The 51,224-nt window shown below is 36.9% G+C and overlaps 2 protein-coding genes across 3 annotated transcripts; one reads left to right on the forward strand and one right to left on the reverse strand.

The window, feature by feature from the left end:
- The first annotated feature begins 7,792 nt into the window (after window positions 1-7,792).
- LOC21399081 (DNA-directed RNA polymerase I subunit RPA12) lies at window positions 7,793-33,776 on the forward strand. 2 transcript variants are annotated; one of them, XM_024165052.1, is made up of 8 exons: window positions 7,793-7,993; window positions 8,405-8,519; window positions 8,600-8,693; window positions 21,548-21,680; window positions 32,723-32,763; window positions 33,310-33,369; window positions 33,456-33,512; window positions 33,593-33,776. In XM_024165052.1, the coding sequence occupies exons 4-8, from the start codon at window positions 21,563-21,565 to the stop codon at window positions 33,665-33,667; spliced, it is 351 nt and encodes a 116-aa protein (XP_024020820.1). In that variant the 5' UTR covers window positions 7,793-7,993; window positions 8,405-8,519; window positions 8,600-8,693; window positions 21,548-21,562; the 3' UTR covers window positions 33,668-33,776. The 2 variants fall into 2 exon arrangements, with proteins under 2 accessions (XP_024020820.1, XP_024020821.1); XM_024165053.1 differs by having other exon boundaries at window positions 8,605-8,693.
- A 61-nt stretch (window positions 33,777-33,837) lies between these two features.
- Window positions 33,838-35,646, reverse strand: LOC112091417. The gene has a single exon (XM_024165050.1). It carries the CDS (start codon window positions 35,057-35,059, stop codon window positions 34,358-34,360), a length of 702 nt encoding a protein of 233 aa, XP_024020818.1. The 5' UTR covers window positions 35,060-35,646; the 3' UTR covers window positions 33,838-34,357.
- Window positions 35,647-51,224: the final 15,578 nt, after the last annotated feature.

The raw sequence follows: 51,224 nt of genomic DNA on the forward strand, positions 1-51,224 counted from the left end.
AGACATGGAGTATCCCTCTCAAAGGAGCAGTCTCCCAAGACTCCTCAAGAAGAGGAAGACATGAGCCGAGTTCCTTATGCTTCAGCCGTAGGAAGCCTCATGTATGCGATGCTTTGCACCAGACTTGATATATGCTACGCGGTAGGCGTGGTGAGTAGATTCCAGTCTAACCCTGGACCCGAGCACTGGGTTGCTGTCAAGCATATCCTCAAGTATCTTAGGAGAACGAGAAACTACATGCTTGTATACTCAGGTACTGACCTGACTATGACGGGTTACACCGACTCCGATTTCCAATCGGATAAGGATTCCAGGAAATCCACTTCAGGATCAGTGTTTGTCCTAAATGGAGGTTCAGTGGTATGGAGGAGTATTAAGCAAACTTGCATAGCTGACTCCACCATGGAGGCCGAATATGTGGCAGCTTGTGAAGCTGCAAAAGAGGCCGTATGGCTTAAGAAGTTCCTTGTATCACTAGAAGTTGTTCCGGATGCTAATAGGCCCATGGTACTGTATTGCGATAACAGTGGGGCTGTAGCAAACTCTAAGGAGCCTAGAAGCCACAAGATGTCCAAGCACATAGAGCAGAAGTACCACCTCGTCCTAGAGATTGTGCAAAAAGGCGATGTTGAAGTGACAAAGATATCAACACATGACAACTTGGCTGATCCATTCACAAAGGCTTTATCTGGTAAAGTCTTCGATAGTCATCTGGAGGGCTTGGGGATGCGAGATTGTGCACACCTACTTTAAGTTCAAGTGGGAGTTTGTTGGAAATGTGTCCATAAAGTAGGGTGTAATTTGTTATTTATGAAATGGCAAATATCGGACATCATTATTTTGCTGATGTTTATAAATAAAATAAAGTTATGTTTTGATTCATATTTAAGAGTGTTAGTAATATTGCTTAGTCCATAGACTGTTATCAATGGAAGTAGAGTCAGGGAATCCCTGTCGGACAAGCTCTTCTGATATAGTTTAAAATTGATATTCGCAGTCTTAAGATCGATTGGGCAATCAAATCCGAGTATGACTGTTAGATCGAACCATGTGATGCTGGTCTCGAGGCATGGGAGTTGGACTCTGTGGTTGATCTAGACATGTTCACATCATGTTGAATAGACCGCGTAACTAATTAGATTAGAGCAAAAACCGTTTACAGAGCTCTAAACCTAATTATTACAACTTAAGTATATTTGCGTAATTATCTCAATCCTGAAGTGAATACATAACTCGACTTAATTTCTCATGGTCTTTGATTCACCAATGAGATTAGTTCATAGTTTTTTGAACAACATCTCGGTTATTGGGATCGTGACATAATTGATTTGGAGTTGTGTGATTCACATATATGGAACTCGTAAGCGATAATATCACCTCATGCTTTATTGATGGGTGTGTGAATAAACAAACCAGGCCTGGTATTCAATGATGGTATTTATTGATTAAGACATCGTGACATGTACGAGACATCTTACGAACATATGTCTTTCTTATTCACAATCATATAAAGGAGTTGAGGAAATAATGACTGGAATGGTAAAACGGTAATTTTCTATACCATTCTAGTCACTGATATTTACGAAGGGTCATAGTGCATTTATTCTGTGGACCGTGTGATAAATTGTATTAACACCATCAGAAAAATAGCACATATGAATCGAGAGATTAGTCGGCATCGAACCTTTAGTGGAGTCGTACGATGTCGGAATTAAATACGTCGATAACTTATCGAGATAAATTAGTCGAGTATTGTAATTCCATAGCTTTGTTCATATGGGTCCATTCGGTCTCAAGGCTAGCTCTAATAAGTGGAAAAATTGAAACTGATGTTTTGTTACATAATTATGTTTAAATAAATTCATTATGTTATTTTTCATTTATTTGATAATTGAAAAATAAAAGGAATGAATTTGAATTTTGAAATTAATGATGATTAATTTAAAATTCAAAATAAAATTTGAACATGATTTTATTTGGCAACTAAAGGAGGGAGAAAGTTGATTTTATTTTTGAAAAATTTGGAAATCCCTTGGCAAGTGAGGATTCGGATTTTGTTCCAAAAAATTGAGGGAAAAATTCAGAAATCCCATCTAGGGTTAGGTTTCGAATTTTTTCCTATAAAGATATATTATTGAAAACCCTAAAGGTGGCTAAGAAAAAAATATCTCACTCTTTTCTCTCCTCTAGGGTGGCTGGATTTTGATATTGAAAATGAAAGGAAAATTTATTTCCTTAGGTTTTAAAAAGAGCCCACTCTCTTCTCCCAAAATACTAAGAGTCATAGCCTTGAATCAACGAGTGGTTGTTGGTGTGTTTGTGTTCATACATCAACGTTCTTGTTTCACGGCAATTCTCCATCTCGGAACGTGAGATAGTGAGACAAGATCCTTGCGGCCATATTTGATCTAATTGTCTTAAAGGTAAGATCATCATCCTATTCTTTTTTCCATAAACACATCATGCATGAATCTATCGTTGTGGTTTGTGTTTAATTCGGAATTAAAATGATATGTGAAAATTTTTAAAATTTCCGCCTACAAGTTTGTTGTTGTTTAAATGATTTTTCACTTAAAGATCACAACGTGATCCTACAGCAGCCGCCTTTGATGACACTATAAAACTGACGAAGGTAGCCGCCTTTGATGACACACAAAAAGTGACCTAGGCAGCCGCCTTCATTGAAACACTAAAAGTAACCAAGGGAGCTGCCTTTGATGACACACTAAAAGTGCCCCAGGCAGCCACCTTTGATGAAACACTAAATGTGACCAAGGCAGCCGCCTTTGATGACACATTTAAAGTGCCCCAGGCAGCCGCCTTTGATGACACGTTAAAAGTGATGTAGGGAACCGCCTTTGATGACACTCTAAAAGTGACCCGACAGCCGCCTTTGATAACACACTAAAAGTGCCCCAGGAAGCCGCCAATGATAAAACACTAAAAGTGACCTAGGCAACTGCCTTTGATAACATACTAAAACTGACCTAGGCAGTCGCCTTTGATAACACATTAAAAGTGACCCAGACAGCCACCTTTGATAACAGTCTAAAAGTGACCCAGGCAGCCGCCGTTGATAACACACTAAAAGTGACCCATGCAGCCGCCTTTGATAACACACTAAAAGTGACCCAGGCTGTCGCGTTTGATAACGTACTAAAAGTGACTGAGACAGTCGCGTTTGATAACTTACTAAAAGTGTCGTAGGCAGCCGCCTTTTATAACATACTAAAAGTGACCTAGGTAGCCGCCTTTGATAACGTACTATAAAAAAAAGGCAGCGCTAGGAAGCCGCCTTTGATAACATACTAAAAGTGACCCAGGCAGCCTCCTTTGGTAACATACTAAAAGTGACCCAGGCAGCTGCCTTTGGTAACACACGAAAAGTGACCCAGACAGCCGCCTTTGATGACACACTTAAAGTTACCCAGATAGCCACCATTGATAACACACTAAAAGTGACCTTGGCAGCCGCCATTGATGAGGCACAAAATGTTACCCTAGCGGCTGCCTTTGGTAACACACTAAAAATGACCCGGGCAGCCGCCTTTGATAACACACTAAAAGTGACCCAGGCATCCGCCTTTGATAACACACAAAAAGTGACCCAGGCATCCGCCTTTGCAACACAATAAAAGTTACCCAGACAGTCACCTTTGATGACATACTAAAAGTGACCCAGGCAGCCACCTTTGATAACACACAAAAAGTGACCCAGACAACCGCCTTTGATTACACACTTAAAGTGACCTAAGCCAACGCTTTTGATAACACACTAAAAGTGACCGAGGCAGCCGCCTTTCATAACACACTAAAAGTGACCTTGGCAGCCGCCTTTGAAAACACACTAAAAGTGACTCAGGTAGACACCTTTCATAACACACACAAAGTGACCCAGGCAGCCACCTTTGACAGGCGCCTTTGATAAGACACTAAAACTGACCTAGGTAGCCGCGTTTGATAGGTGCCTTTGATAACACACTAAAAGTGACCCAGGCAGCTGTTGGGAATAGTGTCCTAGAAACATAAGATGTAATAGGATATTTATTATTAAAATAATAAAAGAGTTTATTCATCATTTTATGTGCATATATTTATGAATATTTTATGAATATCAAATGAAAATTCCGTGATTATTTATGTAACTTTAAACATATTATATAAGTGTTATATACGAGAGGATAGTGTTTAAGGATAATAATAAAAAACATTGTTCATAATGAATTTAATTAAAGTTCAGAATCTTTAATTAAAACATTATTAATACATGTCATTCTCATTTAGAATGGAACGGTGCTATCCGCACTGTTAATATGGTGAGATATTGAATGAGTGTATTTCACATAATGAGATTATGTGGAACAAGGACACAGACACAATATGAATTTCTAATAATTTCTGTTAAGTATAGAAATTCTAATTGAGTCTACCGATAGTCATATATAGAATGATCTTAATCATGAGTTCTTAACAGACTCCTATTTATGGATTTATGTCTTTTGATTTACTCGGTACGGATTCAAGTTTATAGTGGAGTAACTATTAGAATTAATAGAATTAATTAATTAATTAAAGTATTAAATTAATTATTAATTTTATTAGAGCTCGGGAATATAGGTCCATAAGTCCCCGAGTCGTCCTTGTAATTCTACCAGACACAAAGGGCAAAATAGGAATTTTAGAATTATGGAATTCTAAAATTAAATGCTCGAAAAATAATTAATTAAAAATTAATTATTATTTAAATAATGTGATTATTTAAATTTGAATTTGAATCATGAACATAATTTAAATTTATCCTTTTAAACTTATTTGATAAGTTGTTCAATTTAGAATTCAAATTAATTTAAGTTTGACTTAAATTTGAATTTGAATTTGAATTAAAATTGGAGTACAGGATAAAGGATGATTTCTCTTCCTTCCCTATCCAGGATTGGCGCCACACACAAGGGAGAAAAACCCTAGAGTGGCCGGCCACATTAGAGATAAGGTGTAAGAGATTTTTTGTTCAAAATTCAAAATAGGAGATAGAGTTTGATTCTTTTTTTTTTAAGTTTGACTTTTACTCTTTAAATATGAGAATGATAGAAAATTGTGGACACAATTTTTGAAACAATTTTTCAGCCCTAATTGAGTGGTAGCCGAATTTTCTCAAAGGAAAAGAGAAGAAAACTTTTCCTCCTAAAAATTCTACATCGTGCATGCGTTGGTGTTTGTGAAAATTCGAATGTTATTGAAACATGTTTTGTCTCACGTGTGCCCACACACACGTCTACGTGGAATCAAGAAATTGACGTGGAAGACTTTGGTGGATAAGAGAAAGGGAAATTTTTTTTTCAAAATTCAAATAGGAGATAGAGATTTGATTCCTTTTTGAAGTTTGACTTCTACTCTTTAAATATGAGAATGATAGAAAATTGTGGACATAATTTTTGAAAACATTTTTCTGCCCTAACTTGTGAGTGTGGCCGAATTTCTCAAAGGAAAAAAGAAAGGAAAATTTTTTCTCCCAAAAATTCCACATCGTGCATGCGTTGGTGTTTGTGGAAATTCGAGTGTTTTTGAAACATGTTTTGTCTCACGTGTGCCCACACACACGTCTACGTGGAATCAAGAAATTGACGTGGAAGACTTTGGTTTTCTAAATACAAAGATTGGAGCAAAGACTATTCGTGGTCAAAGAACTCAAGTTATCATCTGAGTCGGCCTCCAGGTATTTTTCCTAATTGAGTTCTTGACATATAAATTAATGTGCTTAATTTATTCGTGCATAAATTAATATAATCTATAGAGTATCTCAAAAGCTTTATGAAATTTTTGTTATACACGATCCGCCACCCCGCCACGCTTCCGCATCCGAATTCAATTTGGTTACCAACAGCAGCCACCTTTGGTAACATACTAAAAGTGACCCAGGCATCTGCCTTTGATAACACAAAAAAAGTGACCCAGACAGCCACCTTTGGTAACATACTAAATGTGACCCAGACAGCTGCCTTTGGTGACACTAAAAGTGACCCAGGTAACTGCCTTTGGTGACATACTAAAATTGACTCAAGTAGCCGCCTTTCATGACACACTAAAAGTGACCCAGGCAGCCGCCTTTGATCACACACTACAAGTGACCCAAACTGCCGCGTTTGATGACACACTAGAATTGCCCAGGCAGCTGCGTTTGATGACACACTAAAAGTGACCCAGGCAGCCGCCTTTGATGACACACGAAAAGTGACCCAGGCAGCTGCTTTTGATGACACACTAAAAGTGACCGAGGCAGCCGCGTTTGATGACACACTAAAAGTGACCCAGGTAGCCGCCTTTGACGACACACTAAAAGTGATCTAGGCAGCCGACTTTGTTGAAACACTAAGAGTGACCAAGGCAGCCGCCTTTGATGACACACTAAAGGTGCCCCAGGCAGCCGCCTTTGATGACACATTAAAAGTGATGCAGGCAGCCGCCTTTGATGACACACTAAAGGTGACGCAGGTAGCCGCCTTTGATGAGACACAAAAAGTGACCTAGGCAATCGCCTTTGATGACACACAAAAAGTGACCCAAACAGCCACATTTGATAAGACACTAAAAGTGACCCAGGCAGCCGCCTTTGATAACACATTAAAAGTGACCCAGACAGCCGCCTTTGATCACACGCTAAAAGTGACCCAAGTAGCCGCCTTTGATGACACTCTAAAAGGGACCCGATAGCCGCCTTTGATAACACACTAAAAGTGCCTTAGGCAGCCTCCTTTGATAACACACTGAAAGTGATCTAGGCAGCCGCCTTTGATAACACACAAAAAGTGACCCAGACAGCCGCCTTTGATTACACACTAAAAGTGACCCAGACAGCCGCCATTGATAACACACTAAAAGTGACCCAGGTAGCCGCCTTTGATAACGTACTAGAATTGACCCAGGCAGCCGCCTTTGATAACGTAGTAAAAGTGACCCAGGCAGCCGCCTTTGATAACGTAGTAAAAGTGACCCAGGCAGGCGCCGTTGATAACGTATTAAAGGTGACTCAGACAGGCGCCTTTGATAACGTGCTAAAAGTGACCTAGGCAGGCTCCTTTGATATCGTACTAAAAGTGACCCAAGTAGCCGCCTTTGATAATATACTAAAAGTGACCTAGACGGGCCTTTGATAACGTACTAAAAGTGACCCAGGCAGCCGCCTTTAATAACGTACTGAAAGTGACCCAGGCAGCCGCCTTTAATAGCATACTGATAGTGACCCAGGCAATTGCCTTTGATAACGTACTAAAAGTGGCCAGACAACCTCCTTTAATAATGTACTAAAAGTGACCCAGGCAGCCGTCTTTGAGAACGTACTAAAAGTGACTCAGGCAGCCGCCTTTGATAACGTACTAAAAGTGACTCAGACAGCTGCCTTTGATAACGAACTAAAAGGGACCCAGATAGCCGCATTTGATAACGTACTACCAAAAAAAGGCAGCCCTAGGAAGCCGCATTTGTTAACATTTTATTGTTAAAAAAAACATATGTTATATTTTAAAGATTAAAAAGTAAAATGTTATAAGTAGTATAATTCAAAAGAAATTTGCGTAATTAATTTTTAAAAAAACATACTGTATCGTAGTTTTTGATGCCATACAATTGGCATTACTTTAAAATGTAGATCATGACGCACTTAAATTAATTCTTAAAATAAAATAAAAAACTCGTTGTGCATAATTTTATTTTAATTATCCATATGACTTCTTAAAAATAAAAATAAAAATAAAAAAAATACTATTTTACTACTATACCCTCTGCTCCCTCCCTCTCCTCCGTTCTAAAACCTCACGTCTCCCTTCTTTTCTCTCTCTAAACCTGCCGCCGCCAGGGACGCCTCCAGTCTCCGGTCCACCATCTTCATCTCTCTCGCGATTCCACATGCGATTTCAAGGCTCAACGCCTTGGCCGACTCGCCTCCTTCGTCTCTGACCGAAACGAATCCCTAACCTTCTTACGAGCTTCACTCTCATAGGTATTTTTCGATTCTCTGCAAGCTCTACTATTCGCATCCCTCGCTTCTATAAACCAATTTTACGAGCATATTATATATTTCACGTCTAATGCTATTATCTTGCTCGATATTTTGCTTATCTGTTTATACGGTTTTTGGCCTTCGGCTCAGTAATTTGGAGATGTGGAGGCAAATTTCTGTTGCTTCCATTTGGTTTCTCTAAATTATCAGATTAAGATTATGGGGTTTTGTAAATTGCGCGTTCCTGTTTTGTAAAATTTTGCTTTCCGTTTAGTGGAAATTGAGAACAAGTTTGAATTATTATTATTATTATTATTATTATTATTTTTTGGTATTAAAAGGAAGAAACTTTGGGGGATTTTGTTTGAGACTTAACTCCCATTTGGCGTTTTCCTTTTCGATGTGGACTAGGGTTCCCATTACATTTACAGCCAAACTCAGAAACACAAACAACAAGGGTTCCCCTTACATTTACAGCAGCAGCAGCTATTCTTCTCCGGTTTCGCTGCTCTCGTCTAAGAATCTGGTAAAGTTCTCGTCTTTGATCTCGGAATAATACTTTCCGTTCACGCCCTAATTCGCACAAATGAAATTGGGGGATATAAGGGTAGAGTTCTGCTGAGTTTCAAAGAAACCCCCGAGGAAGTAACGTCACCTTCGATTGCTCTCATTCTGGTCCTGCGTTCCTGAGTTTTAAAAGGTCTCTCTCTCTCTCTCTCTCTTTGATTTTATTGAAACTTTCGATACGTTTGTTTGGAAAATCTAAGAAATTCTCTCTTTTTAGGTGTATCATGTAACCTTAATTCTTCCATATATGAATCCTTTGAACTGTTTCTTTATAACCTTTGTGGTGGTTTTTCTGTCTGTCTAATCAATTTTGTCTTCTCTTCTGCCTGCCTATGGAAAATATACTTTACCTTTCAAGCCTTTACTTTATCTTGAAAGTTGTGTTCAACTCTTGTTTGGTGCTGAGTGATATCTCCGATCTCCCTTGATTGGAAGTGATTCTATACGTTTCTAACGCAGCATTGCTTTTAATCACTAATTGGATCCTCTCAGTCTTATCTCATGGATTTACAAGTTTTTTTTTTTTTATCATCGCTTGTTCATATATTGCTTTATTTTAAGAATTTGTTTTTGACATTCAGAAGTTTGTTTAGGTAAATTTGTTTCTTCTCTGGGTAATTCAATTAGAGTCTGGTACTACTTTGCATAATTTGATTGTTTTAGTATGATGTATTGATTATCTTCCCGTTACTTTAGAAAGTAGTGAAGTTCTACAATTTCTTTTATGTTTTCCTGACTAATTTATTTCTATACTATAATAGTATAGTAGTATCGATACTAACCTGAATATGTTATAGATCAAGTGTTTGTATTAAGCACTGTATGAATGGTTTTTGATGATTTGTATAGATTAGGATTATTTTCCTCTTTCTCTGTTTGGTAACTAGATTTGGTTGGAGCTTCTTCTGTAATCCATATGTATTCCCACTATATGGCATTTTTTTTCTTGAAATAGCTTTGAGTTTATTTTATTTTATTTTATTTTATTTTTCTTGTTTCCAGTTAGTTTCTACACTTGTTGCATTATGCCAAGGTTTTATGCTTGTTCCTTTTACCTAATTGATTTTTCCAATTGACTCAGATTCTGCTACATATGTTGTCTATCTGTATGAATAACCTATGTCATTGTCTTGTATCATAGTTATACTTTACTCTTAGATTTTCTTTGTAATATTACAACTGATATTATTCTCGTAAGTCACCATTTTCTTTTGTCAGTGTAATATTCTTTCCTCTAGAGTTTCACTAGTCTCTTCATGTAAGAGTTTAAATAGTCTCCCTTATGGTTGTTTCAATAGTTCTTTCCTTAAAGTTTTACTCATATTTTCTAGTTATTATGATGAAAACTTATTATCATTATATTTAGTTCTTATCATTAAATAACAGAAAACTTCGTGATTTTCTAAATGCTATGTAAGAATTAAGCAAGGAGAAGAATAATCTTTATACTTTCTGTCTTATTTCAGAGAAAAACGTACAGGGATTAGCAAGGAGAAGAATAATCTTTATTCTTTTTGTCTTATTTCAGAGAAAAACGTACAGGGATTATATAGGCCAAGGAGGCCGAATCTCTTCCCTAAACTAAGGAACAAAATCTGTAAAAATAAGGAAACAGAAAAGTCAACTATTCTCTAATATTTTTCTTTCCTAATATCCGGTGTACAACTAATCATACCCGGATTACACTTATTCTTTATTCTAATCCCTAATTTACCGACACTCCCCCTCAAGTTGGTGCATAGATATTGATCATGCCCAACTTGCTTACAAATGAGTCAAAAAACTGTCTCTGTAGCCCTTTGGTGAAGATGTCTGTTATTTGTTGCGTGGAGGGTAGACAAGGCACACAAATGACTCCATCTTCAAGTTTCTCCTCTATGAAGTGCCTGTCAATTTCTACATGCTTCGTTCTATCATGTTGAACTGGGTTATTATCAATGCTGATAGCCGCCTTGTTATCACAGAATAGTTTCATGGGAAGTTCTACTGGTTTACAAAGTTCTTCCAGTATGCTTTTTAGCCAAAGTATCTCGCAAATCCCTTGAGCCATTGCCCTATATTCTGCGTCTGCACTACTCCTAGCCACCTCACTTTGTTTTTTGCTTCTCCATGTTACCAAATTTCCCCACATAAAGGTACAATATCCAGAAGTGGATCTTCTATCTGTCACAGAACCTGCCCAGTCTGCATCAGTGACACTTCAATTCTTCGTTGGTCACTCTTCTGGAAGAATAATCCTTTTCCTGGAGTTCCTTTTAAATATCTCAAAATCCTGTAAACTGCTTCCAAGTGTTCTTCATAAGGAGCATGCATAAACTGGCTCACCACGCTAACAGCAAAAGAGATGTCTGGTCGAGTGTGGGATAAATAGATTAATTTTCTCACTAGACGTTGATATCGACCAATATCAACAGGAACTCCTTCCTTAACCTCTCCAAGCTTTGAATTAGGTTCCATTGGAGTGTCTGAGGGTTTACATCCACTCATCCCAGTTTCTTCTAAAAGATCTAGAATATACTTCCTTTGGGAAATTACAATGCCTTTTTTTGACCTAGCAATTTCCATTCCAAGAAAGTATCTGAGGAAACCTAGATCTTTAATCTCAAATTCAGCTGAGAGACTTTTCTTCAATTTATCCATTTCTTCAGTGTCATCACTAGTGAGAATGATATCATCCACATAAACAATCAAGACTGCAATTTTGCCTCCTGCAGAGATATTCATGAACAGTGTATGGTTAGACTGCCCTTGTAGGAAACCTTGAGACTTTACAAACCTTGTAAACCTGTCGAACCAGGTTCTTGAAGACTATTTAAGTCCATATAAAGACTTCTTTAACTTGCAAATCTTTTTTCCGAAACTTTTACTAAATCCTGAGGGAGCCTCCATGTACACTTCTTCTTCTAAATCTCCATTTAGAAATGCATTCTTGACATCCAGCTAATATAAAGGCCAATCCAGATTAACTGCAGCAGAAAGTAACACTCACAGTATTCAACTTAGCAACAGGTGAAAATGTTTCTGAATAATCAATACCATAGGTTTGTGTAAACCCCTTTGCAACCAACCGAGCTTTGTATCTTTCTAGAGATCCATCAGAGTTGTATTTCACAGTGAACACCCACTCACACCCAACTGGTGTTTTCCCTTTTGGAGGGTCAACCTTTTCCCAAGTCTTGTTCTTCTCAAGAGCCCTCATCTCCTCTAGGACTGCCTCTTTTTATTCAGGAACTTCTAGAGCATCCTGTATATTCTTTGGAATGACAACATGAGACATTTGAGGTAAATGCACGAAATGATGGAGACAGACTCTCATAGGATAAAAAGGTATACACTCACACCCAACTGGTGTTTTCCCTTTTGGAGGGTCAACCTTTTCCCAAGTCTTGTTCTTCTCAAGAGCCCTCATCTCCTCTAGGACTGCCTCTTTTTATTCAGGAACTTCTAGAGCATCCTGTATATTCTTTGGAATGACAACATGAGGCATTTGAGGTAAATGCACGAAATGATGGAGACAGACTCTCATAGGATAAAAAGGTATACAACGGGTGTTTTGTTCATGTCCTAGTGCCTTTCCTAAGAGCAATGGGAAGATTTAAATTTTCATCCGACTCTTGAACAAAAATTTGCTCAAAAGACTTTGACTCAGTAGGAACATGAATAGACTCACCTGATTGGATCTCAACCTCTGGATTTGTCCTCAGTTTGGATTCTTGGCCATGCTGCAAGTTGTCGACGTTTCTCTATTGTCCTGGATACTTCCTTGAATAGACTTTCCCTTTATAGCGATGTCCACCTTGCCTCGCACACATCTCGCTTCCTTCTTGAGTTTGATTTTGTAATGGCACAAAGGGTTGACCCAAATTTTCATTATTTGAGACATCTCCCTTTTCAATGTTTACCATGATTTCAGATTCCTTGTTTAGTGGTTTCGGATTCTTCATTTTTAGTTTTCTTAGGTAAAAAATCTTCCAATAACCAATTAAAAGTCGAATCTTCACTAGATGTCTCCCCCTGAAGATGAGGTGCCATGAAGAAAGGTTTATTTTCAAAGAAGGTGACATCCATGGATATAAAAAAAATTTTGGATGTTGGATCAAAACACTTGTAACCTTTTTGATTTGAAGGATAATCAACAAACACATTTTCTTGCCCTGGGATCAAGTTTTCCTCTATTGATATCATGAATGTGAACAAATGCAGTGCAACCAAATACTTTAAGGGGAAGATCATATGAAAGCCGAGAGGAAGGAAAGCATTTCTGAAAGCAATTCAAAGGGGTTTGAAATTTCAAAACTTTTGAAGGCATTCTATTGATCAAATATGTGGATGTTAGGACCGCTTCACCCCATAAATATTTAGGAACATTGTTGGAGAGCATTAAAGACCATTTTGGAGACCTAGTTACCTCTAGAAGATGTTTATTTTTCCTCTCAGCTACTCCATTTTGTTGTGGAGTATTGTTGCAAGAACTTTGGTGAATAACACCATTTTCCACGAAAAAATCCCCTAGAATCTCATTGAAATATTCTTTGCCATTGTCACTTCTGAAGACTTGAACCCGTGTTTGAAATTGTATTTGAATCATTTTATAAAAATTTTTAAACACACTCTCAGCCTCCGATTTTTCATGAAGTATAAACACCCATGTAAGCTGAGTATGGTCATCAATGAAAGTTATGAACCATCTTTTTCCAGTTATTGTTTTTATTCTTGAAGGTCCCCATACATCACTATGAATTATAGTAAAAGGTTTTGTGGCCTTATAGGGTTGTGTTGGAAAGTAAGATTGACGGTGTTTAGCAAGTTCACAAATTTCACATTTAAATGAAGATGGATTTTTATTTAAAAAATACTTGGGAAACATGTCTCATAAAATAGAAACTTGGATGTCCTAACCTAAAATGCCATAACATAATCTCATTCTCACTAGGAATTGAAATAGAATTGAGACAAGCTTTCTGGGATTGCCTACTCAAGTCTTATCCATCTTCAAAGAGATATAAACCTTCAACTTGCTTAGCATTGCCAATCGTCTTCCCCGTGGTCAAATCCTGAAATTAACAACCGGAAGAAAAAAAGTTAGCCTGACAGTTTTGATCGACGGTTAATTTACTGACTGATACTAGATTACAAGACAACTTGGGAACATGAAGAACATTATTGAGTGTCAAAGAAGGAGAGACAACAATTGATCCTTTCCCGGCTACTATTGAGAAAGAACCATCAGCTATTTTTACTCTTTGATTTCCTGCACAAGGGTTATATGAAGAAAGCAGTTTTGAAGAACCGGTCATATGATCCGTTGCTCTGGAATCGATTATCCAAGTCTTTTGAATTGACACTAAAACGGGACACTACTAGATGATTACCTTTCTGAACCAGAGAACAATAAGGGTTTGAGTTATTGAAATTTTGAGACTGAAGAATTTTACAGATTTGCTCTATCTGTTCCTTTGTGAACGGTTGCACTCCAGGGGAAGTTTCGGGCCTTGATTCTGAAATATTAGCTTGAGAGGCACGGTTATCTCCAAATGGTTTTTTCTTCCAATTGTTTGGTTTACCATGGATTTTCCAACATGTCTCCGGAGTATGCCATGGTCGTTTACAGTAATCACACTAAGGCTTCGTTTTGCCATTCTTCTTCTCTCCCTCAGCCTCAGTTCCTCTGGATACAAGAGCAGAGCTTTCCACCTCCGGTTCACTCTTCCCAATCATCACTTTTCGTCTCATCTCTTCTCTCCTAACTTCAGAAAACACTTCATCCAACTCTTGGTTTAGACCTGCAAGAAAGACATAAACACGATCGTTTTCTTCCCTCCTTGTACCGGATGCTATCATTCGGACACTCCCACTCATCTTCATAACAAAGGTCTAATTCCTGCCATAAGGTTACTAGTTCATTATAGAACACAATAACATCTCTATCTCCTTGTTTGGCCTTCCATAGCTTGGTTTTCAACTCAAATATCTAAGAAGAATTCTCAATATCTGAGTACATCTCCCTTACTGCCTCCCATATTTCCTTGGCTGTCGGCAAAAACATATGAGGTTTTCCAATGGCTGGTTCCATTGAGTTAATTAACCAGGCCATGACTAGGGAGTTTTCAGACCTCCAAGTTGCCATATTCCGATCACCTGCAACCGGCCTAGTAATTTCTCCAATCAAATAACCGAGTTTACCTCTACCATCAATAGCAAGTTTCACCGATTGAGCCCACTCCAGGTAGTTCCGGCCATTTAATTTATGGCTAGTCAATTGGAAGGACACGTTTGGACTGAAGAAATCTTCAGCACTGTTCTTTGATCCGCCATTAGCCGCTAGCCCTCTTGCTCCTGATTGCACATTCTCGGTTGAAGTCCCATCACTCGTAGCGCTCGAGCCATCACCAGCAATGGAGGAATCCCTTTTCTGGCCGGTCATTGCCAGTCTATAATTCATTTAGGTTGCAGAAAAAAAAATTTGACAGAATGAGGTGAACGGCTGCAGGAGGAAGGAAGGAAAAAAAATTCAAGGAAAGAGCCGAGGCTCTGATACCATGTAAGAATTAAGCAAGGAGAAGAATAATCTTTATTCTTTCTGTCTTATTTCAGAGAAAAACGTACAAGGATTATATAGGCCAAGGAGGCCGAATCTCTTCCCTAAACTTGCTCCTGATTGCACATTCTCGGTTGAAGTCCCATCACTCGTAGCGCTCGAGCCATCACCAGCAATGGAGGAATCCCTTTTCTGGCCGGTCATTGCCAGTCTATAATTCATTTAGGTTGCAGAAAAAAAAATTTGACAGAATGGGGTGAACGGCTGCAGGAGGAAGGAAGGAAAAAAAATTCAAGGAAAGAGCCGAGGCTCTGATACCATGTAAGAATTAAGCAAGGAGAAGAATAATCTTTATTCTTTCTGTCTTATTTCAGAGAAAAACGTACAAGGATTATATAGGCCAAGGAGGCCGAATCTCTTCCCTAAACTTGCTCCTGATTGCACATTCTCGGTTGAAGTCCCATCACTCGTAGCGCTCGAGCCATCACCAGCAATGGAGGAATCCCTTTTCTGGCCGGTCATTGCCAGTCTATAATTCATTTAGGTTGCAGAAAAAAAAATTTGACAGAATGGGGTGAACGGCTGCAGGAGGAAGGAAGGAAAAAAAATTCAAGGAAAGAGCCGAGGCTCTGATACCATGTAAGAATTAAGCAAGGAGAAGAATAATCTTTATTCTTTCTGTCTTATTTCAGAGAAAAACGTACAAGGATTATATAGGCCAAAGAGGCCGAATCTCTTCCCTAAACTAAGGAACAAAATCTGTAAAAATAAGGAAACAGAAAAGTCAACTATCCTCTAATACTTTTCTATGCTAATATCCGGTGTACAGCTAATCATACCCGGATTACACTTATTTCTTATTCTAATCCATAATTTACCGACATGCTACATTACTCAACTTTCCTCACAAGTCCAAACAAAAAAAAAAAAAAAACTTTTAAGTTACTCTTTCTCATCTTCATAATTCTTTAAAATACATTTTAATATCTTTTTAATGTTAAATCTTATTACTATTATCCTGATTGCAGATGTCAGTTAATGTAGACAGTTACTTTTGAATAGTTATTCTGGATTTTATGAAAGTTTTTGAGAGAAATTCTTATTATTATTGTATATTGAAGGGTAAAGAATACATGACAATATAAAGGAAGAGGAAGGCAACAATCCTGCCAACTCAATTCCTATAATTAAGACAAATAATCTCCAAATAAAAAAGGCAATCAGATAAAATAGGAAATAAGCTAACAAGTCAAATTTACAAATAAACCCTAAAATCATTATGCAATTATTCTACCTAAGACTAAATCAGGAAACAGATTCTTACGAATCTGTTCCTAAGAAAATAACCTAATTCCGCACTCCCTCAAGCTGGGTAATAGATGTTAATCATACCCAGCTTGGAACTTAAATCCTCAACATTACCCCTAGGAAGGGCCTTCGTGAGGATATCTACAATTTGATTTCTGGTAGGCGTGTAACAAAGATGATGATGTTAGCCTCAATCTTTTCTTTGATGAAGTGACGATCTATCTCGATATGTTTAGTCCGATCATGATGAACATGATCCTTAACAATGTTGTTGGCTGCTTGATTGTCACAAAACATCTTTAGAGGTCCTTCATTTGAGAATCTTAACTCTTCAAGTAGTTTCCTCAACCACATTCCTTCACATATACCAAGAGCCATAGCCCTAAATTCAGCTTCAACACTACTCTGAGACACAACTGACTGTTGCTTGCTTCGCCAAGTGACCAAATTTTCCCAGACATATATACAGGCCTCGTTCATTTCACCGATTCGAGTTTTTAATTCTAGTTTTGTTACAGTTAAAAGCTCTTACAAACATTCACATCTAACTTTTTTGCTACAGTTAAAAGCTCTCACATAAAGTCACATCTCAGCTCGAATTGAAAACTCGAATCAGCGAACTGAACGAGGCCACAATAACCAGTGGTGGATCTCCTATTTGTGATAGACCCAGCCCAATCAGAATTAGTGAAGATCTTAACCTCTCTATTTTCCAGCTTCTTGAAGAATAAGCATTTCCCGGGGTCTTCTTTAGGCATCTTAGAATTCGATATATTGCTTCTAGATGTTCTTCAGTTGGGTTGTTCATAAATTGGCAGGCAACATTGACTGAGGACTAATGTTAGGTCGTGTGTGAGAGTTATATCAGTTTTCCTACCAAGCGTTGATATCTACCTTTGTCAACAGAAGCACTTTCTTTTCTTGCTCCCAATTTTTTACTTGAGTCCATGGGAGTGTCTAAAGGCTTACATCCAAGCATACTAGTTTCTTTAACGAGGTCTAGGACATACTTGTGTTGAGAAACAAAGATTCCTTTTTTGGACCGAGGAACTTCCATCCCTAGGAAGTACTTAAGATGCCCCAAGTCTTTCACTTCAAATTCTTGAGCTAAGAATTGCTTGAGAGCCTTTATTTCTTCTTCATGATCTCCTGTAAGCACAATATCATCAACATAGACAATTAGAATGGACCTTTTACCTTAAGGAGATTGTTTGATGAAGAGAGTATAATCAAATTGGCATTAAGAGTAGCCATATTTCTTCACAGCTCTCGTGAATCTGTCAAACCAGGCTCTAGAAGATTGTTTGAGTCCATATAGGGATTTTTTTGAGTTTACACACCTTGTTTGTATTCTGTTTAGTCTTAAACCCAGGAAGAATTTCCATGTACACTTCTTCTAAATCACAATTGAGGAAGGCATTTTTGATGTCTAGTTGGTGAAGAGGCCAGTCAAGATTTGTAGCAAGAGATAATAAGACTCGAATGGTGTTGAGTTTTGCAACAGTGGCAAATGTCTCTTGGTAGTCAATTCCATAGGACTGAGTAAACCCCTTTTTTGCTTCCAACCGAGCTTTAAATCGATCTATGCTTCCATCTACTTTATGTTTGATGGTGAAAATCCACTTGCATCCAACAGGTTTCATTCCTCTGTGTAGTTCTGATAATTACCAAGTTCCATTTTTCTCAAGTGCCCGAATTTCTTCTTCTATCGCTGTTCTCCATCTTGGTTGTTTCAGAAGTGTTGATGGGTATTTCGGTAGTAGCAAGTTCAGTGACGAAAGCACAATACTCAAGAGATAGAGCTCATAAGAAACAAATTTAGAGATAGGATGTCGGGTACAAGACCTGACACCCTTCCTTAATGCAATAGGCCAACCAAGATCATTGTATGGCATCTCAAGAGGAGTTAGTTTATCAGAGTTACCTGGACTTGGTTTAGATTCTTAAGTGTGCACAGGATGTGTATGCGGCTCTGCTTCTGAGTGTGAAGGTGAAGGAGGGATACTTTGGCTGCATATGAGACTTCGAATGTTTTGGAAGCTCAGATGAGGGCTTCTTGTAGGTGAGACAGTTTCAGGAGTTGGGGAATCTAAGGGATTTCTTGTAGGTGAGACAGTTTCAGGAGTTGGAGAATTTGAGGGATTTCTTGCAGGTGAGATAGGTACGGGAGTTGGAGAATCTAAGGGGCTCAAGCGAGATGAGAAAGGTTTGGGAGTTGGAGAATCTACAGGACTCAAAACAAGTTTAGGAGTTGGAGAATCTACGGGACTCAAGAGAGAATTTGAGGAACTTGAGGGAGTAGAATGAATGAAAGGACTCGGACTCGATTGACACAAATTTTCCCAAAACTGATATTCATCTTGTTTGGACTCACTTTCCCCCTGAATGTCAGTTTTGGGGTAGTATGATTGATTTTCAAGGAGAGTCACATCCATAGAAGTGAAGAAGCGTCGTTTCTTGGGGAATAACACTTGTAACTCTTTTGTGTGGATGAATATTTGAGAAAGACACATTGTTCTGACTTGGGATCCAGTTTACTTCTTTGGGATGGACTAATATGAACAAAGGCCGAGCATCCAAAAACTTTCAAAGGAAGTGTGGAAATGAGTCGAGAGTTGGGAAAAAATTCGAGGAGCGCCTGACACGTTGTTTTGTAGCCAAGAACCTATGAGGGCATACAATTGATAAGGTAGGCTGATGTGAGAATTGCTTCTCCCCAAAAATTATTTAGGAACATGTGGGGTAAAGAGTAAGGATCTAGCAACTTTTAAAAGGTGTCTTTTTTCTTTCTGCCACTCCGTTTTGTTGGGGTGTATCAATACATGAGCTTTTATGAACAATCCCTTGATTTAAAAGATAATCCCCAAGATGGGTAGCAAAATATTCTCTGGCACTATCAGTTCAAAAAATATGAATTTTGCTTAAATTTGGGTTTGAAACATCATGTTGAAGTTTTGAAATATTTTCCCAACCTCAGATTTTTCTCTCATTAGAAAAAGCCAAGTAGCTCGAGTATGATCATCCACAAATATCACAAACCACCTAGACGCGATTATATTCTTAATTCTAGATGGTCCCCACACATCACTATGAATCATTGAAAAAGGTTATGAAGATCTGTATGGAATGCTAGGATATGAATTGCAAACATGCTCAGACAACTGACACACTTCACATTGAAATAGTTTCGGATTTTTATTGCCAAAAAGAGACGGAAAAAGTTTAGCAAGATACATGAAATTAAGGTGACCAAGACGAAAGTGCCACATCAGTATTTCACTATCTTTATTTTGATTAGCATATGAAGTAGACAAACTTGAAGTTGTTTGCAGAGGCACACAGATTGCTGAATGAGCTTGTCCTTTTCATTTCAATCTCAAGGAAATAGAGCTCCGCACACATTCTAGCATTGCCAATCGTCCTCCCTGAATCCAAGTCCTGAAAAGCACATGAGGTGGAGGAAAATTGAGTGATACAGTTTAAGTCTTGAGTGAGTTTACTTATAGAAAGTAAGGTACAATCAAGGTTTAGGACCAAGAGTACTGTATCAAGAGTTAATTCTTTTGAGATGACCGCAGAGCCTATGCCTGCCACCTTTGAAAGAGTCCCATCAGCAATCCTAATTGAGACATTGTGGGAACAAGGAGAATAATTGCGAAGCATACTATCATTCCCAGTCATGTGGTCTGAAGTCCCTGAGTCAATAATCTAAGAACTCGCTTTTTCTTGTTTCACAGTTAAGACGTTGAGAAAATTACCTTTTTGAGCAAGTAAACCGGTTCCAATAACAGTAGATGGCTGACTTGGTTAGAGAAAATTCTTTTCATTTAATTTATGACTGGTAATGAGAAGATGAGTGCTGTCCATTCCCTCATGATTGTTTAGACTAATAGTTTCTTGATTGGGAGCGGCAGTAGAGATTTCTTTTTCGGTGGCCATTCCGGTTGCTGGGCCGTATTTTGGCATAAAGAAAGGTTATGATTTTGGGTTGTCGAACCAAAGATAAGAGCAAGGCCAAGAATGGACCAGCTCTAATGCCATCTAGATTTTAGGATTGTTTTTGAGAGAAATTCTTATTATTCTTGTATATTTAAGGGTAAAGAATACATGACAATATAAAGGAAGAGGAAGGCAACAATCTTGCCAACTCAATTCCTATAATTAAGACAAAAAAATCTCCAAATAAAAAAGGCAATCAGATAAAATAGGAAATAAGCTAACAAGTCAAACCTACAATTAAGCCCTAAAATCATTATGCAATTATGTTGCCTAAGACTAAATCAGGAAACAGATTCTTACTAATCTATTCCTAAGAAAACAACTGTAATTCCGCAGTTATTAAAAAATTTTCCCTCTGTTTCATTCTCAAACGTTTTAAAAAATTTCCCCTTATTAGGATAACTGCATTTCATTAGTTACTTTTATATTTCAAAAGTCTAACTGTTTTTATATCTTATCACAACTAGTCTTATTTTTATTACTGGTTTTTAGTGGTTTTGATTCCCTAAGTGTCTTACCTATGTATTAAAAAGAGGATGGTAAGGAAGGCCTCTCTTCCTTACTCCCTCTTACATAAATAAAAAAATAAAAAAATAAAATATAATTATAAAGTAAATAAAAAAATAAAATCAACCTTGGTTGAATATTGCAATCCTCTACTATGCTAGTAATTTAACTGCGGTTTAGCATTCAACTTTGGTTGAATATAAATCCTGATATCCTTATTAACATTTTGCTAACTCATATTCCAAAGTCATCTCAATCCTATCTTAATATGAGATAAGTTCATCCCTTTTGTTTTCTTAAAATTTCAATAATCTAGTTTTTTTTTATACTTTTTCATAGATGCCTTTTGATCTTATGGTCTTTATGTCTTTATTCTTCTTCTAGGCAGTTAAAAAAATCTCATGTGTTGTTTTCGTAACATCACGTGATTTATTCTTACTTGCTCTTTGGATAGAAAAAGACATTATTTGGTTGAATTTCTTTCCACCATGGATTGTGTTGATACTTTCTTTCTTCTCAAAAAATATAAATAAATAAATAAATAAAAAGAAGAAACTTTTTCCCCCCACAATATGCCTATCCATCGGAAAATTATGAATTTGTCCTATCAACTGAGTGTTGACTACTTTTTGCAGTGACTGAGAATCATAATGGCGTATTATAAAGGTCGTGATTTCATGTTCTGCGACTTGTGTGGAATGATGCTATCTCTCACTTCGACTAAGTATGCCGAATGTCCCTTGTGCAAGCATAGGCGAAATGCAAAAGGTATGGGAAATTGAGTATTTAATGTTGTTGATGATGAATCTTGAACGTATACACTTTTCACAGTGAATGAAATAAGGCGATGAATTCTTTTCAAACATCATATGAGTCTCTCTCTCCCTTCCTTTTTTTTTGTTGGTCAACTAATGAATTCTTCACTTCTAACAAGCTGCTATATGCTCTTCAATACAAGTCTAAAGAATTTAACATTTTCTATAAAGGTTTTTTATAGGCATGTGGTATATTCAGTTAACTATTTCTATTATTAACAAGCACCCATCACTAAACATCCATAAAAGTTGATCCTTTGTGTGTTTTATCGTTTCTGATTAATTACTTATTTTCACTAGATTCAATGCTACGGTACATATTCACTAGATTCCGGTACATGTACTCAGGGATATCGAAATTCAATGTGATGGTATTAAAATGTTTATTTGTCTTGATAGTTTTGATCGTTTTAAAGTTAAATCATGGTATGGTGTGTGCACATTCTATACTTCTCAAACTTTGGTGCAAGGAGAGAGATGGTCTCCCTTCTCTCCAGAAGTCTAAACGTTCGTCTGTGATTTATAAGTCTTTTATCATGAATTCGATTACTTCCAATCACTTCAAACAGGAGTTTAGGATTAGTTCGAAGTATTTTACAATCACTTTAGGCCAATTTCGGGGTTATATTTAGTTTGCGGAGGTCAAGCAAAAGCAAAACCACAGGTTCTTTCTTACATGCTCCATAGATGCTGCTTTTGGTTGAGTGATACACGGGAGATTTTCTGCAATTCAGAAGCTGGTTAAGGTTTTAAATTCAAGTTCACCAATTCCTCAATGACCTTATTGGTGGAGATTTTAGCAAATGCCAAAGGCAAGTTTCTAGAATGAGGATTAAAGGGGGCGTAGTTGTAAATTTATTTCTATCAAGTGATAGAAACAAATCTGGTTGGTCGATCATGAATGCCATGCTGGATGCACTGTTGGGGAGAGATTTTGGCGGTTCATCTTCATCTGGAAGGTGGAACAACAAGGTAGATTTGAAAGGGGAGGCTTTAAAGGAGGCAGGAAGATCCAGGTTCACAAGAGATAATGTTGGTAATCACCAAAATTGGAAGGCAGTCCAAGAAGTTCATCACAGAACTTTCCCTCCATGGATTCAGGGTAGAGAGTTTCAGAGGTCAATCCCCACAACTAAGAACGAGGTGACAGATCTGATCAAGTCCTGGAAAACGGCGGTGGTAGTTTACAGGAAGAATGTGGAATCAGAGTGGGAAGTCATTGAAGAATTACTTAGAAGCAAATTGGAGCGGTCAACCGAGTTAGTTCCTCTGGCAACTGATAGGGCAGTTACTTGGTGTAGGGACGAGTTGGAGTGAGGTTCGTTGTTGACAGAAAAAACTTTGTTTTCTAGGAGTCCTGTAGCCATAATGAAGCCTTGGTCTTTGTTCTCTCATTGGGAGGTCATTCAAATTGAGGCTAGAAATAGTTGGATTAGGATCAGTGGCGAAGCTGCCAGGATTTAGTTCAGGAGGCAAAACTAAGAACATGAAAAATATTAAAAACCCTTAAAATATCAACTCCAACTATTAACTAATTGGAAGCGTGTATTACACACACACATGTTTAGTTTATTGAATTTGTTGCTTAAATATAAAATTTTGTGAAGAGTTCCCCCCCCCCCTCTTTTTTAGTTTTCATTCGTTAGTTCACAAGAAAAAATGTAGTAGAATGGATGAAATGAACATTGTCAATCAAAATATGTTTCGGGCTAATATTATACATGTATAGACAAGCATAGAACATATTTAAGTAATAAACATTTTAGTGGGCAAAATTATTAGAAAGTACATACGAAGATCTAATAGTTGAGTGCTATAATAAAAAGAATGATTAAGCAGGGACACATTTGAAATAAATATTAGTTGAATAAGGGCAAACTAGAGAAGAAGTATTTATGAGAAAACAATAATTGATAGGGTTGTGTGGAAAGGGATACATTTGAGGACCAAGGTCTTAAAAGGCGGAATCGGGCCTTAAGGCTTTTTGCCTGTACGAGGTGAGGCATGAGCCTCAAGGCGCTTTGAGGCGAAAGCCTCAAAAAATGCCTATAAAAAATTTAGGAAAAAAAAAAATACTAACAAAGACTGAATCCATACTTAATAATCATTAAAAACAAGAAATTTAACCAAACATCCACATATAGAGAAGTCTATTTCACTACTAGAAGCGTAAAAAAGACTATAATTATCAAATCCTAATATCATAAGGTTCATAATGCACTTCTAAAAGCCTAATCTCCCAACTCATCAATCATCATCACTACTAAGAGAAGAAGAAGAGTGTTTGCCCGTGCCAGGAAGGAGGAGAGACGACTGTGCAAGTGGCTGGCTGCTTCTTTTGTTATTAGGGTTTTTTCTTAGCCATTAAGGGCCTGGATACTTTGGGCTTTTTAAAACTTTTGGGCCAGTCTGTTAAAATAACCCGCCAGAAGACCCTTTGCAGAGAGGCGGATGCCTCACTAACCGCCTGAGGCGCCGCTCAAAGGCGTGCGCCTCTGGCGCTTTTTAAATCCATGATTAAGATATTGAATCTTTGTTTCAAAAAAAAAAAACGAAGATATTTAATTGTTGATCATTATTTGGCTGAGCGAAGAAAAGGGAGAGGAGAGAGAGAAACAATGTAATAGAAGGGAGGAGGCAACCATTCTCTGATTTTTCTTTGGTTCTTAGTCAACTCTGGCTTCCTTAAAAGTTTGGTCCCAACATCAATTAGGTTAAAAGAACTAAAAAAAAAAAAACACTCAAAGTAAGAGGCGTTAGCCTCATGCGCCTCTTGAGGCGTAGCCCTGAGGCATGGGCCTCACATGAATGAGGCGTAAGCCTCATTCCCCTACCCTCAAAGCATAAGCTTTGAGGCGTTTTTTCAGCGCCTCGCCACAAGGCGGGCCTTGAGGCGTAAGCCTCAGGCGCTTTTAAAAACATTGTTGAGGACAATTATATTAATGGGTCATTTAATAAAAGTTGTCTTGTTTGAGATCACTTCATATTGATAAACACCATATGAAATTAAATTTAGTAGACATATTTAACTTTGGTTAGTAAGAGGGGGGCAAATATGAAAAAAAAAAATTTGAAAGACTATATGCATTTAAAGTGAAAAGTAAACTTTAGGGGCCTAAAACGACTTTGAGGGGCTGCCTTTGAATATGTGGAACTATCACGTTTTTAAGTTATAGGCGACACTTGTGGTGGTCTTCTAGACATTGCCAAGGAAACCTTAGATCAATCTTTTCTTTTATTTGCCAAGATAAAGATTAGAGGGTTCAAGGAAGGTTTCATGTCGCCAACTTTGAGCGTCCATGTCAGGGTTAAAGGATTTGTCTTAGGCTGTTTAACTTGGAGAACAATAACCCTTAGACCATGATGTCTAATGGCAGAACAAGGGGAATGCTTTTCAGAAGCATTGAAGAGAATTCTGGAGTGGCGAAAGAAAGAAGGGTTGTGAGATAAAGGACCTTGGTATCGAGTCTGTGAGCCGCGACAGTGACTCTGTTGAGGAGATCAGAACCATTGGCACCAGGACAGAATTTCTGGTGCTTAGAAGTTTAAGCTTCAATGTAGTCTGCAAAACTCGTGAAGCTGGAGACAAAGAGTGGTTAGAAAAAACTGACATGGCATCTACCTCGACATGGATCCCACGTGGCAAGCAAATGGGGGGAACGTGGTATGCACTCCAACATTTCGGCCCAAGTGTCTTCATTCCTAGAAAAACCACCACTTTCAAGAGAAGCAAAAGGTTCTAGGGAATTCTTGGGTCGGCAGCCAATCAGTTTCTGCTACCAATTAAAAAACGGAGTATACTAGTGTCCTATAAATTCGAGATATTGGGTGAATCAATAGAGGATGAGATACATATTTGTGATGGGCCCGGTCTGATGTTGGGCCTATACTTGGGCTATTTCAGTGGATCAGAACTTAGGAGGTTGGAGAAAGGTAGCTTTTGAATCACTGAATATTAAAAAAACCAGGCGGGCCTTAGTTGGAGGCCCAAACACCAGGTAGAGTTTATTAGAGCCAAAATAAAAAGATGGGAGGATGAGTTCCAAAAGAAAAATTCGAGAGTCCTGTTCTACACTATTCCAGCGAAAGAGAAAGAAAAGTATTGTGTTAAACCGTTTCCTTTATTTTATCTTCATTCTAGACAACCAAAGAAGAGCATCGTAGGGGTGGACGGCTTAAGAAAAGAATGAATTACTGACGTTATGTCAGAGGAAGAATCTGCGGATTTTGAGGGAGAATTCGATATCCTACATCACAGAATTATTTTGTCTGATGAGGATAATAGTTTGCGCTCTCTTCTTTCTGTTCTTCGGATAATAACAATGGTGGGGACTCTTAAGAGGGGTTTGTGGGGATTGAAGAGGTTAGATATCTCACCACTGATGATGATCTAGAGAAGTTAGCTGTCATGAGCCAGGATTGTCACAATTCTAGTGAACTTTATGAGGATCAGGTTTTAAGCCCTAATGTTGTAAATCTTTCCTCTCTAGCTTCAATGGCACCATGTGAGTTGGGGGGCCAATATGGAGGGGTTTCGGGTGGACGAGGCAATGGTGGGGAGTGGTTTGAGAATTGACGGAGACGAAAGGGATTCAAGTACGGGAAGGGTCAGGCTATTCCCAGAGGATGATAATAAGCTGTTATTAGGTTTGAATCAGTGTTCAATGTCGATCGAAGGGAAGAAAGTGGAGTGCGTTAAAATCAGGTATTTGCTTTAGAATATGCAAGTCAAATTATCAGAACCTTAAAAAGGTTCGAAGGAGAGTATAGATGGTGCAGCCAAGTCGGTTAGCAGCAAGGGCCGATAGAGGGAGATGAACTTGGAATTTAACGTTCAAGATGACAAGAGCGTTACTGGGGCATTGGAAGTTTATAAATGAAGTTTATGTCGTGGAACATTAGAGGCAGGAATTCCTCGTTAAAAAGGAGAGGAGTTTAGGAGGTAGTGTGCAGGGAGACTTTGGACGTGATGATGATTCAAGCAAAGGAGGGATGGATAGAAGATTCATGGGGAGTATTTGGCAATCTCAGTTTAAAGAATGGGCTTTGTTGCTGGCTGTGGGTCCTTCCGGGGGCGTTTTAGTAGTTTGTGATGTTAGACGAGTAAAGGTGGTGGAAAGTTTACTAGGGGATTTTTCGGGTTACTATTAAGGTTGAGGAGGGGGGATTTTGGTGGCTTTTGTGCGTTTATGGTCCTAATCATTACAATCAAAGAGGGATGTTTTGGGATGAGTTGGCGGGCCTTTGGAGTTTATGTGGGCAAAGATGGTGTGTAGGGGGTGATGTTAATGTTGCTCGTTTTCTATCAGAGAAGAGTGGCATCAATAATCTGACTAGAAGTTGACAGACCCGCCTTTGCACAATGCAAAGTTTACATGGTCGAGTTTTAGGGAGTCTCCCATTTGTTGCAGATTGGATCGGTTTTTGCTTTTTGAGGGCTAGTTGGAGTTTTTCCCTTTTGGGCGTCAAGAGGCGACAGAGCAGTTTTAGATCATTGTCTCGTTCTCTTTCACACAAAACCACCGAAAACAAAGACTTGATAACACTTGGCTCGAAAACAAGACTTTGCTAGAAATTTGAAGTCTTGGTCGGAGGAAGAGGAGGTCAGGGGGTGGAACGGTTTCAAGTTATGAGGAAGTTGAAGTTTTTAAAGGGGAAAGTGAAGAGTTGGAGTTCGGAGGAGGCCAATGCTATTCGAGTGGAGAAGCATAGAGTTTTAAAGAGGATTGAGGAGATCGATCTACTTAAAGGGGGCCTGATTGGACAGCCCTTTGCAAGAGGAAAGGAGAGAGTTAAGGCAGTGTTCTTTTTCTTATTATTGAGGAGGATAGGGCCTTGAGATTGAAGTGTAAGTATACTTGGGCTTAGGAGGGAGATGCGAATACAACGCTTTAACATAGGTTACTTAGTGCAAGGAAAACACGAAATACGATTTCAAAGTTGGAGAATGAAGAAGGATCTATTGTGGAGGATGAGGAGATCACACAGCTGACAGTGGCTTCCATGAGAAACTTAATGAATCTTCCGGAGGAAATTTCATTGGTATTGACGATTTGAATTGGACCCAATCTCAGTTTTGGCTGCAGAGTCTTTAAAGAAGCCATTTGAAGAAGAAGAAACTACATAGCAATTTTTAGTTGTGACAGGAATAAGGCCCCCGACCCGGACAGGTTCACACTTTCCTTTTATCAAGAATTGGGATTTTATCAAAAGCGGTGTTTTAAAGACCTTTGAAGAATTTTGGAGAGCAGGGATTATTAATAATATCACCAATGAGACGTACATTTGTTTAATCCCGAAAAAGTCTAGTGCCAACTGGTGCTACTCAGTTGGTAAGGGTGGGGTGGGTTTAGGGGAGAGATCCTAGACTTGAGTCCTTGGAGAAGTTAGCAATGTATCCAAAAAAGAAGAAGAAAAATTCCCCAAAAAGCCTAGTTTGCATTGAATCAAAGATTCCAGGCCATTAAGGGGGCGTTTGGTATGTAGTAATCAATAGGAATCAAATACTTGGGAAAGTGATGGTAGGTAATATGATTCCCTAGAAATCTACATTATCATGTTTGGTTATGCGTAAGAATCTTTTATTAGATTGCTAGGAATGTTATTTTACGGTGTTTGGTTGTGCATAGTAATATAATGTAATTTTTTCTTATAAAATTAATTTTAAATTGTTTTAAACAAATTAAATTTTATTTAATTGAGTGATTATAATTTTCAATTATAATTTTCACACCTTAGATTTAAAAAAATATTACAAAGAATAAATATTATAAATTTTAATAAATTTGGTACCAAATTTTAAAAATTATGAAAAAAGTAAACAAATAAACTTAAAAAAATAAACATATGACCTTAATGGCTTTTACTCCCCCCTCAAATTTAAGACGTTATTCTTTCTGGGTCTTGATTATTTATTCTGGGTTGCAATAGATAGTCTGACTCATGGTGGAGTTGTGACAATGGTGAGGTTGTTACTGGTGTCTGGGTAGTGGTGGGGCTGCAATAGTGCGACATGGGGCTGGGACTGTGTGACGGCGACTCTGAGTTGTGGTGGGGTGGTTTGAGCAGGACGCTGAATGTCGCTGGACCTCTAGTGGGTGGTTGGCCTGCTGAGTGACTGGGCAGAACATGGTCAGTGGTGATGGTGGTGAGATTCCCATGATGTTGAGATTTCTAGGAATTTGAATAACACCTTGTTGGGTGTTATTCATATTACCCCATTTTGAGGTAAAATGAATCCTATGGGATTCACTTTCCCGGGAATGTAAAAATGACAATTCTTGTACCAAACATAGTAATCCTGTAGATTCTCATTCCCACCCTTAAGATTAATGTATACCAAACGCCCCCTAAGTTTCGTGTTGAGTTTGTACAAAATCGTTTCAAAGGTTTTGTCAAATAGGCTTAAGGATGTTCTTGAGGAGACTACTTCAGAAGTTCAAGGGGCTTTCATTCCAGGGAGGCAGATATTGGACTTGGTTTTAGTGGCAAATGAGGTGGATCTTTGGGTAGAGAGGGGATTGTGGTAAAAATCGATTTTGAGAAGGCCTATTGCCATGTGGAGTAGAAGTTTTTGGACTCCGTGATGGAAAACAAGGGGTTCGGGGCTTGGTGGAGAAAGTGGATTATGGGCTGCCTCAGTTCAATTTCATATTCAGGGTGATTAATGGCAGGCCTAGGGGCAAGTTTGCAGCTTCCAAAAGGCTTAGGCAGGGGGATCCGTTGTCCCCACATTTTTGTTCATGCTCGCGGTGGATGTTTTAAGGAAACTAGTTGAGAGGGCTGTTGAATTTTAATCAAACCACTTTCCGTTGGGAGATCATGTATCAAAATTAGCCAACCGATACACTATTTTTCAGTTCACTGGATGAGGAGAGTTTGTCAAATTTATCGTCCATTTTGTGTATATATATATATATATATATATATATATATTGCTTAATTTCAGGTTTAAGAGTTAATCTGGACAAGAGCATAATTTTGCGAATAATTTTCTGTGTGCAGGCCGAAGGAAGTTGTGGGTCTGGGTATTAGCAATATTAGGAAAAAAAAAAAAAAAAAGTGTTGGCAAAATGGCTATGGAAATTTTCGTAAGAGACAGAATCACTTTGGCATAGGGTCATTATAGGGAAATATGGGCTAGCTGAAAATAAATGGGACTCTGGGGCCGTGTGTATATATATGTGTGTGTGTGTGTGTGTGTGTGTGTATATATATATATTTTTTTTTTTATAAGAAACAATAGAATTTTATTAAAAAGTCAAAAAAAAAGGGAAAGTACAAAAGGGGACAAGGAGTCTCGCAGAACAAAACACGAAAGAAAATCTAACAGAAAACTAGTGTAGGACTAAATCCCAACTCCTAGGAAAATCTGAAAAGGAGAAGGCATGGAATCTTTTAACTTGATACAACCACAATGCCACACAAAATTTAACTCTGTCCCAGACTACATTAACATCTCCCTCTAAGTCTTCAAAAATCTGGTTCTTCCTCTCTAACCAAATAGCCCTGAGAGTGTTGCTACGTTCCAAAGCTTCCTCCGCCTATTATTGAACAAATCACCATTGAAAAGGTCTGCAGCTGATCTTGGAATCACCCAAGGAACTCCAAACTTGTTTAGAACTTGGAACCAAATGCACAAGGAAAATGGACAATGGAGAAAGAGACGGTCCAGAGTTTCACCATTTCTTTACATAGGACACCAACCATGAAACAATAATAAGTAAGGCTTTCTTCTTTGTAACAAATCATTTAGATGCCCTTAGAAGTCAATCCAGTCTGTTGCGGATGGTTTTTTCCCGTGTTAAATGGAAGGTAGGCTTGGGAGAGATTGTCAGAAGACTCTTGGTGTGAAAATAGACCTCTAGGTTCAAGATTTCCTGCTTTATATACAAGGTTTAAAAGGCGGAATTGGGCCTCGAAGCGTACGCCTCGAGGTGCTTTGAGGCGTAAGCCTTAAAAAATGCCAATAAAAAATACAAAAAAAAAACTAGTAATGAAAACTAAATCCACACTCAATAATCACTAAAAACAAGAAATTTAACCAATCAATCCACAAAAAGACTAAGTCTATTTCAGTACTAGAGGCAAAAAAAAGACTACATAGTTTATCAAATCCTAATATCATCAAGGTTCACAATGCACTTCTAAAAGCCTAGATCTCCCAACTGGTCAATCATCATCCCTACTAAGAGAAGCATCAGCCAATTTAAATCTCTCATTGTCCACAAATTCTTGACTGTCAGTGTCATAATCAGTTTATCCACTCCTCTTCCTCATCCTCTTGCACGGTCTTCTTGCCTTTATCACCTAATAATCAAAATTATACTCAGTTATTATCTCTAATATGATAATTGCAGTAAATAGTAGATAAGAAAGCTCTATTTTTGTTTTGCTTTTCCCAAAATTAAAAAAAAAAAAAAAAACCAGAAATCAAGTTAAGAAAAGAGATTCGAATAGAAATTACCTGCTTGAAGAGTCCATTGAATGCTCTTTTGTTTTCACCTTGGATGATGCGAAGAAGGTTGTTCACTGTTGTTGGCTTGTTGCGAAGAAGGACAGAGCGTGATATGGCGAATGAGAGGAGGAGGCAGCCACTAATTTGTCTGGTTAGGGCTTCTTTTTTTTTTTTTTTTTTTTTTTTTTTTTTACTGATCAAGGGCCTATTCAATTCGAACCTCATTAAGAGTTAGGGCCCAGCATCAATTTGGGAACTCCTTTTGGAAGAGGCGCATGCCTCAAGAACGATTTGAGGCATAGCATGAAAGCGTACGACTCACTTGGATGAGGCGTAAGCCTCATTGCCAACACATCAGAGTGTAGTCTCTGAGGCCTTCTTTCTGCACTGCCACGAGGCGCGCCTTAGTAACGTAGTTTATATGGACTTTCTTCTCTCCTTGATCAGCCAATCGCGAGTTTTGCTCTAGGTAATGATTCATGGGATTTTAAGTTCGTTAGGAATTTGTCGAATAGAGATATGAGGGAGGCCTCGGAGCTAATTGATGTTTTGGAGAGAGTTAATGTTAATGGTGTGCTCCAAGATAGAAGGGAGTGGATAAATGATTCCAGTGGTTTGTTCACTGTCAGATCTTTCTTTTCCGATCTGATTACTGATTCATCAGTTCAGCGGTTCCCCTTTGTTTAAGAACATGTTCCCCTTTGTTTAAGAACATTTGGAAAACTAGAGCCCCTATTAAAGTTCAAGTCTTTTGCTGGCTTCTTGCTCTTAATAAGCTAAACACTCACGACTCGATGCACCGCAGAAATCCTTTTATTTCAATTTCTCTAGGCTGGTGTATTTTATGCAAGAACGATGGGGAGACAGCAAATCATTCCTCCACTGCCCTTTCTCTCAACAGATTTGGTCTTTATTGCAGAAGGAGTTTGGGTTCCTATGGGACACCCCTAGGAGTTGTGCTGAGTTGCTTGTATTTTCCCCCCATAGAGCCTTAGTCACAACTCACAGGGGCTCAATCTTGTGGAGGGCCACTATACTAGCTATTTGTTGGGGCATTTGGTTAGAAAGGAATAGCAGAATTTTTGAGGATGCGGGGAAGATTCTTGGTGTCATGGGACAAAATTAAGTATTGGGTTTCATTATGGGTTTATAGGGACAGAGTTTGGTTGGCCAATATTTTCAGATTTTGTTAGGAATTGGGCTCCTTTCTTCTAGTTTTTTGCTTCTTTTTATTTCCCTCTGTATTTTTGGAGTTGGTTTTGGTGAGGAAAACTCTTCCTCCCGTTTCATTGCTCCTTTTTCTAATAAAGTTTCTGTTTCAAAAAAAAAAAATACACATATAGATATATATATATATAAATATGTGTGTGTGTGTGTGTGTGTGTGTGTGTGTATTATGATATGGCGTTGTATTTGTGTTGTTTCCTGCTCGAGTCTATGTTCAAATGTTACAATCTCATAAATATCTCCGGCAAAGTTTATATTCTTTTTCTTATCATAATTCTTAGACATACTGAGATCACAATTGCTGTCTTCAGATATTGCTGGAAGAGAAATATCTTACACAGTCACTGCTGAGGTATGCCTCTTTACACCCCTTTTTGTTGGATAGTTGATTTGGATAAGGTTGATACATAATGGCATGCCTTTAATAATAGCTGCCTCTCTTGGATGCTGATAAAACTACTTAGTCATAACATCAACGCCATGTAATTTTTACATCAGTTAGGAAGTTCTATATATTTGTTTTGTGTTTGAACGCACACACACATACATATAGGAGGAAGATGAAATTCAAGCTGAATTGGGACAGCTGTGGCTCAATCTAATTCGAGCTTGAAAAAGTTGTACACACTGGAACCAGGCTATTTCTTATGAAGATAACCGCAAGTAATTTTTTGGCCGAACAGCCAGATTATTAGGCTGCTAGATATGTAGGTCTTACATAATAAGTCATCGTGTTTTCTTAGCTATAAGATATGTAAATACGTACATGTAATTAATTAATTGCAAGTAAAATTAAAACTTTGGATTCTTGATCCTTTTGGAATTTTCAGCAAATAGTTGATCCCGTCGATTGATTCTTTCATACCCTACTCAAACATCTGACCCTCGTTTTATGCAGGATATAAGAAGAGAGCTAGGCATAATAACGATTGGTGAAGAAAAAGTGGAATTGTCAAAGGTAGCTGAACTCTTTTTGCAACGTTGATGTTAAGGGCATGCTGTTTTCTATTTGGTGGAAAACTTATAATCTTGTCTTTTCAACAGATTAAAAAGAAATGTGAAAAATGCGGACACGATGAAGCTTCATATTATACTAGACAGGTTTCAACAACCGCACTCAATATTTTTCCAATTTCCTCTTGGAGGATCATTGTCGTGATTTTGTTTTCCTTCCCTTACAGATGAGATCAGCCGATGAAGGGCAAACTACTTTTTACACATGTACCAAATGCCTGCATCAGTTTCAGGACAATTGACTCACATTTGTGAGGCAGGAGGGTTTATTGTTCTACAAGACACAAAGGCAAAATTTTTGTATCACAGGAGATGTATACACTATCACGCCTTTGTTTTTTTTTTTTTTTTTTTTTTTTTTTTTTTTTATGTGCTAGGTTACAGAAACACCTTATCAAATTGCATTGTTTTATTTTTTTTTTTTTTTTTTTTTTTTGCATTGAGTGGATAAATTTAGTGGCTTTCCCTAATATTTTGTTTATTTCCCCTTCTTTTTGGATAAAATGGCATATTCTTCTTCTTTACCCTATCTTGTGCGGAATTTGGAAAGAGCATACGGATATACATGATATTACAAGAGAGAATTTTGATTTTTTCCTGATTTAATTGTGCATTCCATTGACTGATAACTTAAGAAATTTAAGATAAAAATACAGAAAATCTATTCTTAGGCAAGCTCTCCCTATAGCCAAAGCTTCTGTGCGCACACCCCCAATCAAAAAACAAAGGCGGTGGCCACAAAGTGGAACTTAAATAAGAAAGAAAAGGTTTCAACACTGGAATCAGCTACGGCATACTTCCTCACTCCGCTGACCCTTTCTATTTACATCCGAAACTAACGGCAAAGAAAACACAAGTTTAAACCAATCACGTGGATGAGTAGATATTGTAATTAGTCTTGGCGGCCAAACCAACCAAGGAAGCATATGGTATCATCGGAGACGTAGTAGTCGACGGAGATTGTCTGTAGCTCCGGCATCAATCCCGGCAGCTTCAGCGTTGCAACTGAGCTTCGAGTTTGGCCTCAGCGAAAACCTCGGCAGCGGCAAACTGCTCGGATGCGGCGACAGGCTAAACACCGAACCACCCGAAAACTTCTCCAAATCTCCCATAACAACACAACCACCTGTTTCCAAAGATGACAACGAAGACGATGAAACAATCACCTTTGGAACATCCATGGGAAGATCTTTCGGCTCCGGTCCCAACCGATTCGTTGACGCAACCACCAAAGACTCCGACCTTGGATTAACATCTTTCTTGGATTCTTCAAATTTGGGATTTAGAGACTTAGATTTGGGTTTCTTTGGAATTGGGGTGACAGATTGATCTTTGGATCTGTAACTGGTCTTTTTTGTAGTAGAACAGCTTCGACAAGCGAGAGAAGGGGAGCGAGATATGGGAATTGGTAGAGGAAGCAAAGGAGGGTTTTGTTGTTGGTGGTATGGGTGAGAGAGAATATTATTAAGTAGCAAAGCTGAGGGAGGATAAGAGTAGGAAAGCGACGGCGGATGAATGGGAAATAGACCGCCATACATGTTCGCCGGAGCCAGATTCTCCGAAGATCGTCTGGAGTAGCTAAAACTGCGTGCGTTTTTCTTCTTTGGGGTTGATCTGATTACAACTGCCTCCATAGCCAGGTATTTGTTTTCTCTGCTTAAATATGAAATACAGATGAAAAAGAAAGAGAAGGATTTTGATTTTACAAGAAAAAAGAGGCGGTGATCTTTTTAAATACGCGATCAATAGCCTGAAATGAACTCGTTCGAGTTAACTGAGAAACAAATAAAACTATACTTTACCGGTCGGGAAATTCTTACAGATTTTCTCAAGAAAGTGGAATAAGAAAAAGTAAATCCGAGATATAACTTTACAAAAATCTAGATAGAAACACAAGCCAAGAAAAGAATACACAAGATTTTTAGTTTGAGTTACGAGGAAGAGAACGTGATCAGAGGAAAGCTGGATCTTTGATTTAGTAAACAGCAAAACCAAAAATAGAGAATATTGAGAAAAATAGTAATAATTTCCTGATTAAGAACTAAAATTAGAAGAAACAGAAATGGAGGGAAAAAAAATTTCTCATTAGCGTTCTCTCCCTCGTAATCTTACTAGAAGAACATTCATGAACCTTCCGATGTTAGTGCAAGAACGACACGTATGAAAATTCAGTCTCAACGTCTCTATAGACTAAAAATAAGCTCTATTTATAAAACAGAGCTCCACGTCCACGCCTCCCAAGTCCCAATTCCAACGGCTACTTATAACTTTCCATTTTCCATTTTTTAATTAAATATTAATAATTGTTTTCTTGGTATTTATTTTTTAAAATAAAATATAATAGATGTCACCGTTACCCCTTATTGACCGACAACCGTTGCAGTCGGCCAACCCTACTCTTTCCTTACTCTCTTTGGTCCAAGACGGGGGGCAACTGTTGGGCGGCAGCCGCCGAAACGATGTCGACCGTTGGATCAAAGATTTATGAATAGCCGTTGAGAACATTTTGGCCGTTGATCTCCTCCTCGGGTTCCTCGAAGTTTGTCTGCTTTGATGTGGACGCAATAAATCGCAGCCCTACACGTTTTCAGATTGTGGGGCCCAGCTTTGTTTTTTTCTTTTTATGTGTAGTTTTTAGTCCTGTGACCTCACGGCAAGGGCTTTGGAGCGGGTGGTGGTGGCAATTTGGCAATAAAGTTGGAATAAGAAAAGAGAAAAAAAACCAAAACAAAAGAAAAAATAATTGATGGATGGCAAAAACATATCATGGGATATTTCTTCTTATTATTTTATGGAAAGGCTAGACTAGGTGCGCAATTGTTATTGATCTGCCCTACACGTGGCTTGCTTTTAGCCATATATGACGTAATATGATTATATCTTTCAAGCTAATGATGGTGGGTTTTTTTCCCAAAGAAATGTTGTGGGGCCAAGGACGACTAGATTGAAACATAATTCAACAAAAAACCCAAACATTGTTGTATTACGATCAACATAATCCTATAATATTTTGGAGCCTATGCATGTATGTATATATATATATATATATATATATATATATATATATATGCTAGTTGAGCCTATTTTTTGTTTATCATACCGTAAGAAATCATCATGAAATCGGGGAATAATTCCTCCGTGATCGTCACGAACAACAAGTTGGGTTCGTAGAATATGATTTATGAACTTGTTAGCTGATTTTTATAATAATTATTATTTGGAGAAAAATTAGTTAGAGGATTATTAAATGTAACGAAATATGATTTTTTTAGTATTACAAGTGACGACATCGACAAGAGATCTCCACACGATCCGTAGCCCAAAAAAAAAAAAAAAAAAGGAGAGAGAGAGAGAGAGAGAAATCTCCACACGATTGTGTGTTTCTTCAAAAAGCCCGCGCGAGCCACGGACCAATTATCTTCTAGCTTGAGTTGGAATCTCAATTTGAATAGTAGTAAACTTGTCGAGATAGTACCCTTCGTAATCTGAAGGCTACGTGAATTATTGTTAATTTTGGTTTCTTCTTAGGACAAATGAGATGAAAACAACAATACAGAATAAGTTTTGGCTCTAAAAATGATAACGACTAATGATTTTTTTTTTCCTTGGGAACAAAACGAGGTCTTAAGTCCTAACCACCGAAAGTTTCATTTGCCTTGTCAATTACATTGAAGCTGCTAATCTGTTTTTTCAACTAACACTAACATATTTTAGCTGCAAGATAATCTTTTGTTGGTATTCACTAGAAAGCTTGTATGTTCAATGAAGTTCCTAATTTGTAATTCTACGTTTTTCCGGCTCTCTAAACATGGTGCCGCTGATGAGTGAAAAATGAAGGAAATTATTCATATATATATATGTATATATATATATATATATATATAATGTTTAGGACACTAATTCTAATATCAACTTGTGTATCAACTTATGCGGATGCACCTTGTGCTCATTTAGAGTTATCAAATGGGCCGGGCCGTCCATGGACGGCCCAGCCCAGCCCATAACAGTGTCGGATTCGGCATGGCCCGGTACAGTACTGTTACGGGCCGTGCTGGCCCGACACGTGTGATGGGCTAGGGCTGGACCTCAGCTTCTCAGCCCGCGGCCCAAGCCCGGCTCTAGCCCGTGAAGGCCCGCGGCCCGGCCCAAGCCCAGTTTGGCCCAAGCCCGGATTTGGCCCTTGTTCGGCCCAGTCCAGGCCCGCAAAACGGCCCGCAGCCCGTTCAAAATGTGACCATTGGGCCCTTCGTGGGCCCAACGTCGGCCCGTGACGGGCCTCCTGTTTGGCCCGTGATGGGCCTCTTGTTAGGCCCGTCACAGGCCGACCGTTTGGCCCGCAAAGGGCCCAACGGTCACAATCTAAAAATCCCTCAAAAAATCCCCTATAAATACCCCTTAATTCTACCCTAAATCCTACACAACAATTCAATCTCAACTTTTCATCTCATTGTCATTCTATCTCTTATCTTGCCTCTTTAATTTTGATTCTAAGTTTTTTTCTCGCGATCACTCATTTTCTTGCTATTTTATTTACAAAGTTTAAGCTCAATCAATTTCTAGAAAATGACCGCATCAAACTTCCTTGATTTCACTGCTCTTCCTGAGCTTAGTGATGAGCCATTTTTTGAGGATGAAATGATGCCTCCTAACTCCACCCCTACTGAACTAGAAAATGCTCCGGTAGATAATGCTTCAGTGCACAACGAGGAAGCTGGAGAACGCACCAGGGGAAAAAGACCGCGAACTTCTCCTGCATGGCAGCATTTCACCGAGAAGCCCTGACCAAATCTAAAAACAGGTGAAATAGAAATTCATGCGGTATGTAAGTATTGTAAAAAACACTTTTCTAATAAAAAGGGTGGGCGTACTGGTCATATGGATAGACATTAGAAAGTATGTCTACCGTTGCACCAAGGTGGGAGTGTGGACTCCCGTCAACAAACACTATCACTCACATCATAGGGGTTGTAAAATTTTACATACGATACACAACGTGCTTGTGAGGCACTAGCTAAAAATGCACTAGTTAAATTTTTAGCTAGTGCCAATTGCCTCCTTCTTTTGCAGATGATGCGTCGTTCGAAGACTTTATCTAGACAGCCTTCTGCCCACAATTTAAACGGGTAAGTTGAAACACAACTCGTTCTAATTGCATGAAAGTCTTTTATGCAATGAGACAATCTCTTGTTGATAATTTTAAGACTTTCAATGTTACTGTATCTTGCACTTCTGATCTATGGAATGGGTGCAATAAAACTGAGTATTTATGCGTCACGGCGCATTATGTTGATGACAGATGGGTTTTACAAAAAAGAATAATAGGTTTTCGTTTATGTCCATATCCTCATAACGCATCATCTATGTTATATGCATTAGCAACCATTTTAGATCTTAGGTGCGTAGTAGATGGGACTGAATCATTGATGACTGCTACAATAGAAAATTTAAGAATTGATATGCAACTAACTATTACTGACGCTAAGAAAATATTGTTGGTAACCGAATCGAATTCGGATGCGGAAGCGTGGTGGGGAGGCGGATCGTGTATAACAAAAATTTCATAAAACTTTTGAGATACTCTATAGATTATATTAATTTATGCACGAATAAATTAATCGCATTAATTTATATGTCAAGAACTCAATTAGGAAAAATACCTGGAGGCCGACTCGGATGATAACTTGAGTTCTTTGACCACGAACAGTCCTTACTCCAATCTTTGTGTTTAGAAAACCAAAGTCTTCCACGTCAATTCCTTGATTCCACGTAGACGTGTGTGTGGGCACACGTGAGACAAAACAGGTTTTAAAAACACTCGAATTTCCACAAACACCAACGCATGCACGATATGGAATTTTTTGGGAGAAAAAATTTTCCTCTCTCTTCCTCTTGAGAAATTCGGCCACTCTCACAAATTAGGGCAGAAAATTGTTTTTAAAAATTGTGTTCACAATTTTCTATCATTATCATATTTAAAGAGTAGAAGTCAAACTTCAAAAAAGAATCAATTCTCTATCTCCTATTTGAATTTGGAACAAAAAATCTCCTACACCTTATCCCTTAAGTGGCCGGCCACCCTAGGGTTTTTATCCCTGCGTGTGGCGCCAATTGCAAATAGAGAAGGAAGAGAAAATCATCATTTATCCTGCAGTCCAATGTTAATTCAAATTCAAATTCGAATTTAAGTCAAACTTAAATTAATTTGAATTCTAAATTGAACAACTTATCAAATAAGTGTAAAAGGATAAATTTAAATTATGTTTACAATTCAAATTCAAATTTAAATAATCACATTATTTAAATAATAATTTATTCTCAATTAATTATTTTTTGAGTATTTAATTTTAGAATTCCATAATTCTAAAATTCCCATTTTGTCCTTTGTGTCTGGTAGAATTACAAAGACGACGCGGGGACTTATGGACCTATAATCTCGAACTCTAATAAAATTAATAATTAATTAAAAACTTTAATTAATTAATTAATTCTATTAATTCTAATAGTTACTCCACTATAAACTTGGAATTGAACTCTTGAAATTATTGACATTAATTACTTCTAAACTGTGAAGTGTCCATTTGATATAGTCATTGCATATAGATCAATCCTCCATAAATAATTCATAATTAGAGTCAGGTAGAATCCGTTAACCTCTCTAATTATATCTTCATCCTTGAGTACCATTGATTCTCTAATGGATAGTGATTCATAAAACACATTCATGAACCAGAGCGCTCTTACTAATCTTAGTACCGAATCAACACTCAAGAGAATTATTTATCTACTTCTTTCTCAAGAAGGAATGAATTCCATCTCGTATAATAACATTCCCAACTACCTATTTCATCATGTCTCCAAAATAAAAGAAATAAGATTCAGGGTCTCAGAATCCGTACCGAATAAATCAAAAGACATAAATCCATAAATAGGAGTTTGTTAAGAACTCAGGATTAAGATCATTCTATATATGACCATCGGTAGACTCAATTAGAATTTCTATGCTTAACGGAAATTATTAGAAATTCATATTGTGTCTGTGTCCATGTTCCACACAATCTCATTATGCGAAATACACTCATTCAATATCTCACCATATTAACAGTACGGATAGCACCGTTCCATTCTAAATGAGAATGACATGTATTAATAATGTTTTAATTAAAGATTCTAAACTTTAATTAAATTCATTATGAACAATATTTTTTATTATTATCCTTAAACACTATCCTTTCGTATATAACACTTATATACTATGTTTAAGGTTACATAAATAATCACTGAATTTTCATTTGATATTCATAAAATATTCATAAATATATGCACATAAAATGATGAATAAACTCTTTTATTATTTAAATAATAAATATCATATTACATCTTATGCTTCTAGGACACTATTCCCAACAAATGTTAGAAAAGGTATTTAGTGTGTATGAAGTAAAATACGGCACATGTCAAAAAGAACAGGGAACTTCGACTTCAACTAGCAGTTCGGGGCCTAAAGGATCGTCGTGGAGTTTCTTGAAGAAGAAAGAGAAAACTGCAGGATCATCATCAACACAAGCGTCTACCAAACTAGACATCTTACAGTGGTGGAAGAGCAAGACCGATCGTTTTCCAATATTGTCCGTAATAGCTCATGACATTCTAACAACTCCAGTGTCAACGGTAGCATCGGAGTAAGCATTTAGTGCAAGCAACCGAATTCTTGACGATAAGAGAAGCATAATGCATCCAGATATCTTAGAGGGGCTAATTTGCGTTAAAGACTGGGAAGATGCCAGAAGATGAAAACAACAATACACGGATAATTCAATGCAAGACTAATTTTCTAACTTAGAAATATAACAGAATCTTATGGAAGTACTTAGGTTTGTAATTTACTATTCCTACTGCACTCTTTTTTCCTTCGCTAAAGTTTTATCCTGATCTCTCCACGGGTTTTACTTGGCAAGCTTTTTAACGAGGCAGTCATTTATGTGTACTTATTCCTATTATGTCAATTCAATAAAATCACATCTTTTGGGGGCATATGATATATTTTCTTTTTTTTAATTAAATTTAAAAGAAATACAAGGGCCAGGGCCGGTCCGTGAAGGGCTTGGGCCTAGGCCCGGCCATGGCCCTTATGGACTAGGGCCACGGGCCTGGACTGAGCATGAGTTTTTCTCCTTAGACCCAGCCCAGGCACAACCCTGCACTGTGCAGGGCCATACCAGACCTGGCCCAAGCCCGCCACGGGCCTGGTGTTGGACGTGCCGTGCCAGCCTGGCACGGTACGTTTGACACCTCTATGTTCATTGGAGGCGTGTGCCCCACTGAAGAGAGACAAAACCATTATATTTGCCCAAAATACTATTATTTACCCTTATGCCTCCACTGATCAAGGAAAACCCTCTTTATTTGCATTGGTTTTTTTTTTTTTTAGAAAATTACATATTTTACATCTTTAAGTACACGACTTACTAAAAATGTCATTTTTAAAAAACTCTACCCATTGACTAGTTCTAATCTAAAAGGTAAAAATATATAAGCTAATATTAATGGATAGAACTAAAATAGACTCTATTTCGGGTATTTTTAAAAATTATCCTTTTTTTTCCCCTAAAGAACTAAGGGCCCATTTGGTTCATGCATTTAAACCAGTGATTTTTAATTTTGGCATTTGAAATTCAAATTTGTTATGAAAGAAAAACACTGTAGCAGAATCAAAACTACGTATGTAAACGCAACAAACAAACGAGTTCTAATTTTTGGGCTTTGACTCTTTTCCTATTGAAGTGATGCCCAGTTCCTCTTTTCCTGCGAAGATGTCCACTGCAGAACACCATATTCACATTGGTGTATTTTAAATTTTTTTCTTTTTCCATTTTTATTTGAAATAAAACTCTACAATTGTTTTTAGTTAACGAAGACAATTGTAAAAATTATAAAAAAGTTATGATTAAAGATTATGATTTTTAGTTTCTACATTAAAACTCTACAGTTGTTTTTTTTTTTCCCTTATTTGAGGTGATTAAAGATGTTGATTTTTAGTTTCTCTCCTCGTAGGGTTTGCTTTTATTCTTTTCTCTTCTTTGTCGCCTCTGCTGTAGGTTTCAAAGGGCCGGAGTCCGAAGAGGGTGTCCAGGTGTAGCGGATTTGGCTTTTCCAGTGAAACTCTGATGACGCCTTATTTTGGGAGGGAGATGGGTTTTGCAGATGCTTTTTCCTGCAAGCTTTTGGTTGTCGACACTTTGTGCATCTGTGCGCAGGAGAGTATGAGGCCACTGTGGATGGGTCTTCTCAATATCATGCTCCTTGGGAGGGGCTTGTATGTGGCTTGGCGGTTGAAGGCGGTGGAGTGGTTGTGGTCCTCCTTGTGGTTTGGAGGCGGATGGGAACTTTGGTGCTATGTGGGTGTTTTGATTCTCGTCTGTTTGGTGGGGTTTCGGGTCTCTTGGGGTGGCGGTTCCATAGGTCATGAGGCTCTTCCATTTAGCAGAGGTAGCGGATGGAAGTTATGGCTCGACCCGTTTTCGGTATCTTCTCAGATTGCTTGATTTGCTACAGCTCTCTCACTCTTTCTTAGTAGTGGCTGGCTGTCTCTCAGAAATTCAAACGGTGTCTTTTGGGTATCTTTTTGTTTTAGTTTCTGGTTTTGTGTTTAGTGTGTAATAAAGGTGACGTTGTCGTCATTCCTTAGTTGTTGATCATCAGCGTGTGTTCGGCTTTGTTTTGTAATAAGGAGGTGGTTTCCTCACTTTCTAGCTTTGGTTGTGTTTCTCACCTGGTTAGGTTGTTTACCAATGGTGTTACTTTTTTGGTCTTGTTAGAATTTTGTCTATGTCGTGTTGTTGATGTCCACTCTATGTGGAGGTTGGTGATTTGTCCCTCCAGAGTTTAGAAGGTTATCTTTATGGGATGGGTTTTATCAAATTAAGCTCTAGATATGCTCGTTCTTAGTGTGTCGAGATTTTCTTATCTTTTTTGGGTCTTAAGTGTACGTCTGTCCCTCCGATAGATCATTAGCCTTCCATTGTGCACTTTATTTCTCTATTTTTGTTTAAATGTAATTTCCCTTACAAAAACTTTTCCCTTATTTTCATTTCACCTTCACCAACCTTTATCATCTTTAGAATTTGCTCTGAAATATTTCTTTTAGTACGGTAAGCGCACAGGACAAAACTTAGCCATCAGATTAACCATCACAAGAAACTTAAGCTTAAAAATGTATTCGTACAAGTTCATCTATCTCATAATTAGTGTACATGGAATGTCTATTAGGTATTTTATTACTTAAGTATATATCTAGTTATATATTTTTCTAAAAACTCCCTGAATATTATTAATGACGAACCACATGCATATGTTGATGCATTGGGAAGTGACATTATAAATTGCTCCACCGACCATCTGATAAAAGGCCCACATTATACGTAATCTGCAAATAATATTGGTTTATTAATCATATTCGGATTGAATCAAGACGTCATTGTAAATGCTAACCATGTGTTTGAGCTTGATATTTTGTGGTCATTTTTTTATTTGTTTAGGTATCCTTGATCTATTACTAAGCTATAGCTTTTATTATTTTTCAAAAAAGAAAAAGATTAATAAGCTTTATTTTACTTGATGGTATCTGCCATCATCAGGTTGTTTATTACTTTTCAAAAAAGAAAAAGATTAATGAGCTTTATTTTACTTGATGGAATCTGCCATCATCAGGTTGTTTTATCCCAACAAGGCCCCCACCATGCATGCACTTAATCTCCTTGCTTTATATCAAAATTAAAAGTAAAGCGCAATGAAAGTGCCCAAAAGAAAAAACTCACATTAGAAGGACCTTCTTGGTGCGCTAAGGTTAAGTTTATTGTCCGTTATATATGTATAAAATAACATAAAAATTAAAAAGTACACAGATTTAACAGTTAAAAAAATTTAACCTATCGATACGTTAATCGTACTAAAAAATAAAATTATTGACACCTTTTATTTTACTTTTCACACACATTCTTAAATTACATCTCATTTTATTTAGGAATAAAATTAATTTAGTACCATGTATTATAATAAAATATTGAGTTGGTACCCTATATTTTTCATAATATTAAAATGATACTTTTAAGTTTAAAAAAATATTTTTTCAGTATCATGAGCTTTTTTGGGACGTAGAATGACGATTTTACCCTCATTAATATTATCTCAATATCCTGACCTGAAATTCAATTTTATTTTTTTCATTAATTAGTTTAAAATTTTCTTTATCATTAATTTATTAGTTTATTTGCGACCCAACGATAATCGTCTCTGGCAAAATCTCCACGCTCCAAGATCCGTGACTTGTCCATACTCCAAGCTCGCCAACCATGGCCGCCTTTGAACTGTTCTCATAAGCCTCCATCGACAAACCCACCCTCGTCACTGGGATATGGCAATGGATCAAGGAGAGCCTAGAGGAGTCTTTGTTTTTGGGTTGCAGATGTTTCTGGGTTATTTTTGTTACTTGGTTCTACTGTTTTCATATATGAGCAAAAAAATTGTTTGCAGCTTGTAATTCGTTTGCTATTTTCTATTTGTTTGATTAAAGATATTTTTTTGGAGTTCGTTTGAATATTTTTTCTTTTTGAGAAACTTTTGTTTGAATATTGATCGATGAATAAAGATATTTTTCATTTTTTTTTTGTTTCTTTTTTTAGAAGATTTTTTTTCCTTTAAATACATTATGTTTTCATAAGAGAAAATGAGTTTTTTTTTTTTTTTTTTTGTTGAGAATATGAAAGTTCACTGGAAATTTAGGGTTCGTTTAGTTCGCTGATTCGAGTTTTTAATTCGAGTTGAGATGTGATTTTATGTGAGCTTTTTACTGTAGCAAAAAAGTTAGATGTGATTGTTTGTGAGAGCTTTTTACTGTAGCAAAACTCAAATTCTAAACTCAAATCAGCGAAATAAACGGACCTTAATTTCCAAGTTTGAAAATGAGATTTCTCATCATTTGTTATTTGAGATCTGGATATAAAATTTAAAAAGATGGAGAAGTTTTGTTTTTAGTTTTTTCTTTTTAGTTTTAGTTTTTAACTAATTAATGATAAAGACACTTTAAAACAATTAATGAAAAAATGAAATTGAATTTCAAGTCAAAATATTGAAATAATAAATGAGGGTAAAATCATTATTTTATGTCCCAAAAACAGGTTTAGGGTATCGAAAAATATTTTTAAAAATTTGATGGTATTATTTTAATATTATAAAAAATATGGGGTATCAACTTAATGTTTTGTAATAATACAAGGTACTAAATTGATTTTATTCTTTTTATTTATTACACCCCTTTTAAAATTTCAAAAAAGTGTCTAAAACTAAATCACCTCACTTTCTACTTTTTACACACATTCTTAAACCACCACTCATTCTATTTATTACTCCCTTTTAAAATTTTAGAAAAAAAAACCTTACAATTAAATTGTATTTTTTTGTTGATAAAATTCAAAATGTTCATCCTTTTCTTTTATTTTTTGGGACTTTATCTGGTGTTTCTTCTTTTTTGAGAACACTAGTGTTCCCCGCCGGAGACTTTTTGCAGCATTTTTTTTCATAATTTGATGCCATATTTTGCAGGCATGCTCAGAATAATGTAAAGGTCGTGTCTATAAAATTTCAGAACTTTTTGACGTCGTTTTTATTTTATTTTAATTTTTAAAGACGAAAAATAGAGAAAATCATAAAAAATAGAATATTCATAAGAAAAAAAAGTGCCGATTGTTGCATTAATTCTTAAAAATCATGAATTAATTTTAGAATGTAAAACATAAATAAAAATATTAATTTTTGACCAATCCCGGTCACTAGGCGCCCCATTGTGCAGGTTGGGGGCTTTTTGCTAGCGTTTTATTTTTTCATAATTTGAGGCCATTTTTTTGTAGGCATGCTTAGAAAAATGTAAGGATCTTGTCCGTAAAATTTCAAAATGTTAGTTTTTATTTTATTTTTTAAAGACAAGAAATAGAGAAAAGTAGAATTTTTTGTCGTTTTGCAAAATGACGTCGTTTTCATCATCAGTAGAAAAATGACATATCATTTCGCTCTTGGAAGTTATTTTTCATTTTTGTCAAAACGACGTTGTTTTCTGGCATAAAAAAAATGGCATGTCGTTTTGTTGGTGAAAGTTTTTTTGTATTTTTTAAAACGACGTCGTTTTGACGCATCAATAAAAATGACATGTCATTTTGTTTGTCAAAGTTTTTTGTCTTTTTTATCAAAACGACATGTCATTTTGTAAGTTACACTATTTCGTCCTTATATGGAAAACAAGGTCGTTTCTCGTCATCCAAAAAAATGACATGTCGTTTCGTTCATGAAAATTTCCGTTGTTTAAAGCGACATCATTTTGCCTCATCAGTAAAAAATGACATGCCGTTTTGTTGGTGGAAGTTTTTTATCATTTTTTTCCAAAATGACGTTGTTTTGGCGCATTAGAAAAATGACATGTAGTTTTGTTTGTGAAAACTTTTTGCGTTCTTGACAAAATGACATGTCATTTTGATGCACCAATAAAAATGACATGTCGTTTTGTTTGTGAAAGTTTTTTCTCTTTGTCAAAACGACATGTCATTTTGTTCGTAAATGTTTTTTGTCGTTTTGTCTCATAAAAAATAGAATATTCATCAAAAAATGGTTCCGCTTGTTGCATTAATTCTTAAAAATTGTGTATTAGTTTTAGAAAATAAAAGATAAATAAAAATGTGAATTTTTGACCCATCCCAACTCCTTGGCGCCCCACTGTGCTGGCCGGAGACTTTTTGACAGCGTTTTCTTTTTTCATAATTTGATGTCATTTTTTGCAGGCACGCTCAAAATAATGTAAGGATCGTGTCTACAAAATTTCAAAACTTTTTCATGTGGTTTTTATTTTAATTTCAAAGTCAAAAAATAGGAAAAATCATTAAAAAAAATAGAATATTCATCAAAAAAATGGTGCCGCCTATTGCATTAATTCTTAAAAATCGTGTATTAATTTTAGAATGTAAAACTTAAATAAAAATGTGAATTTTTTGACCAATTCCATTCACTTGGCGCCCCACTGCGTGGGCCAAGGGCTTTTTGGCAGCGTTTTATTTTTTCATAATTTGAGGCCATTTTTTGTAGGCATGCTTAGAAAAATGTAAGGATCTTATTTGTAAAATTTCAGAATGTTCATTTTTATTTTATATTATTTTTTTAAAGATGAAAAGTATAGAAAATCATAAAATATTAGATTTTTTTTGTCGTTTTGTCAAAATGACGTCATTCTTATCATCAACAAAAAAAATAACATATTGTTTTGCTCTTGAAAGTATTTTTTTCATTTTTTTCAAATCGACGTTGTTTTCTAGCATCAGAAAAAATGACAAGTCGTTTTGCTGGTGAAAGTTTTTTGTATTTTTTTAAAACGACGTCGTTTTGACGCATCAATAAAAACCACATGCCGTGTTGTTTGTCAACGTTTTTTTGTCTTTTTTGTCAAAATGACATGTCATTTTGTGAGTAACACTCTTACATTTTATGGAAAACAACGTCATTTCTCATAATTAGAAAAAAATGACATGTCATTTCATTCGTTAAAGTTTCTGTTGTTTTTGTCAAAGCGACGTCGCTTTGCCTCATCAGTAAAAAAATGGCATGTCATTTTATTGCTAAAAGTTGTTTGTCATTTTCTCCAACACGACGTCATTTTGGCGCATCAGAAAAATGACATGTCATTTTATTTGGGTTCTTGATAAAATGACATGTCGTTTTGATGCAACAATAAAAATGACATGTCGTTTCCTTTGTGAAAGTTTTTTCTCTTTGTCAAAATGACATGTCGTTTTGTTCATGAATGTTTTTTTGTCATTTTGTCTCATAAAAAATAGAATATTCATCGAAAAATGGTTCCGCTTGTTGCATTAATTCTTAAAAATCGTGTATTAGTTTTAGAAAGCATAAGATAAATAAACACGTGAATTTTTTACCCATCCCAGCCCCTGGGTGCCCCACTGCGCTCGCCGGGGACTTTTTGCCAGTAAAAAATAGCCACGACTTATGAAAAAAGAAAACGCTGCCAAAAAGTACTCGGCCCACGCAGTGGGGCACCCAGGGGCCAGGATGAGTCAAACATTAACTTTTGATTTATGTTTTACATTCTAAAATTAATACATGATTTTTAGGAATTAATGCAACAAGTGGCACCATTTTTTTTAGGAATAATCTATTTTTTTTTATGATTTTCTCCATTTTTCGTATTTCAAAAATAAAATAAAATAAAACTAACGTAAAAAATTTTTGAAATTTTGCAAACACGATCCATACATTTTTCTGAGCATGCCAGCAAAAAATGGCCTCGAATTATGAAAAAAGAAGACATTGCCAAAAAGCGCCCGACTCGCGCATTGGGGCGCCCTGGGGCCAGGATGAGTTAAACAATAACATTTTTATTTATGTTTTACATTCTAAAACTAATACATGATTTTTAGGAATTAATGCAACAAGCGGCAATAATTTTTTATGAATGTTCTATTTTATATGATTTTTCATATTTTTCATCTTTGAAAATTAAAATAAAATAAAAATGAACTCAAAAAGGTCTAAAATTTTAGAGACACGATCCTTACATTTTTCTGAGCACGCTTGCAAAAAATGGCCTCAAATTATGAGAAAAGTAAACGTTGCCAAAAAGCACCCAGCATGCGCAGTGGGGCAACCAGTGGTCAGGATGAGTGAAACATTAAAACTTTTATTTATATTTTATGATATTTCTTATCTTAAAATTAAAAAATTAAAATAAAAAAGAAACAAAGTCAAAAAGTTCTAAAATTTTACAGACATGATCCTTACATTTTTCTGAGCATGCCTCCAAAAAATGGCCTCAAATTATGAAAAGTGTTTAGGATCGACCTAGAGAAAATAAAAGCAAACGGGAAAAAAAAATCAAAGGCAACCAGGATTAGAAACATCATTGCCAGTACTTGATGTGAAATACTTTTATCTCTGTATACTTTTAGCGGTTTTGGTTTTGTAGTTTTAACAGTTACATACCCTTCCTTCAGAGTCAAAATAGCTGTGTGCACAGCATCATCGAGCTCCATATCATCAGTATCCCTAAGAGAAAAGGAAACATACAAAAGAAGGCAAAAGAAAATGTTTAGGATCAATTAGGAGGAGGAAGGAGTGGAGAAAACAAGAGAAAGAAGTATAAAGGATGAGAGAGTTAAGAAATGCAAAAAGATAAAAATGAATGTCCCTTTAAATATTCACATTTATCGACTCAAAATTGACTTAAAAGCTAGACAAGGGTGGATGCAATATCATAAAGAGGAACAGTTGCAACCTCAAAGTAAAGGAGAGTTGTGGTAAATGACTAGGCACGAGTGTTGAATATTGACATGTGTCCAATTCTCACATTTGTCTATTTCTTCTATGAACTTAATTTGTCCTGTAGTCCTATATCAAATTTCTAGATGTTTCTGCAAGGGGGCCATGCTGTTACCTCATAAATTAAGGGAATATTGACATGTGTCCAATTCTCACATTTGTCTATTTCTTCTATGAACTTAATTTGTCCTGTAGTCCTATATCAAATTTCTAGATGTTTCTGCAAGGGGGCCATGCTGTTACCTCATAAATTAAGGGAATATTGACATGTGTCCAATTCTCACATTTGTCTATTTCTTCTATGAACTTAATTTGTCCTGTAGTCCTATATCAAATTTCTAGATGTTTCTGCAAGGGGGCCATGCTGTTACCTCATAAATTAAGGGAATATTGACATGTGTCCAATTCTCACATTTGTCTATTTCTTCTATGAACTTAATTTGTCCTGTAGTCCTATATCAAATTTCTAGATGTTTCTGCAAGGGGGCCATGCTGTTACCTCATAAATTAAGGGAATATTGACATGTGTCCAATTCTCACATTTGTCTATTTCTTCTATGAACTTAATTTGTCCTGTAGTCCTATATCAAATTTCTAGATGTTTCTGCAAGGGGGCCATGCTGTTACCTCATAAATTAAGGGAATATTGACATGTGTCCAATTCTCACATTTGTCTATTTCTTCTATGAACTTAATTTGTCCTGTAGTCCTATATCAAATTTCTAGATGTTTCTGCAAGGGGGCCATGCTGTTACCTCATAAATTAAGGGAATATTGACATGTGTCCAATTCTCACATTTGTCTATTTCTTCTATGAACTTAATTTGTCCTGTAGTCCTATATCAAATTTCTAGATGTTTCTGCAAGGGGGCCATGCTGTTACCTCATAAATTAAGGGAATATTGACATGTGTCCAATTCTCACATTTGTCTATTTCTTCTATGAACTTAATTTGTCCTGTAGTCCTATATCAAATTTCTAGATGTTTCTGCAAGGGGGCCATGCTGTTACCTCATAAATTAAGGGAATATTGACATGTGTCCAATTCTCACATTTGTCTATTTCTTCTATGAACTTAATTTGTCCTGTAGTCCTATATCAAATTTCTAGATGTTTCTGCAAGGGGGCCATGCTGTTACCTCATAAATTAAGGAATGATGGAAGAGAGAGAGATGGAATAGTGATAAATCAAAAAGTAAATAAAAATGAAACATTCATCAAGGGCAGAAAAATAGTAGTCAAACTAAGGGTTGTGTTGAAAGGATCATTTTTCATTTCAGCAGCCACAAACACGCCTAATTTAGTTAGTATGTGCCAGTTTTGACCATATTCTGTCTCAAATACCTCTTCTCAAGGAATGCTTTTGCATTTGAAACATTCTTTCCCATTGCAGAGGCTTTCCATGAAAAATATGAGCCTGATGGATCGACC

The sequence above is a fragment of the Morus notabilis genome, unplaced genomic scaffold (assembly GCF_000414095.1).
Source record: "Morus notabilis unplaced genomic scaffold, ASM41409v2 Scaffold195, whole genome shotgun sequence".
NCBI lineage: Eukaryota > Viridiplantae > Streptophyta > Magnoliopsida > Rosales > Moraceae > Morus > Morus notabilis.

What these genes read in the sequence shown, in the direction of transcription:
- LOC21399081 (XM_024165052.1), top strand. Translation starts at nt 21,563, where the DNA reads ATGGCGTATTATAAAGGTCGTGATTTCATGTTCTGCGACTTGTGTGGA. An exon ending in GCATAGGCGAAATGCAAAAG is followed by an intron (nt 21,681 to 32,722) that starts GTATGGGAAATT and finishes TGCTGTCTTCAG; the next exon opens with ATATTGCTGGAAGAGAAATA. An exon ending in CTTCATATTATACTAGACAG is followed by an intron (nt 33,513 to 33,592) that starts GTTTCAACAACC and finishes CTTCCCTTACAG; the next exon opens with ATGAGATCAGCCGATGAAGG.
- LOC112091417 (XM_024165050.1), bottom strand. Translation starts at nt 35,059, where the DNA reads ATGGAGGCAGTTGTAATCAGATCAACCCCAAAGAAGAAAAACGCACGC.